Here is a 72,089-nt window from a genome sequence, read left to right on the forward strand (position 1 = left end):
TTTAAAGGGCAATAGTCATTACAGGAAATTTCTGGACTGATATAAATAATAATCAGTCAGCATAGAAAACAAATGAGAGAGCAGCACTGGTGGGACAAGAAGAAATAGTGTAATGTAAAGCAGATGGATTAAAAATCATATGTATTCTGTGAAGAGTTATTCTACAGAAGTCAGAGTTATATAACTAAGCATTAAAAGAATCCAGGTCTGGAGAATACAGGATGTATTTAAAGAAGCAGAATGCCCTTTAACAAAATAATTAAAATAAATAAATAAAATCCAACCAACCTAAGACATAATTGATTCCAAGGAAGAAAAATTTGTAAATTCAGGCTGATTTTGTAATATGCAGCAAATTCACAAGGTTCTCAGAAATTATTAACTGACCTGACTTTTACTACACATGTAAATAAAACAATTTGTATCCCTTTGCAAATAAGGAGTTCCTAGGAGATGAGAAGAGTAGGGTCATACTATGTCATTTTGGAGGTATAATAGCCTTGTTAATATGCAAAGCCACATGAATTGAGACATTTTGGTTTACCAGAAGCACCAAAGGGACTGCTCCAGAGGCAGCTATAGGTTCAAGCAAAGCAAGTAGGAGCCTGGTATAACAGACTGCTGAGATAGCAAAATGGCAGTTCCCTCTACAGCATACATTAAAACCCTAAAGCCCAAGTTAGAGGTGTCAAGGGAAGAGTTAGGTTGTGCTGATAGCCTCCTCTTCTGAAAAAGAAGAAAAGTAAAAGACAGGCATTACTCCTTTGAAATGTAAGTGGCCATCCTTATCCCTGGACAGCAGCAGCAATTTACTCCAGTTCCTCACTCTTCCCCTGTGGCAGCAGCAGTCCAGCTCTGTCTCTTCATTCCCAGCAGTGCAGTTTTTACCTGTGTTACTGAGAAACACTGTGACGGGATTTCCTGCATGTTTAATTTTAGTAGATACTTCCTGCACCATTTCTGCTTCCACAGCTGAATCTAACCTCCCTCTCTCAGGGCTCCTCCATCCTTTCTCATAAAACAATGGCAAAACAGTACCAAAACTAAAGGGGGTGCATCTTCTCAATCTACATGTCACAGCTGAGTATTCACATCCTGAATCTGCATTGTCCCTGTTGACATGGTAGTGGCTTATATAGCAGTGAGAATCTGACTATGCAGCATTACAGCTGAAGCTGGTTGGGATGCTGCTATCTCGAGCTCCCTTTGCTCTTCTCTACTGTCATTTCCAAAATCAGTGGGGACAAGGGCAATTTAGTCCTGTCCATCTCTGCTGTTATGGATATGTCATTAGGGAAGGGTACAGTCCTGAATAAAGTCTTAGACTCAGATACTCCATCACAGCCTTTACTGGTTCATCATCCACAGGGCTGTAAACTAGATTATTTGATTTAAGCACTGGTGCAGGCATGGAAATCAAAACCAGTTTGCACACATGCTTACAGCTAAGTGTCATAACCCCACATCCCATTCAATATTACAGGCATCTTCCTCATGACACACTACTGACAAAAAAAAAAAAAGACACTGGAAATGGAAGTGCTAGTAGCTCTAATGAAGTGTCACTGAGGATAAAAGTGGGGCCAAGTAGTAATTTTGTTACAATTTCAGTAGAGGCTTCTGAAGTGATTTGCAGTACCAATTTATGTTAGACAATATCAGTTTACACCAGGTGGCAAACTGGCTTTATCCCTATTGCAGGGAAAACCCTGCTTTGAGTATTTTGTTCATTTGGTTTTTTGTTTGGCCAGATACTTCATCAGTTCCAGGTGGTACATGCAATGGGAAAGCAGAAAGTGAGACAATAAAGGAATGATGACCTGCATAACATGTTGGCTACCTCTCATACTCTTAGAGATGTGCAATATAGTTCATTGCCTGATTTGCTTGACATTCACTGCTGCTGCCTGCTTCTAACATTCAGCACTCTGTTCTTTTTTGCAACATAAAAAGTTGAGATTTTCCCTTTCATTTCTCACATGCACCACTTACCTCTCAGAACAAACCTCTCCTCCCTGACCTTTCTTCACAAGAATTTCAGGGATTCCTGTACTACAACAGGTTTACAAGCCCTATTGCTTTTAAAGATTTATTGGGGAGGAGAGGAAGAAATGAGGAGGGTGAGTAAACCACAGGCGAAATTCTGTAGACAAGAATATAGCCATAAAATGTAGGCATGCAGATTTTATCTTTCTGTATATTCTAGAAAATATTAAGTAAGGAAGGGATATTGCTTTTATAAAAGAGAAATGCCAGTTTTCCCTTAATATTTATGTGAGCGTATTACTATTTCCTTTTATATTACCTTTTATATCTGGAAGGCTCATAAGGTGCTTTATGTACTTACTCAAAAGCTATATGAGAAATATTTCACTTATCACTGGGATGCAACTACTTCTAGTGTAAGAGATGTGGCCGTTGTTTCATAGTTCACAGTGAAGCAATGATAAAGCTCAAGATAAGAGGTGAAAGGGAATAGACCCTAAACTATGCTAGTACATATTACTGTAGGGCTATTGATGGCTGTCCTGATTTATGATTGGCTATATTTACCCATGGGATCTGCTTGAATTTATATGGTAAAATAAAGTAAGCAGGCTGAAGTCAGAGGACAAACCATTTGATATGTTTATTAGAAGGAGAAGGGGAATTGAGCCACACTCTTATATTACACTCTTGTGTATTTTAGGAAGTAGTTTGGAATTTGTAATACTGATGCCCTGGAGAATCCAGTCTCCATTACAAGAAGATGACTGCTAAATTTTCATTTAGAAAAAGTGTGGTACCCCTCTAGCACCAGGAAAGATTATGAGATTTAATAGTAGTACTCAGATGGTCATTGCTGCTATTCTCACGGAGCAGCACTCTCTCTCCCAACAGCTGTGACTTCTCTGTATGTGTGTTGCGTAATTTTGGATAATCATAGAGCTGGAGGGTTTTCCAAGGATCACCTTGCTGAAACAAGAGTCAGTTCCTAAACCAGCCCTGAATAGTTTCAACTAATCTTTTCCTAAAGATTCCTAAGCACTGGGGGCCTCTACCTTGCTTTCTTTGTCAGTCAGTTCAAAGGCTACATAGTAGGGGTATCTGCAATCAAATTTAAAAAACAGGCAGCAAGCAAGAGTGTGTTTGGCACCAGCCTCCCAGTGCAGGAAAAATTAACTTGTAAACAACAAAGTTCGTACACCCTGCTTTCCTCTGGCTTTAACAATCCTGGCTTTCTCTATCACTGGATTCCCCAGGGCACAGCTTCACTAAATCCTCCCCATCAAAATTCTGGGCATTCACAGGAGCATGTGGTAACTTTTTATAATTCATAATGTGGATTTATCTCTACTCTCCTGTTTAATTTAACCTTTTAAAATAAACATAAAGGAAAACAATGATATGTCAGGAAGAGGACATTATTAAGAGATACTGTTTGTAATTGACTCAGTGGGATCTTTCAAGCACTTTGGAAAGAAAAAAAAGGAAGACATAGTGGGCACTAAAAGCTCTCAGGGATATAATCTTCATGAGATAATAATCCAGCCAAGAACCCAAGATTAGCACTGATAGGAGGTATTTTAAAAATATATGTGTATGGTTTTGGATATATTAAGTTACTTTGAAATTTCTAACTATTATGTGGGTGGTATTCTTTTTCAGTTCTGAAGATACAGGAATCTCATCTGTGTCAATGTAAACCTGGAGTAACTCTGGGGGGATGGTGTGCCCTGGGCAATTTTTAAACTCAAGGGCCAAATTCCCAGGTGTCATAAATGAGGGTATTTTCCTGTAATTTGAAGGCTATAATGATGTGACATCACAATCAAGTCAACAAAGATAATTCCTGATTCACATGGATTCAGAAGTTCTGCATCAATTTTACACCTTTAACGGCTCAGATAAATTTTACTCTTGTTTACATTAAAGAAACCCTGCAAATAAATGGCACCTGACAATTTAAATGAGGAATTATTTTGGTGAGGGGTCAAAAGTTGCCCTTCAGTAAATCAGAGTAGGGTTTAACCCCTTTAGACAGCTTTAAAAATAAATGAAGCAACCTTTCATCTAAAGCTGCACAGCAAATCATCTTTTTTCATTTTCCAGTCTCCTCTTATAAGAAGAAAAAACAGGAGCATTAATGAACTATTCAAATATTCAAACCTTGCCAAGGGAGAAAGGATCCTTCAGTCATCATGAACTCAACCTAATAAATCCTTTTTAATTAATATATATGCAAACATTTTTTTGTGCAGCCATGAGTCAGAGACCCCACAATGCAAATGTAAAGAGGAAATACAGTGCGCACAAGAGGAACTGTAGCCCAAAATATGCATGCTCTGGCTTTCAGAGAGCACAAAAAGCATGCTTATTAATTGGTTAAGTCCATCATTAATAAGGTCTTGGCTATGTTCAGTCTGTTCCCCAACACTTTACACGATGTCTGAGCAGTAATATGCTGAAAGGACATTTTCTTGTAGCTGATAGTGGGGCAGCAAAATGAGAAAGCTGAAAGTGAGGACTGTAATAAATGCACTTTCCTTCTTATTCCAGGTGATGATTCTCAACTACTCTGTTAAGCGGTTGAGTTTGGGAGATTTCCTCACTGGGACCTTCTTTGCTCCCCTGTAAGGACAAGTTAGTGCCTTTGGGACTGTCAAGCACAGAGGCAGTGGACTGCCATGGAAGTAACTGGTTACTGTCTCTGGATAATCCCAAATTTCTCATAACAGCATTGAGTGTACTGACACCCTTGAAATCTTTTGGCTAATTGCTTTGTCTTTGACTCTGTTTCCCAGTCAGCCCAAGACATCTCATTGGAAGTAGCAGTGCCAAGCGGTGATTGAAAATAAAAAGCATTCACAAATAAGGCTTAAGTTGCTATTTCTTCATCTTAAAGAGTGAGAACTTTATGCTCTTAAGGGGAATTGACTGCTAATTTGGGGCCTTTTGTAATCAAATTTTCCCCTTTATCAATGCTGTTAAAGTGAATCATTTGATGAAAAGCAGTGTCTCATAAAATAAAAGAATTGAAACAATTAAATTCTATGCCAAAGACAGTCACAAAAACAGGATCCATAATAAAACTGTGAGCTGACAATAATGCAAAGCCTGCTATAAGTCATTGTGAGGGACAACTTGGTAGAAAGGACAGATTTTTGGCTGTTGTAAATTGATGTAGCTCTTCTGCTTTTGCAGGAAATACACAACTTAAACCATGACCTCAGCTGACATGTGAAACTTTGTAAAGATTGTAAGAAGTAATAAGGACAGACCATGGTGACTAGGAAGGTTGTTTTCTTTAAAATAAATTCCTCTCTCAATCAGTGAGACATCAGCTCAGTTGATCCAGTCTATCTCTCACTGAAGATGAAAATCATCATTATATCTTTTCCCTAATAATTAATGTGCTTGGCAGCTCTTGCTTCTCTCCTTAAGAAATCCATCTGTATGTTAAAGCTCTTATTACTTCACACATATGTGGTACCTTCTATCAGAGGTGGGCAAAGCAGTTTGAAACATTTAATTTTCTGAGCTTCACTAATGTTCTTGCTGAGCTGCTACAGAATTTTTTACTGTTAGGCCTGGATGAATATGTGAAATGAGATTTGGATGTGCATTTGCCATATTTTAAAATAGCTTCCTTAGGATATAATAAAATTTCTTTGGTGTCTTGTTCCTTGCCATCTGTTACATCATCATAATACTGTAACATGTTTAGCAACCCTGCGTATGACAAGCTTGACTGAAAAGGTCTGTGATCTTAGAGACTGAGACTGAGGAGAGGGGTCTTTATAATTCCTCACAACCAACGTGTTAGGAGCGCCAGATAAGACTGATTATGCTTTTGTAGCTTTCTCTCACTTACTCATCACTCTTTTCACCGGGACTGTGATGAAGTCAGTGCATGACAGACACTGAACACACTTGGATTTTTCTGTATAAGATGGGGCATTATTTGAACACAGGAGGAAGCTGATATTTCCCCAAACTGAGAAGAAACCACACAGAAAATCATTTATACAGACTCTTCTGGAGTTAAAACCATGCACGTGCATTTGTACCCAACTTCAACTAATTCAAGAGAAAATATGAGCCAAATCCCTCCAGGCAGACATCTCATAGAACACATTTCTGAACAAGGGTAGCACATGGACCACCTTCTGTCTGTGAGGAATAGTTAACAGGCTCACTAAAATCAGCACTTCAAATTGTACTCTAAGCAGGAGTTCCTCTTTAAAAAACAGAGGAGTTGTGCATAAACTTGCTTTATAGGACAGGAGACACAAATCTATGCTGACTATCAGAGCCAGCTGTGATGAGGTGGTTGTGAATGCCAAGACTGTGCCAGGACACGCAGCCAGAGCAAGGCATGTGGGTGACATACCTGGGTTTCTATTTACTTCCATAATCATCTATGCACACAGAGGAAGAAAATAAAAAGCAAGCTGAAGCTTGGAGACAGGCAAGAAAAGACTATGGAGGCATCTGAGTGGAGACAAGACATGAGTCTGTTAGATAGATTTAAGGATTTGAGACATGAAGGGACAGTTTGTGCAGGGAGTCCTGAGCCAGTGCCAGAAAGGTTTTCTAGTCCTGTGAAAGTGAGGAGCAAACAAGAGGAGCAGTTGAGAGGTTTACAGTGATATCATGGGGACATACAGAGTGGTACTGAGTCTTCAGAGCCTTCAGCACTGTAGCTGGGCACCAGGAGGAGGATCCAGAAAACAGGAACAGTGGGTCTGAAGGAGTGGTTGACAAGGGGTCCTCCTGGGGGGCAGAGATGGAATATAAGGAAATTTTAGATTATGTCAATGAAAATGTACGATAGCACCAAAGTCTGAGAGAGACAGGTATGTCAGAGTACTAGGAAAGAGCACACACTTTAACTCACATTCACAGTGCTGCTTCTAATCCATCTCTATCCCACTCAACCTGTGTTTAAAAAAATAAAATAAAGGATGTGAAGAGTGCTTTTTCCTGGAATCTAAGTTCTTGGGGATAATCTGTGCTAGCAGGGCATGGGACAGCTCATAAAAGGAAAGTATAACAGATCTGGCATAGTGAATTAGACGGTGCTCCCAGGTAGTTGCTTGAAATAGAGAACATTCATAAAGAGGGTGACTAGGGGCACTGGACAAAAATCAGAGGAGACATTATCTGTCCAGTTCTCATGCTACAGAAACCTGACATACTGATTCTCACAGATGGATTTGTCACCATTTATTTGGAGACTTTGGTAAACTCCAAACACCTTAAGAAATAATCAAGTTAGTCCACGTTTTCAAAACTAGATAAGAAATTTAGGTCTGCTCTCATTTATTCTAAGGCTCTTTTCCATGATGGCACTGAAGTGGGCTATAAAGCAAGCAAAAATGCAATTTATGTCCATTACATGTAAAGAGGGATGAGTTCAAATGGTAATCCAGCCATGTATCACCGCGTTGCAGACTGCTAAATGGAACCATTATGGGGTCGTGACTCTGTAAAAGGTACTGAAACCTCACCATGTCTGAGAAATTAGTACGTGGACATTTTAAGTTGTTGGGGTTTTTTGGTTTGGTTTGGTTTTGTTTTGCTTTTTAAATTATTTATTTTATTATTATTATTACCTCATACCTTCCCATTGACTAAGAAATCTTTTTTTTTTTCTTTCTTTTTTTTTTTTTTCCCCTCACTGAGTTATGTTCTATTATATTCCTGCAGTAACACTTTAGATTAACAGCCCAGTTAATTAATATGGAATCCAAGTGGAAATGCAATAGAAGCACTTGTGACATTCACATTAATAACAGAGGGGTTCATCAAAATTAATGTTATTACAGTAAATACCAAGAAAATTAACTGTGATTAGCTCATTATTTTAAATTGTCTTCCCATCTGCATTTGGCTCTTCTAGACAGCTGTATGGAATAGGTATGGTGATGATTCAGGACTTGGAATCAGAAAGCACAATGAGCTGTGATCAGTATTAGAGAAAGACTTTAATCATGGCTCAGGTTCGCTTTGCTATAAGGCACTTAAATAACACTTGGAAGCCTCCTTTCCTCTTGTCCCTATCCACCATATCTAGGAAGTTTTGGTAGTACCATAATAGAAATTTTGATTTATTAGTAAATAAGAAGAGATTTCACTGTAGGAAAAGTCTCTCTGTGTGCAGTGTCATAGTTGTATTAGGAGATGATTCCTACATCAATCAGCTTTGAGACTAAATTCATGTGATGATAGTAGATAAGAAAGTTAAGGTATAGAGTGATGATCACATGGAGTGACTAGACAACTGCCAGTTGGAAAAACAGACCTTATATTCAAGTCTTCTGAGTCTTTATCTGGTATAATGTTAATGTGTTCCACCACTATCACAAATATCATAAAACTACAGAGAATATGTTTCTGGATAGAAATACTATTCCATACCATCCTTGTTGAATGTCTAACATAGAAAGCAAATAGGTAATGCTGTGGCTGCCTGTTTTACAGAAACCTAAGCAAAGGGCCTTAGCTTTGTCCACTAGTAAAAAAACATCTTTTGGAGTCAAATAGGCCAAATAAAAATGTCCGTATTCAGGAAATGAGAGGAAAAAAATGGAGTTTCAACTCAGAACACATATGAAATACAAGGACATGCAGAAAGATACCCATGTGTTCTGCTCTGCAGCAGCAACATGAGTGTGGAGAATCAGGAGTGCACAGATTTGCATTTTACAAAATTGTCTGTTTGCTGTTCTCTGCCTCTCATTTTCATGTTGAATAAAAAAACACGTAAGATAAACAGTCACCTGATGTAAATATTTTTAACTTACTTTAACTGAAGCTATTTTGGTGTGCTACAAAAAAGAAACTGGGCCTTAGAACTCTGCATAAATGAAAAATGTAACAATAATAACATCTAAGAAATTAAACACTCAGTTAACTACGTATATATTTGTTGAAGACATTGCATAAATGACCACTGCAGTGCTTCCTCATCAGATGGTAGAGGCATTCCTGTTACAAGTTAAATGTCAAACACCAAGATACACCCCAGTTTATTGATACTATCATCAACTTCAGTGGAGCTGTTCTGATTTATGCCATTTTAAGATCTCATTGAGAAGCTGGGGTGTCAAAACCAGAGTTTGCACGAACTGAAAATCCACAACAGCTTGGTTCAGTGATGTCTGTGCTCTTTCCTAGGTGTGAATTTTTCCCTAAAGCCCCTGTAATGTCCTTAATATTTTCCCCATTGATACTTGTTGAGAAGTGCCTCCAATATGCGTATAACTGGTTCCGTAAAAATAATTAGAAAGAAATCATAGTCATTCCTGAATTAACTTTGGCTTTCATTTTAACATTCAAGTTTAACAAAATAGCACTTTTTGTAAGGAGAATTGTTTTCTTCCTTGTTTTAAATTAAATTTATTCAAAGAGAGAAGTGAGTTTTCTGTTTCTGTTGAAGTTGAAGCAGAGATGACAAAATGAACTGACCATCTTTTTAGCAGGAAACCTTACATTCGAAAGTACCGTTCTGAATAGAATCTGGGATTTTGTACACACTAATTTGTCACAAAGGCCATGAAAGTAGTACCCTCCATTCCTGTCTGGAGAGAAAGAATGAGCTATCCCAGTAGTGATATTACTGTAAACTGCAACTAAACATAGGAGATTTCTGAAGTCTCCTACCACTGTCCATTTCAAAGACAAACAATTTTTTCCCATCTAAGGCCTGCTCTGCAACAGGAGGATATATGTCATCTAGCTCACAGAATGATACTTCATTTTTGTCTGTTACCACTAAATTTGTTTTGCATCTTCAATGAAACCAACAAAAACTAACCAAGAAAATCATTAAGGTTAAATCTGCTCTGCTGGAATCGCTGTTCTTCTAGAAAACATGTAGGGGTCTGAAAATGAGAAGTTGAAGGTGTGATAGATGGGGCTATTGACTGATGCAGTGGATAACACACATGTTGGATAAATCAGCATGCAGCGGGGGTTGCAGTAGCAGCCTTTCCACTGTCTCTGGGTGTGACAGTGACAACTCAGTTTGTTCATGCCTTAGTTCATCCAGCTGTGATAATGATTGTCTTTCTATGAGAGGCTGCTGAAGAGCTCTGGTTAGTTCATTAATGCACTTAAAGACTTTTTAGCACCTCCTGAAAGCATTACTGTCATTTACAAGGCACACCATTCTTGATGTCAAATTAATCTGCAGCAATAAAGGACTGGGCTGCATACCTGTGACATACTACATCTGTAAAAGTATGTGCAGAGACAGCACTTGTTTTGTGAGAAAAAAAATTTAAAAAAAGAACAACAAAAAGTCCCCACAAAACAAATCCCTCTTTAGCCCCATCTATTAATTAATTTATTTTTGAAAAAATATTCAGAGACAATGTAACAGGAAAAACAGCTAATTTGTACGTCTCCATTCTAATTAAATGCTGCCTCTGTCTCTGATAATCCAGAGGAAAAATAAGGGGGGATAATGGTGAGCATCTAAGCTATTATTTAGCATATAAAATATGTTGTATGGAAAAAAAAATATTTTGTGAAACAACTTTTCAATGTGCAGATAGCCATCTTCCACACCTGTGTATATGCACATGTGTACACACACCTTTGTAAAAATCAAGAGGTGAAAAATGATAGGCAAAAGACACCTCAGGTGGCCAGGAGGATTACTAATATCAAAACTTTCTTTATTCATTTGTATAATGCTAATAGAGATACTTGCAGCATTGTAAATCATTTTGCTGCATCAAGCCAAACAAAAGATTTACAAAAAAACAGAGACAGGAGATATGGGACATGTTGATTAAAAAAAAGCATTCAAAGAAACTTAAGGACAATCTGCTAAACTGCTAAGTTTATTCTGAATCAGCAGAGCTACTTTGATTTCCATCAGGTGAATCTGGTCCTTAAAATTAGGAAAGTGGGATTTTGACAAAGTTTTCCTTTTAAAAAGTCCAAATTGTCAGTAAGTCTAAAGTTTGCTCCTATGAGTCCACCCTCAGCATCTTCAGCCATGGGCTTAGAATCTTGCTGGATTGAGCCCATAATCAGTAGGCCAGATCTGATAGGATTCCCTGCAAAGATACAAGGCTGATCCATTTGAAAAGCACATCCACATTTTCTGCAGCTGGCCATGAGCTCAAAATGCTCCTTTCAGGGAGGAGGACAGTGCAGTCACTTCTTGCCTTGCTGCTCCAGTGAAGAACATAATCTGTAACTGATGGAGGCCCCACCTGTGAAAAGAAAATAACCCAGAAATACTGAGATGTAATCCATGTACCATGGATAACTATGCCTCTATAAAAATACCCAAGAAGGTCAGAATGAGCACCCGTGTCCTTTTCTTCAAAACATGCTATCATGTTTCATCTGAAGGAGAATTGACCTTTCAGAAGTCTCTATCACCCTTGTGAGCCCAAACATCAGTAGCACAGCCATTTATGGTTTGCCTTAGCAGGATCACATGTAACAGAAGCAAAATAATTACATTTTTTTTCTCATTTGTAAAGCAAAACATCAAGGAGAAAATCTCATTTTTCTTTATTCCATCCTCTTCAGGTCCAAAGATTATGGGAGTGAAGTATCAATTTATCAAAATCCCTGAATTACTGTGTAATTAACTTGATCCAACGAAGAGAGAGATTTTCCTGTGATTTTGTATTACAGTCAAGCTAAGTATGAAGGGAAACAGTGTAAGGACAATATGCAGTATGATAAAAGTTAATATTCTGGAAGATAATAAGATGTAAATTGCTAGATGGAACAATGCCTACAAGCCCACTCTTCTTTTTTTTTTTTTTTTTTTTTTTTTTTTTTATGACAAAGATAGGGATATTTTTGTGTATTGATAGTAATTTTCAGTTCTTGAGCTCTTTATAAAGGACATCAGTAACAAAAAGCCTTTTATTTTCAGAGGAAGAAACTGAAGCAAAAAGAGTTATGATATACAGAGCTCCTTAGAAGACCAGATACTCATCACCATAACACAGAGTTTCTGAGTTTCCTTTTAAATTCTGAAGTATGGTGGTTTTTACATACTGTACAGTTTGTCAGTCATATTGAATACTGACCATGTGGTTGGGGTACTAGTTTGAATTCAGAAATCAGCTTTCAGACAAAACTAAATAGTCAAGAAATTCTGCTGTTCAAAGTGTATCCCAACACATTTTATCCCTTTTGCCCTACACGTTAGCCCAGGTCTACCCCTACCCATGTAGATCTTTCTACTCTGACTGTCTGGAAGATGACATTTCTGTCAGTCTTATGATGCAGTAATTTTGATTTCAAACAGTTTTGAAGACTGACTACTTACTCTACACCAACAGCTGTGTCTTCATGAACACTCTTGGTCCTGTGCAGGGAGAATTACAATAGTCCAGCTGGGCAGCCTGCCACAGCCATAGGCGAATGTGTCACTACTCTTTGGCCTCAGAGCAATTTGATGCCAATCATTGGTTGTCTGTTATTAATGGCTAAAAAAGATCTTCCCCAGCTCTTCTGCTGGGGTCCTGTCATCCAGAAGCAACAAGTCTAACTTCACTGCGAATTTCTTTAATGAGTTCTAGTGTATAGTTACATATACATTAGATATGGGCTCGTTGGTTCCCTAATTTGGACTCTGAGAAAGCTGGGAGAAAACACTGTCTGCACTTGCATGTTTTGTGATTTAGTGTTTGTAAAGTTCTTTATGATCTATGGTGCTGTGCCACTGCTGTTCTTGAAAAGTGCTGCCACAAACAGAAAATGGCATTTTTCTGTTCCAGTCACTTGGGGACATGATAATAGCTGCAACTCTGTCTTTTTGTGTGCAGAGCATCATGCAGCAACCCTCTTATATGTAATGCTGTCAGCATTAATAAGAGCAAGTTGTTGCTTCAAGAGAGTCTTGCCTTCCTGTTTCTTTAGCCTAGCTTCTCTTACCTGTCTGAAAATACGTCCTAACTGCCAGTCAAAAACCTGTATCTCAACAAAGGGTTGGTTCTCTAAGCAAATATAGTAATCACCAGTGTCACGATGACCCAAGAAAGACTTTCAGCTCGATATTGTGCTGAAATGTCTTTTTCTGGTATGCATGCTATGGATGAAAGTGTTAATTTCTGTAGGACTGAGATATTTTTTAATCTTGCAAGGGAAGAGATGAACTTCTTATTTTAAAATAAATGTTATGCAGCCTTGTCCTCTGGACAGTTACCATTCTTCCTACCATGTACAGATGGTTAACTACATGAAAGAAAATATTCATTTTCTTTGCTGGTCCAGAAATTGGGCTGGTAGGAAAACTAACATGGATATACAGAAAATAGAAAAACTAAATGGTTACTCTGTCCTGCAGTCTGATTAAAATGGGAAAAAAAAAAAAAAATCCAGCCCTGTAGAAGTCACTCATTTTAGGTCCAAGTTCTGGTGAGTATTGTTGTGAAATAATTTTATTGTTTTGTTTTTTATTAATTTAGGGTAAATCTTAAAAGTTTGAGTTTACAAAACAAAAATATATCAAAATCTTGCCACTCAAATCATAATGGAAAAATCTAGAGGTAGGAGACATTCCTTTGACATGGGTCAGAATTTTCATTCAGACTTGGTTTATATTTTTCTATAAATAAATAGATAAATGGAGACCAAAAGGGATGATAGATCAAATCATTCTGCTTTAAATGCCACAGATAGAATATTTTGACCCTGTTTTCACATTTTGTTTCAGTTTTTGAAGCTTTTTCAGTTCTGAAGTTAGAGGGAGCATGTTTTGGTGAAGTGGTTTGAAGATAACAAATTAGCATTTTCCAATGTGAGTAAAGTCTCTATTACTTCTCTTTAGAGATGAATAATCACCATAAGTTGACTGTCATCTTAGTCAGCACAGGGGACAGAGACAGATATCTCTAGTTGAAGTCATAAGTCTCTACAATAATAACCTCAGTACTGGGCACTGTGAGCTCCGGCTATAATAGCTTTCCTATATCTTATTTTGGGAATGTCAAGAATTGACTAGTGATTTAGTGACCTCACAACAATGCAGTGGTGTTGTTCCAAGCTGGTGAAAGGAAAGGGTTTTTCTGATCACAAGGGTTGGTTGAGAGATCTTTTTGTCTGAAATAAGGTTTGCTTCATCTCAGAGTAACTCAGTAAAAAATATCTTACCAGGATACATTAAAGTTTTGCTGCTCACTGACAAAGAAAAACATCAGGATTTTTCATCTCCTTTCAGAGGATAAGAAATAGCAATGCCTTTACCAATCAAACAGAAACCACTGAGAACTCAACTTGTGACAGCCAGTTGTTGGTAGTAACTTCTAACCTTGTAATGATAGGTTAGGACAAAAAGTTGGTGGTCATGGTGATGCTGTCCACACAGATAGACGAATATCATACTCTTGTTGCTAATTTAAATCCTTTAAAGCAATTTTTGCTTCAAACAGGGTGCTAGGAATAAATGAATCTAGCTGACAAAAGCATGAGAGAAATTAATCAGTCACAATAACTCTTCAGTGTCCTTTGCCAATGATGTAACAAAAATAAACGTTTGCTGTAAGAACAGCTCTTTGAAAAGTTACATTGTTCTGAATAGTTGGTCAAAGTTTTCTTCCCATCACTTAGTACTGCAGAACACTACTGTCCCACTGTAGATAAATGTTTCTCCAGAAGTGCAAATTATCACTGCAAATGCAAGCATGGACTAAGCTTTTAATTTTGTTCCTGTAATTTTTCCTATTCATGACTCTTTGAACAAACCATTTGTTTAGGATTTAGACAGGAGATTAGAAGTTTGGGGTGGAGGGGAAGAAGCAGCTTTGGGAGTGGTACCTCAAGCTGTTCTCTGCCAGCTGTGTAATAGAGTAGTCAAGAGTTTTAATTCTGGCAATAGAGAGACAAGCAAGGAGTAATTTGCAACTCAGACTGGAGTAAGGATATAGGTCAATTCATGGCTTATTTGTTTATTTGTTTGTTAATGTGGCCTGGGAGAGAATTTACAAATTTTTCTTTGATCAAGAAAAAACAGAGAAAGTGCAAGTTTCTGAGTTCACCCCTGGTCAGGTATACCAGAGACATTTCTGGTGTAGTTTATTGCATGCTTATCTTGTATAGCTCTGTAACTGTTTTGTTATATGTACTATGCAATGAATATAGGTTATCTTTGGAGAAACCATAGTAATTCATAAACATCTGGGTTTTACTGACACATTTTATACATATGTACTGACACATATATACATACATACACATATGCGTATGTTTGTTTAAGAAACAAACTAATAGTTCTTCCTCATGATTTAAGCACAGCTTCATAATTACACATGAATGACTAGGGATGCCAGTAATTTTCTGTGAGAAGCTTCATCATCTTGAGAGCTGTAATATGAGGGTTTTCCCCACAGAAGTTTGGAAAAAGGATAAAAAGGGTATGCTTTATCATCTTGCCTTGAACTTCTCTTTTTTCCTCCCCAATAACAGCCACAAACTGCACTGCTGAAGGATCCATTGCACATTTATCACTTCTTTCTTTTGCATCATGAAGCTTTGTAGCCTTCAGCTGCCAATACGATTCCAGCCTCCAAGGTGCTGTTAGTCAGAGGTGACAGGAACAAGACCCTTGGGCAGAAGAGTTGTTGGGTCAACATTAGTGTGGGTGCATGGATCAGTGCTAGGTTTAGACTCCATGAGCACTGGCTTTCTATCTTGGCTCTGCTGACACCTTGCATGTTAATGCTTTGACTTCCCGGTTGGAACATGTTAATGATGACATTTACTTCTGTCTGTTTTGACAGTGAGATGCAGCAGCAGAGCTGCTACAGGGACTTCTTTTGAATTTAAGGGCACAAGGTCAAGCTGAGCTGTGGCCTTGGGATACAGCTGATCTCTTTTTCCTCTCCTCTTCCCCCATCCAGTGAACCACTTAGGCTCTGGAGAGGAAGGTAAGACATGGGGATGCTGGCTACAGAAACTGCAGGCCATCTCTAGGCAAAACTTCTTATCCTTCAACCTTTTTCTTCTTAAGGTATCTTTTGGATGTGTTTTTTGCAGCATTTTTATGTGGATGTGTGTTTTGATAATACTTGTTTTCCTGTCTGTGTGGACAGTACTTTGACCTTAGCTGTGGCCTGCTAGCATAAGTCAGAAACAGAACCAGAAACCAGCCTCTCGCTCCCCACAGTGCACTGATGCTCTCGCAGTACCTCTCTGTCTGCACCGATTCATGGTCTGTCCATCTCTAGTTCAGAACAGCCAGAGTTGTAGCAAACCTTTGTTTCTGCCTGTGGCTGTATGTCTGCAGGCTGTGATCTTCTCAGATCACACACATGCAAAAGTCAGGCGGCGGAGCACCAAACCGTCACAAAGCCCAGGGGTGCTGCAGGTGTCAGCAGTCACAGGCCAGCATGCTGCAGGATGGCCTTGGTGACACAGAAGAACACAGAGCAGAGTTGTACTGTTGGATATCTCTCTGATGAGAGCTAAAAGCCAGCTCATTGCTGCTACTGAACATTGCAAATCCCACATAATTTATTACACCAAAGAAGAGATGTAGAGATTCATATGTCCCAGCTATACTTACCATTTTGGTTTTTTTTTCTAGATGAGTTTATGAAAGGGAAAGACCTTATGTGATGTGACTATGGTTCAGAGAGGGAGGCTAGGGCTCTCTGTTCTACCCAAAGTCTCAGCTCAGGCAATTAAATGCCCTGTTGTAAAGCATTAGCGCATATAAATCCATCTCTTTCCAGGTTGGTTCCAAAGTTACAACTCCAAACCTCTGGATATAAATGTTTATGCAGCTGATTCAGAGGCTTAGAGCAGTCACTGGAAGGTTTGCCCATGGTGGAAATGGATCAGGGGTGTTACCCCCAGCTGTAGGCGCTGACATTAATTAGCCATTGGAGGGAGACAGAGAGCTGCATTTCTTGCACTTCACCGTGTTTCTGCAGAGGCAGTTACTCAATATTAAACAGCTGCTCATTCCAGATGTTTTATCAACTTCTGAGCAACTCCTGTCACCGTAGGGATGGGACAGCTGCAGGGCTGCTCCCTGTTTCAGGGGACAGAATAGAAACACCGACTAATACACATGCAGTACCCACTGAAATGTGAAATAAGGCCACCACTAGATACACAGGGCTGGCTTTTGCTCTCTACAGTGGTTCAGATAACCATGGAAGTGTCAAAGTACAAACAAAAAGTGCAGCCGGACTTCCCTACTTACCATACCAATTCAGCTAAAGCTCCTCTTTCTTTCTTTAGAAAGGTCATGTCTTTCTTTAATCTACCCTACCAGAAGCTGACACGCCCTTCTTCCTGCAATACATTTCAGCTTTCTGTTGCACAAGGAGAAGGAGGAAAGAGTTTCCTAATAAACTCCCTTTTCTTGTCACCTGTGAATCTCTGCAAAGGGAAATTCACAGCCTAATGTCCAGCACGTCAGCAGCTCCCCCAGCCCGTTAAATCCCTTCTGTGCCTCTATTATCCTGAGACCATTCCCAAAAGGGAAGACAGGAATTCCATAACCCATAGAGAAACTTAACATCTTGGCTCATATCATTAGTAAATAACAAATCTTTGATTTTCTTAGACTAAACACACACAGGGGAGCTCAGTGATTAGAGTATGTTGCTTAGCTGAGGCTGCTCTCACCTGAAGGTTGCCAATGCAGGCAATACACTAAAAGGCAGGTATATCAGGGACAAACAGTATTAGGGTGGTTATAAATCTTTTGAATCAAAGATTAGTCCTATGACATGTAGCCCATAACATGGGTAGTAGAATTCTGTCTGCACACATACAGAGTTATCTTTTATGCACTATCATCTCATAATTTTCTAAAATGATTTTGTCAAGGATTCATTTGAGTGGTGACATGAAGTGTAAGTCAAGGGATCCATGCAGACTCATCATAATTCTTTCTATCAAAACTGTGAAATTGCCTGAAGGAGAAGTGTGGGACAGGGGGGAATGAACAAAAGTTGCCAAAATTTGAGACCAGACGTGCAAACATGAAACTCCAAAACATTCTGCCATTGTATTTCAGCGATTTAATTAATGACAAAAAAAAATGTTAAGAAGGAGGAGGTGTCAGAAGCTGAGCATATTGGAGGGTAATATAGAAGGGACAGAGATAATATACTTTTTATATTCTTGACAAGGTTACTTGGAAAGTTTTTAAAATATCTCCCTCTTTCAGTCTGTGCTCTCCCTTTAAAGTTTCTGTTTGTATCAATATGAAATGGGGCACAGCACTCAAACAGGTTCCAGCTGGGTATTCATGAAGATAGCCTCATTACTAGGAGAGTAGCAAGCATTGCATTTCAAATTGCCCAAAGTGGCACACCCCTGCATTAAAGTAATTACACAGGACTTGAGCTAAACAAGCAAAATGAAGAGGAAAAGCAGTATATCTTCTTTATATGAAGGCTTTACGTGATGCTCAAACAATATTGTACACAAGATTTTAATGAGAAAAATTATGTTTCTGTCATAAAACAAAAGCACAAATATCCAAGCAAGTAAAAAAAGGACTCTTCTTCCCCTAGGATTGGTTTCTGCTGAACAAACATGCCTGAAAATGTTTCAAGACCCTTTTTCCACCTGTGGAATGAAGGCAAGGTGTCCTGGGGCCAGATTCTGAACTGGCAGAAATCGGAACAGGTATGCTGCCTCTGGAAAAGTTTGAATTTCATCAACTGAAACTGTTACAGGCAAAAAAATAGTTTGAACAATGAATGTCAACAAGTGGCAGATAATTGGGTATACATGTGTGAGGTGGTGAATGACCAAAACTGAACTTTTTTATGCATTATAGTCTACTGCTCTGCATGTAGATTACTTAGGCTGGGAAAACAGGGGACTTGGGAGACTAGAAAAAGAGGAGACAGTTCAAAAAGTGGTTCCCAAAAAGAAGTGGCTTCAGAAGGAGGAAAGAGGGACAGAAGGAAGAAGGTGGAGATCCTGCTGGAGCAAAGATGTGGGGAAGATCATGTTGATCAGAAAGATGAATGCTGGAGGGCAGCCAGTGACCTTGACTGGTAATGCCACCTTCCTGTGGGGAAGGGAAGTTGAGACCTGGCGAATGCAGTGCTGGGGCAGAACCAGAACGTGAGTGTATGTGTGAGATACTAAAGTAAGGTAAAAGCTCTAATCTGACTTGTTCTTAAATGCCAGTATCCAGGTTCACTGTGGGCTGTGATTTACTCTGGCTCACCCTTTTCAAAGACCCAGTTCCAATCAGTCGCTGTAATTTCATTGTCCTGTCCTTAGCAAAACTTGCTTTCCCTTCAGAGTTGTCCCAGTCCCTGTGAAAGGGATGAGCTTAATTGATAATGCAGCTCACAGCATGATATTGAACTACACAGTCAATCAGAAACACACCAGTTAAATCTTTTTCTTTCTTATATGTCCTCTTTGGGCGGTTTCACACTGATACAATTCATTGAAAATCAAAGTAAGTACAACCCTACACAGGGAAAATTGCATTTGAAGGTTTCCCAGAGACTCAGTGGTGACCAGCACTGAGAGATTACTTTATCAGCCTTGAAAGAAATATTCATCACCATTTTGGCAGCTTTGTCATTCAAGTGGCAGGAAGAATTCAGTTTTCCATTCAGCAGGTGCTAATGCAGTTGTATCAAATCCTAAACATCGGAGAAAATAACCCACACATACATATATGCACACAGTGCTCCTGCCCTTCCCCCGTCACCTCCTCAAAGCTCAGCAGCAGAAGAGATCTGACCTGAAATGTTACAACCAAGTTGTTATTTTGTGCCCTGTAAACATGTGCCAGATGATTGCTTCTTCCCCTCAGGCAGAAGGATGGAAAATATCAGGTCCTCACTTGCTGACAAACCTTGGGACTCAATGTGTTTCTCCCTTTAAACTCCAAATCTGTTGCTTTGTAGCTGGGAGGCTTTTCGTGGCTTCCCTTTAGTCCTGTTAAAGATGTGACTTTAGACTCTGAGCACTACTGAGAAAAACTCAAGATTTGTTTAGGAGGGACACGAACTGAATTGAGTAGTGCCCACCAGAGGAAATGTTAGTTAAATGAGGAACATTTGCTCTTTTCAGAGGCCTGGCCCTTGATTTGTCAAGAAAATGGACCTTCTTGGAGAAAGGAAAGGTTTCCCTGCAGATAAAGGGATGTCTTTGTGAATGAGATACCAACACACACTTGATAATATGAGCCCAAGCCATCTGGGGTGTTGATTCAGAAATTAGAAAGGGTATAGACACCTGACCCCTTAAAATTTCCTCTACTTTGGCTCTGATACTGTAGGAACATTGTTCTTTATGTATGATTATTTTAAAGTGAGCTAAAAAAGATTTTAGCTTTAGTATGTAGGTTTACCTAGACAGCTGAACCATTCAAGCAATGAGAAGCAGAGAATCCATCAGAGTGGTTGGGATAGCTAGATGAGAGAAGGAAAAATTACAGTCTTCCCAAGATAGGTTGTTCCTCTCTGTGAACCAGGGAAAAATGTCTTTTAGCTGCAGAGGAGAGAAAAAGGAAAGACATTTCTCACATACTGGAAAGTAGTAAGTTAAAAGGGCCTGATTTCTTACAGCAAACTGAAGTAATCTCTGTTTAACTATATCAGCTTCAGAGATGAGTTCTGGTATGAGGGTTAACTGATAGCCTCAAAGTTTCAGTGTTGATTATAGAAATAACAGAGGGTAAAGAAACCCTTCCACTGAGAGACACTAAGCAACCCTCAAGCTTTAACCCTGCTATTTCTCACATGAAGTTTTGATGGACTGTATACAACACCCCCATTCCATTTTCTCATTGTTGACTTATTTCTGAAGGAACCACTCCACACTGTGTGTATTAATGCTGCTTTTCCTGTTGAAAATACCAACCTCATTGATAACTTGAGTGGAAAGAAAGACCCTTCCCCCGTGGGTGAGAAAGATTCAAACAAGGCCAGAAATCAATATAACAGAGTTGAAGAAATGAAAAATGGAGGATTCATATACCTGATACAATGTTTTTTCTACTCAAGTGTATCTTTCCTTCAGATGACCCCAGTCCACTTACTTTCATACTTTCTTGAAAATGTTCCCCAGAAGCAGGAAAAACAAGAGGTCAGTTTTCCTGCCCCCTTTGTATTGTACTCATAATTGGTATTTTTGCCATTTGTGTCTCCTTGCAAAATTGTCCATGAAACTAATTTGTAATGCTTGACTTTATTTCACCCAAAATTGAACTGCAAATCTATTCTATCAAAAATACCTGTACTAGAACAGACCACTTGTGCATGTGACTGCAATACTCTAAATTTTCATTGAGTTGGTTAGCTACAACAATCATTTATTATTATAGTACATAGTTAAAACATAGAAATATAATCTGTAGGCTGATGATTAAAACTGAAAATAGGCTTTCTATTAGTGAAATGTTACTATGAGTGTTTCTTAGTAAAAGTTTTCAATAAAATGTTTTTGATAATATTTTCCATTAAAATGTTGGGGGGAGATGGAAACAAAATGAAGAAAATGTCAGTTATCTCTAAAATATGCAAAGATGTATCACTTTTTAAAAATCACATTCCGGCAAAATGTGTTTTAGGAAAAATGATATCTTCTATATGTACTAGTATGTCTCTGCTCTTCTGTATTGCTCTTTCACCTTTCTATCAGAGAGGTGCTTTCTTCATTTCTGATTACATTTTACCGCAACAGACAGGAATAATATGATCTGACAAGTTGTCCCTGAGCTGACTTCTGTACACACTAAATGATCTTTGCAGTAGATGACATTCAACAACATAGATAACCTTAGTACAATAAAGAGATGTGGCCAGATTCTCCAAAAATATGAATAAGTATAGCTCCACTGAAGAAAAAAGAGCTAAGTCAATTTATACCAGCAAAGAAACTGTGATGCAGAACCAAGTTAGTTAAATTACATTTTCCTTGAATTATTTGCTGTAGCCTAAGAAAATGAATTTATTTGTGTTCATTGTGAATACCTGTTCAGTAATGACTCTGTGCCTTACATAAAATAGGATATCTAAAGAGACTCTCATCATACTCTGGTTGGAGAGAACAGAGAGTGTTTAGTCACTGTGAGCCAGGCAGCAGTACTTGAACACAATTTGTGTTGCCTCCTGAGGTGACTAATATCACTAACAAGGCTTAAGTGTAGTGATGGGAGAAGCTTTTGTTCTAGCAGCCAAACTGTGACAGAGGGCAGCAGGCATGAACTTAATTCTGTCACTTCTTCCACATGCTGTTTAGAAAGGCTTAGCAGAATACTCAGGGTGTGATGTGTTAAAGCATTGACCTAAAATTCAATGTGAGATCCCTAGTTCTGTTTCTTTTCTAAAGTCCTACACTCTGAAAGGTAGACAGTACAACAGAAAAGCACAGTTTGTTTGATATGCAGGTGGTAAAGTAAGGAGTGGCTTCCAGAGTTAAACACATCCAAGAGACATTTAGTGTCAGGGATTGTGGCTATCAAAAAATGACTATGTACCTATAGATGTAGTCCACTTGATTAGTTTATATTTGATAAAACTCTGCATTACTTATCCAACACTGTGACAGTCTGGAGAGTCCTGGCACAGAGTCAATGGCTCATGCTTAGACAAATGGCCTTGTTATATGCTTATTGGCTTTCAAAAGGTTAGAAAGTGTGGCAATGTGTAAGACAGACAAATGTTCAACCATTTTGATCACCAACAAGACTGGTTCATTTCATGTCATACAAATCCAAAAAAGATCAATCCAGAGCTGAAGAAATTCACAGGGCACATAAGTTACTGTGGTGTCTATACCCAAAATCACATAAAAGAGTGCTATAAGCACCATAGTGTTACTGATGTCTTCAGTGGAAAAGGAACAGACTCTAGAAGAAATCTTGCATGCAACTTGATGTTAAACCCATGCATGGTATAGCAACTCAGCTGCTCTACCTCTGTATTGAAGAGTCCTTTCTTCCTTTTATCACCTTTTGTTTTAGCCCTGGATCCCAGGCAAACTCTGAAGCTACAAAGAGACTCTGGGATATAAACAGTGTTATGGAGTTTACATGAAAATCAGTCTTCTTTAACAGAGAAAAGGAAGAATGTTCAGAAAAAAATCTCTAAAGTGTCTGATAAAAACAACTGCTATAAAACTTTAAAGCAGGATCTAAGCTCTGGGCAGATGAATGTTTAGACAGATAAGAAGTCTGTGAAAAGACAATTTCAGCCAGGGAATTCCCTTTAACTTGATATTGATAGTATTGTTATCAGGAAAATAAGAAATAATGAAAAGTCAAAAGCACAGAGCTAAGAAGCACATGCCCCAAAGCTAGAAGGCTGCTTCCTTTCAAACTTCCCTAAATAGTCTCTGAGATCAGAACACGATTTGAATTCTAAAAAATTGCTAGCTAGATAGAGAAATTCAAACCACCTCTTGCAACAAATGAGCAGGATGCAGTCAGATGTGGAACATCAGCTGGGGTCAGAAGGCAGTTAGACAAAATCATTAGGTTTAACACACAGAAGTCAAATCTCATGGTTAATTGAGTCCACTGGCTTTGCATCTGCAAAGCATTTTCAGCTGATTAGATCGGGCCAGGAAATACCTTGCAGTATTATCTTGGTCTTCAAGCTACAGAAATCCTGAGAGTAAAGGGATGAAATTTTAACTGTGCTTACTGAAACAGGAACTGTGAAGAAAGGTAAATAATATTACTGATAATAAAGAGTTTGAAAGCCAGGTGATTATGAAAGAGAAAAAGTAGCTGCCACACATCTTTTCTGAAGCTAGCTGAAGCTTCACAGACTGGCTTCATTCCAGGTGGGAAGAACATATGAAAATTTTGAAATTTTCAAGGAAGAAGATATCTGGTAACCAAGAATCACAGAATCATAGAATCATGTAGGTTGGAAAAGACCTTTAAGATCATCCAGTCCAACCACAAATCTAACAGTGCCAAGTCCACCACTAACCATGTCCCTAAGTGCCACGTCTACACATCTTTTAAATACCCCCAGAGACGGTGACTCACCAACTCTCCTAGGCAGCCGGTTCCAATGTTTGATAATGTCCTGGTCTGGGCTGAAATAGGGTTAATATTCCTTTTCTGGAACTAGATGAGTGCTGTGTTTTGGATTTAGCTTTGTGTTTGGTATGAGAAGAATGCTGATAGCACACTGATGTTTTCAGCTGCTACTAAGACTTCAAGGACTCTCTCACTCCCCATGTTCTGCCCGTGAGCAAGGGCACAGGAAGCAGGGAGGGAGCACGGCCACAGCACCAGACCCTAACTGGCCAGTGAAATATTCCATATCATGGAACATCATGCTCACTATATAAAGGAGGGGTGGTTGGGAAGGAGCTCTCTTGCTTCCGGGATTGCGATTGTGGGATCTTGGTATTTCAGGATCACTAGCCGGCTGGGTATTGGTCAGCAGGTGGTGAGCAATTACATTTTGCATTGCCCACTTATATTTTTTCTATTATTGTCACTGTTCTCATTTTATTACCATTATTAAACTGTTCCTATCTCAGCCTGCAAGTCTCCCTTTACCCCTCCAATTCCCTTCCCCATTCCCAGGTGGGGAGGGGGAAGGGTGGGTGACCAGCTGCAGTTGGTTGGCTGCTGACCAGGCTCAAACCACGACAGATAACCCTTCCAGTGAAGAAATTTTTCCTAATATCCAATATAAAGCTCTCCTGGTGCAACTTGAGGCCATTTCCTCTTGTTCTATCACTTGCTACTTGGGAAAAGAAAACAACACCCACCTTGCTACAACCTCCTTTCAAGTAGTTGTAGACAGCAATAAGGTCCCCTCACAAAAGAACAAGGAGGTTGAATTGTTTGGGGTCTTCTGAAATGTTTCACTCCAATTTTTGATTTCTGTTTCTACTTGAAATATTAAGTATCTCCCTGTAGGAAAAAAACTTTAAGTGGGCAAATCAATAAAGATTCATACATTTTAAAAAGAGACATCGTCACATTTTTAGAATCTTACTTTTTCTTCTTTAAAAAGGAAATTAAACTGAGTCAAAGTAACTCAATTTCAGTAGAATCAGAAATATTCATGTGGACTGACTGTAGTTCTATCACATTTCCTATGACTAGCTTTACAAGTAATACACATTTGATCCAGAAGTTGTCATATACATTGACAGCTTTCAGAAGTGTTATCTTTAAAGGAGATAAAGAACATTTAGCTATTTTTGGAAGGCACTGGATACATCAGTATTTCTGTAACTAAGTTTACATCCTTTGCATCACATGTCACTGATACATATGCTAAGCAGTAGTCTAGTTATATGCATAATGAGACATATGAAAAAATACTGCAAAATATTAATAAAGCCTTTGAATTTTGCATTGTGAGTAGAGTGTTCCAGCATCCTTGATATAAGCCCAGCATACCACAGTGGCTGATTCCCAGGCAGAACTACTTTGAAACACAAGTTAAAATCTAGTCAACACAGAATGAGAATGCAATACTCAGTCTCAATGAAAGACGAAATATAAAGGATAAGACTGCCTAATTGTACCAAAGATTCTGCAATTCAGTGGCATGGCCTAATTTTGTCAGTGACACATGTATTTGAGAGGAAGACTCATTCACTGAAAGTCACTACTATATAGTGAAAATTATTTTCTACTTTTTAAAGTGCTCCTTGCTATCCTTCAGGCCCAGGTGAAGCTCTACTTTACCCCTAGCTGTTACAAGTCCTTAAAGACAGCTTTATAAAACAACTTGGATACCATTTATTTCAGTGAGAATCAGAAAAAACAGATATCTGATTTCAGGGAGTCCATTTCTTTTCTGGAAAACTACATGCTTCTACATAGGTGTTAGGAAGCCAAATGAGTTTCATTGCATGCTCATGTAGGCAATAGAAGTCAAATATAGACCATCAGCTAAAACAACAATAAAAAATTATATTTTGAGGGGATCGGCAGAAAGAAATTCCTAGGAAAATGCATAGTGTATTGTGTTACATTCTGAGAGAACAGCCTGAAGTGAGGGCAGGAATATGATGAATTTACACTCCCTTTAGGCCCACTCTATTTCAACATACATTGAGCAGCAAAAAGGCCCTGAAGTATAAATTAGAGCAACAGCTGTTTTTAGCTTGCAACACCTCATGTTAAGCTGCCTTCTAATTCAAGATACCTGATCAACTATTTCAGAAATGTTTAAATTCATATTTTGCCTGGGAATATGCATCCAAATCCCATACAGTCTCTCGTAGGTGCAAACTCCGTCCCACTGAGCCATCACTAGTTATGCACTTCTTCCTTTCCTCCCCAGCTTTCACTGTTTTTTGGAGAAGGTATTTCCTTTTAACAAGAGTGACTTCTGCTTTGGAGCTCTCTCCTTTACTTCATAGCTTTTCACAAGTGGTGTGGTGCTTGCTGTAGTCTATTTTTAGCTCCAACAGGGGATGTTCCCCTTTTTCCCTCCTTGGTGCTGTTCACCTTAGAAAGGCTATCTAGGTGAAGACACCTTTCACTGCTCAGCAAGGAACAGGATCGCTTTTGTTAATTGTTCTCCTGATGACTATATCACCTGGGACAGATTTAAACGTCTCTCTCCTAACAATAGTATTCAAAGGGAGATTTGAACTGAATGCAGGTCTGCTTGTGCTTCATAGACAGTGAAGAATTGACTAGTTTTGTATTAATAGCCCATATTATGGAAGATCTGGATCACAAACATCAGATAACACTGAAATTAAGTAGCACAGTTACCACACCTTATCTCTGTTTGGTTTGCTTCCAATCAGTCACACAAAAATTGTTAGAGAAAGTCAAAGGCTTGCTTAAGCAGAAATCAAGAAGCAGAGTTAAAATCTGCATATTTCTAACGTCAAAGAAGTTCTACACCTTGGTTATCTGAATACAACCTTCCAGATATGGGATGGTATGACACCTAGAAATATTGTTGTGTGGAAATGCCATACAGCCACCCCCTCAGGCTTGCCTTTCATACTTTATTGCAGCTTTTTTACATATTCGCTTCTTAAGCATCTCTTAACTATGCTGACCACCACATTAAGATATAACTCTTACTGGTTGCGCAGAAGACTTCTGCTATGCTTACCTCAGCAATTATGCTGCTTGGTCTTGTGGTTACTACATCATGACTTCACAGTTCTCTGTATATAATGATAAAAAACAACCTGCACTTTCTAACTGAGAAAAAATATTGTGCATTTGTTTTCCTTTTCTAAACCAACAGATACTATAGTCAGTCAAGCTAATACGATAGCTTCTATATATCATCTCACCCACAATGTAATTTGTTTATGTCAAGCAAACAACACAGATCTAAATTTTTCCTGCTAGTGTTTTGCTAAGCAAAAACAGCTTGGGAAGATCAAGAAAACCTCAGCTCTTGCCCCACAGTGTAGTCCACACTTTGATGTGTGATTTGAAAGATATGTGTAAGAGAAAATGTCTGTGCTTCTTCCCTGGGATGATACAGATTGTTTGGGGCAATCCATCATATTGCCAAGGTCAATAGTAGCCCTGTCAACAGCAGCCCCTTCAAGAATTGTTTCATATCAGAGTGGACCATGTTTTTCTTTTTTCTTTTTCTCCTGGTGCAGTATCTCATGAACTCTCAGTCCATGACTTAAGACAGAGAAAATAAAGGAAATTTTCCCCCTTTGAAACGTGCTGAAAGGCTGACACTCTGACTGGTCTGAGACCACGTGGCCTGGCCAGACTGAGAACATGTGGCCTAAACATGACTTAGCTCACATTTGCAACAGCAAGGAGATTTCCTTTTGGGGTTGTAGTGTTTTTTAGGATGGGATATTGTCGAGACAGTAGGTCCTGAGGTGCTATAACAATACCACAAGCAGAAGGGAGAGAAGGAGATCTGGAATGACAGCAGATGATGCATTTCAGGATCAGCATTAATTCAGTGGGAGTCACGTATATATCAATCCAGAAGTGAGATTACAGTACTGAGCTCCCATGAAGTTCAGGACTGGAACAGAAAGGATGCATTGCAATTTTAATTATGCTATTAAGGTTTCTTTTCATGGGAATTACCATTCATTCTCATGTATTCACAGTAATGGTAAAATCAAGGAATATTTAGGGAGTAGAAGAGTTTAATATTGGGTGGCAGAGCTCTCACAGGCTCTAATTTCATTCTGAATATTAGAAATTGTTCCCAGGAGACACTTACTTAACACCTGGGAAGGATAATATTAATCACTTCTCCCCAGTTCTAGTTTTCAGGGTACTCCTGAGTAAAGCAAGTGACCAGGAACAGTATTTTATAGTGGCAAAAAATTAAATGTATCTGATTTAGTTTCTGGTTGCTCTCTAAATCACCACCATTTACAGAAGCTATTACTATCTATGCTGATTCTCTCAGCTTTATTTTTCCTAAAGCCTGAGGCTTTATCAACATATTGTTTAAAACAACATGTACAGAATCTAGACAGCTCAACCTCTTGCATGTGCACATTCATGCACATGCACAAAGCATGCCTGAGCAGCCCCAGATGTCACTGACAAAAGAAAAGACTAGCAAAGATAATGTAATCAGTCTCTGACATCCTAAAGTAATTGGATAAAATCAAGGGGAAAATTAAGCATGCCACTTAATGAGTAGGCTCCACCATGTCTTGTGGACTTTGAAATCTCACAGTGCTTTTAGACATGAAATTTATGTCTGCATTAGTCCTTTCTTTCTCCATCCATCTTGACAACTCTGGGTGGATGAAAATCTCATTAGTTTAAGAGGAGGGGACAGAGCAGGGAAAGCTCATGGTTGACTTATTGGGCTCTGCTCTTTGAAAATCCCTCTTCATGAAACATTTTCTTTGTGTTCTCTGAAAGTAGAACAGAGATGAGGAACAGCCTTTGCTACTTCCTCCATCCTTCTTGCTCCTCTGAGGCCATTCAGCTGAGTGCTTCTCCCTGGCTGGCTTCTAGGAGATTCCCCCCACTGTCACTCAGGATATGTCAACTGCTCCTTTCAGCACAGCTCTGCTGTGTTGTCCCTCCTGCACCTTTTTGAGGTAAATCAGTGATAATCCATGAACAGTGAACCAATGGGCAGTGGGAATATCCGAACTAAAGTTGTTCATTTAAACTGCCCGTTCTGCACCCACTTTCCTACTTCTCAGCTCTTTTCAGTCCTGACATTGTCCTTCTCTAGCTGATTAACTCTGTCTGATCCCCGTGCTCAAGTATTTCAACTGCTTGTTCACAGCTGTGAATCCTGGAGCATCCTGGGGAAAACAGGGAAGGTGACAGGGAGCTGAGTGCACTAATGCTTTAACACATTATCTTCCTTTCATTGAGCAGCAGACCTTGACCTCATCTCTATTTGCAGCATTTTTGAGATAGGACCTGCTCCCAAGTCCATAAAAACCAACAAATGGTTCTCAGGCTCAGATTCTTAAGAAGGTGAACATAACTGTTTCTTATTTATTTTCATTTTTAACTGGGTGCCTGTGGACCTGTAAGGATCTGAGTTTCTATAGCATAATGAATCCTCACAGAAAACAAACCTCACCTCTTCATCACAAATAAGTGAGCACTAACCTTCCCATCAACTGTCTGTATCAGTTTACAGAGTCAGAAATTAAATATTCTGGTCTTTTTTTCTGCCTAAAAAGGGACAGTTCTCATCCACATATTTTTCATTTTTTCATAGGAATTCTGCTTTTGTTCAGTATGCAAATGAATATATATACATATATAAACACATGTGCATGTCTACATGTATATGTAAATACCCAAGCCCTTAGTATTGGTGTGCACATCTTTTTCTGAATTGCAGCCATGCTAAACAAAATCCCTCCAGGGCTTTTCTCACCACTCCTTTTTACATGTTTGACAGTTTCCCAGGGAATTTGTCTTAGCGCATTATTGAATATGCATTCTAAATAATTAAATTTGACAATTATGTGGGAGAAATCTCAGACAAAAAGAACTGAAATCTCTGAATGCAAAGAAATAGTGAGAAGGTTCTTTTTCTTTCTCTCCAAGCTATTCTATCCTTTCCTTTGTCTGTATCTCCTGTCCCATTAGATGCCATTGCTCATCATGTTGATATGCAGAATCTCATCTCAGCAGGTACATTTAATTTATTGAAACATTATTTGAGAACAACTTTATTAAAGATTCAAGATGCCAATACAAGATGACACAGTGCATAGCAGCTTGTAACTTAGAAAGCTTTACAGAATTAAACAACATTCAACGGCAGGCAGGATATGGTGTGAATTACAGAAAGGAGTGGTGTTAAACTAATCCATGGTGAATAAATTAAAAGTGTTCAGTCATATGATCAGTAATGAAGATAGGCAGGAGTGGGGATACATAGATTAAAGATGAGAAACTGTGTTTGGGAAGAGGTGAGGAGGGACAGAGAAAGAGGCAAGAACTTTTACTTTAGGTTACAAGATGTGCAAAGAAGACTCTGGGATTCAGGAGAAAGTGGTAACTGGAAAGGCAAGAGAGTTCTGCTGACATACAGTTCTCTGGCTGACTGAAGGTTAATGTAAAAGGTGAAATGTACTCTATTTAGATTTGGGTATTGGTATCTACTAACAAGGACTTCCAACTCTGCCTCTGGGGGCCAGATTTCACAGCACTCTCACGTGATTCTCCAGTGAAGAACCTGGCCCCCACAAATTGCAAGACCTTTGTTCAGCTAAAGCTTTTAAGTTCGTTCACTGCATAATGTAACAAAATGTGAACACCAACAAATGAGTATCAGCAGAGAAAACATATGAAGAATAGCTGGGGGTAAACATAATGAATAGTATTTTTTGTAAAGAATATCATTTAGCTAGAGCCAGAGCTGAGCACTGGGTAAACAGATTTGCAAATAACACATTTGAAATATGCTGAGAACAAATTTATCCAAAGCATTAGTAAGCCAAGATGAAACTTTATGCCCATATCAGTTTGGGTTGTTTTTTTTTTTTTTTTTAAATGCCCTTTTTTAAAAAAAAATAGAGATGTCCACAAGAACTATTTAATTGCCAATTAGAAATTTCTCAAGTTTTTGTTTACTGTAGAAAAACAGACTTGAAAGGATGCTCAGCAAAACAAACCTGACTAATACTACTTTCTGACCTTTTGAAAATAATCCTTGTGAAGTATTTTTAAAAAGTGTGCTAACTTTGAAAAATACTGAATAAAAATAAAAATATTTCCATGTTCTTCCAGAAACAGAGAAACATCCTCAGTTGCTCTTGCTATTGGCATTTGTACTCTCCTTTTTTACTAGTGAAGACCCTTCTGTGTCCCTTGAAGTTTCTAGGAGAGGTGCTTGCACTTCCCTAGAATCAAAGAAAAAGTGTGAGCATAGTTTGTGTAGTAAACACAATTCTGGCATGCTTAAAGATCACCTCCCTCCACCTCATCAAGCCACCCTATAAATCCAGATTCCCCAGTGCCATGTGATCTTCTAGTGTATGCACTTCTGGTGTTTCTATCAAATATTCCACTAGAAATTACAGCTTTTACCTTTTGATTTTATTTCTTTTCCAGCCATTTCTCTTACAAGCCATCATCTTTTGCACATAGGGAAAGAACACCCAGTAGGAGAGATAAAGCACTGGTTAAAGGAGGGGCAAGAAAGTGAGTCTGGCCTAATGTATGAAACATGACTTTGTAAGCCCAAACACCTGAATCCTTTTCCTGGTTCTGTTTATGAACTTCATCTTCTTGTTTTCATTTGCTCTTGTGCTGGGCCTGAAGATCATTAGGCCAGACACTTTCCCCCAAGTCTTGCTTGTAGCATACGTAGTATAACAGAGTCTGACATGCTTCGGGTGCATCCAATAGGAAAAAATATTAATAATATTGTTGATACTTATCCAGCTGATGTGTATAGGATGTGATGGACACTGTATTCACCACAAAATATTTCTGCATAAAGTATCTACAGTTATTTTCTTAGGAATAGATGTCTTACTGTAGGAGTACTTTTTCCATGTCAGGTTTGTATCCTATTTGCTAGTTCATTGATAAGTCGCCATTCAACTTCATGATGCAAATGCCCACCTGTAAGGAATTGAACTGAGAACATCAAAAAGCCACATGGCAGAGACTGATAACCAGTGACCTGTTGCCACAGCTATGCCAAGCACAGGTCTCCATGGGAGGTGAGGGATTCTGGTCAGCCCTTTACTGCACCTTCAGCTCACAGTAAAGCAGAAATGATCCACCACAGACACTGAGCTAGAAATATAAATGGACAAAATGGTTAACTGATCTGTTTTCAGGGAAGTTCTTTTCAAGGACACCTGGACAAACTCGGGTAATCTACAGGGTTTAGCCCAAGTTCATGATGAAACATACGATTCAACAGAAGTTTCAAATAAACTTATGAGTATGCAAAAACTTTGCACTATTTCTGTACTCATTCTACTTCATTGTTAGATGCAAAGGTAACAAAATGACATGAAAGAATGTGATCTCCATGTATAAATGCTCATTAACAGAGATAAGAAAGCAAGACAAGGCTCAGGAGAGAACTTTGTAATGATTTCCAATCTTTTTTGGAGACCTAAAGCACACTCTTCCAGAGGTAAGCTGTACTCAGACAAATCCATCTTTGTGTCTGGAAAGTCCCCAGTCATGAAACCTCAGAACTTAATGGTATTTAGGAACCTAATTTTCATTGCAAAGTTCAACTCCTGTTGGAATCAGTGCCATGTGCCAAAATCTCTTAAAGAGCTGGAGCTTTGTTAGAAAAAAAGGTGAATGCAGCTCTGGTCTTGTGTTGGGTTTATGTATCAAGGTTCTGGTAGTGGGGGGCTACAGGGGTGGCTTCTGTGAGAAGCTTCTAGAAGCTTCCCCTATGTCCAACAGAGACAATACCTTCTGACTCCAACACAGACCGCCGCAGACCAAGGCCGAGCTCACCCATAATGGTAGTACCACGCACCTCTATGATAAAATATTTAAGAAGGGGGGGGGGGGAAACAGCGCAACTTCAACAGGAGAGAGGAGTGAGAATAAGTGAGAGCAACAGCTCTGAAGACACCCAGGTCAGTGCAGAAGGAGGGGAAGGAGGTGCTCCAGGTTCCAGAGCAGAGATTCCTTTTCAGCCCATGGTGAAGACCATGGTGAGTCAGGCTGTGCCCCTGCAGCCCATGGAGAACCATGGTGGAGCAGATTTCCACCTGCAGCATGTGGAGGAACCCACACTAGATGAGGTGGATGTGCCTAAAAGAGGTTGTGATCCCATGAATAGCCAATGCTGGAGCAGGTTTGCTGGCAAGACTTGTCACCCTGTGTGGTAGCCACACTGTAACAGTCTGTTCCTGAAAGACAGCACCCCACAGGAGAGACCCATGCTGGAACAATTAGTGAAGAACTGCAGCCCGTGGGAAGGACTCACGTTGGAGAAGTTCATAGCTGACTGTCTTCTGGAGGAAGAAGTAGGAGTCGGGGGAAGGTGTTTCAGGATTTGGTTTTATTTCTCATTAACCTGTTCTGATTTGACTGGTAATAAAATAAACTAATTTCCCCAAGTCGAGTCTGTTTTGCCCATGATGGTAACTGGTGAGTGATCTCTGTCTTTATCTTGACACAATAACCTTTCAGTATATTTTCTCCTTCCTCATCCAGTCAAGGAGGGAAGTGATAGAGCGGCTTTCGTGGACACCTGGAACCCAGCCAGAGTCAACCCACCGCATATGTCTTTCACACAGTCCCATAGATATGACTGATACATTCCTAGCTGTAACTTCTTTGCTTCTGTCCTCCTCAACATTCAGTAGATGATTTGGGGTGTATTTACAGAAGGAAATCGTAGGAGAGGTGACCTGGGCACAAATAAATGATATTTCTACATTGTACTCCTGCAGCTCTGGGACTGTGAAAGTCCCAAAACAGCAGTTCCTAGTCACTGACTGACAGTCTTCTTTCTGCCTGCAGCTAGCTGAGTGGGGTCACTGTTCTGGAATATGAAATTGCCTGGAGAAACATATACTTTGATAGCTGGTTTGGGTGCAAGGGAGAGCTGGAGAAATTACCTTTAGCAAGAGAGCAGCCAGCAGTCATCATGTAGCTGTATTCCTGCCCCAGACCACAACAAACACGTAGATTAAACAAATGAACACCAGAAATGCTCAGTGTCACTTCAGTTCCTTTCTAGACTCAGACCAATCCCTGTCTTTCCAGCTCAAAGGGGTTCTTTTCTGTGAGAAAGGGAAAAGTTAATTACACAATTCCTCCTGTTCTCTTATGGATTAGACTAGTGCAGTCTAGACTTGCAATTTAGAAAGCTGTTTATAGGCAGCTGCTTGGCAAAGAACAGACATCTTTCTTGTAGTCCAATACATTTAAATATTTAAAGGCCAGCTGCACAGAGCAATGTCCCAGAACATTGTCACTGGGACATGGTGACTCATGCACAGCCAGAGGAACATGAATTGAACTTTCTGCCACAAGATGGGGCTCTGCCTGCCCTGTTTCCCCATATACCATAATTTTATGTTTTGCTTCCTCTCCTGCATGAAAAATCATTGTTTCCTTGGTTAAAATGCATCTTTTTTTTTTTTTCTTCTTGTTTTGCTGTACTGAAGCACATTTATTTTCCATGGCAAGAAAACGACTTTTCTGTCTTGCCCCCAAACAGACACGCAAAAATGACAAAGCCTCTAGGATCCCCTTGGCTGAGATAGATGAGCTGTACTTACAGAATTAAAGTAAAACCTTTATTGCAGAGTGAAACGATGCTATAACCAAGCCATCTGTTTCATAGCCTCCTGAAATGGAGAGCATTCGTGCAGATTTCCTGCTTCTTGCTATTTAAGTGTTTTGCTCCTAACAAGCAGAGGACCAATGACAAGATTCTGATATTTGATGCTCACTGGAGAAACAAGCTGAAGTTCACAGGACTGTGCTGGATTTTTGTTCAGGAATGAATAGCAACCTCATTTTATAGCAAAGAACTTATTAGTACTGTGGTTGTGCCCACGAGCTTTCATTGGATGTTCACAATGACTGGTAGTCAACACATATATAAAGGAAATTTATTTATGCAGGGTCAGTTGGCTGAAAATTGGGCACCCTTTCTTTTGTATGGGACAGCTTTGAATAGGATTGGTGGCTTCTGTCCATCAGATACCAAATGTCTTAACTGAATTCCATCACTTTTACTTACTGGTGTGTGAAGATGGTGATACCACAGCTACCCGTCAGCCTTTATCAATATACTGTTGCAAATAGTAAAAGTCACTGCAATCACTTCAGGTGGTGATCACTCAGGCTCAGCACATAGGGAGGGGACTTTCCCTCTCCCTTCAGAGTGAGATGTTCTGAGGTGGTGGGAACTCTGCGTGAGCCCATGTGAGGATGATCACATGAAACTCTGGCACTGCAGGGTGATCATCTATCGGGACAGGGAACCACCATGCACGAACCTTCCTGTCCAAGTGTCCAGAAACGTGTGCTGAACATCTGAACTTCTTCAGCTATCAGACTTGGTTCCTGCTAAGAGAGTCACCTTTTTTTATCTTTTTTTTTTTTTTTTTTTACTTTTGTGTCACCCCTCTCTTGCCGCTGCTTGTAATCTCAGGACTCTGCTTCCTGCACTACATCTTCCACACTTCCCTGTCCATCCACCCACAAATGTCCTTGTAACTGCTTCCAAGCAGTAACAGAAAAGAGTGGCAAACATCATCAACACTTCCCTTGGAGGTTACCTAGCCCAGCCAGCCCTCTGAAAGTCTGGCAGCCGTGCCTTATGCCTTTCTATACATTACCAAACACTGCAGCATGGATGAGCTGGTTCTTTTCTGGATTTTATTGCTTCACTCCTGTGTGTCCTTTACATATCTCTTCATTCATCCTAAATGTTAAGTACAAATGACCATATTTATGAAAGCAGTTTAACTGAGTTACAAGCCTTTGGAATCACAGACCCCTGACAAACCTTTACCTTTCTCATAGTCATGCACAGTTACTGCTAAATTTTAGCTATAGGAAGGTGACACTGTTTCTTTGAGCAGTTGTGAGCCATGTAGAATGGTTTTGCAGACCACCAGTAGCCTGTGAATCATTGGTCAATGCATGTTACCCTTAACATAAAAAATAGAGGCCTCTGAATGAGCCTAAATCTCATTTCTTTGCTTTCTCGTAATTTTTGTTTCTGCTTCTTCTCCTCTCACATACTTGTACTTTTTCTCAGTAAGTACAGGACGCTGCTCAACTTTTAAAACCACCAAAACACCAAAAGAAAAGGTTTTCACACCTTCTTAAATTTCAATAATACAGCCTTCAGCATATTTAAAACTTGGAACCAAAACAAATTTTTTTGGATCAAGTCCAGTCCTCTGTGACCTGCGGTTGCCTCCTTGTACAAGCTCATTATAAACTTGTCAAGGCTATTTTAAATGAGTTAGATCTTTCTCTCCACTAGTCCAGTTGGAAGATTGTCCAGAACCTTTCTGTGCTTTGCTGATAGAGGAATCTTCTCATTTTAAAGTTAAAACTTCTTCATAGCTATGAGGAGAAGGATTTATGTGCTATTCTTTGCAGAACAGGACAAAGGAGAATGTCAGAGGTTTTCCTTCATTTGGATACAAGTTGTTTTTACAAAAGGGCTATGAAGTAGTGTACAGAGATCAGTTAAGCAATGGGCACAGGGGGTGAATGTGCATTTTTAGTGGTGGGACTGAATGATGGTTAGAAATTATGAAAAATCCTCTCTGTACAGACTGGACAAAATCCATCAGCAATTCCGATCAACATTTTATAAAATTAGTGGTCAATTCTCAAATCTTTATGTGAATTAGCATAATACAAGAGTAAATAGAAAACACCTTCACTCTTACCCTAAAACACAGATTTTACAAATCATCTTTCTTTCTGTGGTCATGGAGGTTTTTAGGGCAGACTGTCTAACACGCTTGTGATGCTGAGGGAAGCAGGGTACCATGGAAGCTGTTAACTTTTTCTTACTGAAGTTTTCTTTCTGGGAAACTGGTGACAACCATCTCATGGCTGTGCCTTGTATGCTTTCTTCACAAATACTGAATACCAATGTAGTATGTAGGGAAGCAGTACCCTGCTTAGAGGAACAGCGAAAATTTAATACAGGTAGCTCAGGAAAGTGGACTGGATCAGTACTGCAAGGCTGGGCTGAGATGTAATACTGGGTGCACAGAAATGCTCAGAAGAAAAGGAAAAGAAAAAGTCCTTGTCTGCACTTCACATGAAGACCTGCTTCCCATTCCTCTTGTAGATTATAAATTCCGACCGTGGCTCTGTTACTTATTGACAATGACAAGGGACAGGCAACAAGTGGTCAGTGCAGCCCATGTCTGGGGTGCCAGGAAAGGTGCTGAGCTTGCCCCCTGCCAGCTGCGTCCACTTGCAAACGTTCAGACAGTTTCACACAGCCAGTGGTCTTTCTCACTTGGGTCAGGAAATACCAGTGGTTCAGTGCACACTGAAATGTCCTCACAGGATCCCAAATACTTTCAGAAAATAAAACATTTTCGTGTCTCTTTTCCTCCAGCCTGCGGCTTTCTCAGAATATGTTTGTTCCCTTAGTACTTCCTTTTCTGCACAGCCATTTCCAGACTAGTTGTCATTAATTATTGGTTTTAGGAACTGTGTCTTAATGAAGATAAATGATCCTGCAGTCTCTGAAATAGAAAGCCATTTGCACACTAGCAAATGGTGGGTCAGGCTGGTGGGTCTGCACCCAGTTCAGAGCATCCAGCCAGATGTTTCTATCATAAGTACTGTCACCAGAATTGTCACTAATGATCAGCCTTGTTAGTATTTGCTCTAAGCCCAGGCCAAGGACCAATGGGCCACAGAAGGCATATTTCCCTTAGAGCTCATTTTTGCCAACATTGTTTAAAAATGCATTTAGCATGGGGCAGTGTAAGAAACAGCTGACCGTACTGTTCAGTAGATTAAAAGATGGCATTTCTTCAGAGCAGTCAGTATGGCACTTCTCACTAGCAGCAGTCAGTGCCGGAGGACCTATCAGTGGCTGCACTTTCAGAAAGAAGTTGCTTATGAACCTCAGTACGGCAGAAATGAAGTTGAAGAAAAGGGCTTCTTTTTTCCAGGTGACAGTGGTGGCCTAACCACCATGAGGGCATGGTCTTTCTGAGTAAGTAGGTTCTGCCTTTGGAACCAAGTTCTCCTGATGTATAAAGATTGAAACAAAAACAAAACCAAACCCCTTAGGAAATTCACAGATGAACAATAGGAGGATTTTTTTTTTTTTTAAGTTAACAGTTTTCAGTTAGCCGGAAAAGCTATGGCAAAATGCAGCACAAACATTTTACTTCCCACTCTTATCCTCTTATCTAAGTCTCATAAACAGTGCAACCAGTTTTGCTGAAATTTTAGAGAATAAATAAAACCAATATACTCAGCCAGAGGAGGAGTCCAACACTGCAATTTCATCACAAAGAATTAGCGAAACAATTGCAAGCAAGCTCATAAAGGTGAAGTTTCAAGGAATCTTATCTCCAGACAGTCCTGCCAACTTAGTTTGTATGTCCTCTTGTTCTCACATATTCTCACTATTCTGCTTTGTTCTAACGATCTCTTTTTTCTCTATTATTCTCTTTATGAATAATAGTGAAATGAGATATTTCATTCTTTCTCCTATCTATTCTAAATAGAAACATACCTTATAATCAATGAAGTGCTAATCTAGTTTTCCACCCAATGATGTCTGAGCGAATTTGAAACTCAAAATATAACCATTTGTTCCATTCTGGCTCAATAATCTGATAAGAAAAGAACATTGTACCTTCCCTTGGATAGCTGGTCTTTTGTAAGAAAGGTACAAATGCAAACCTGCAAACTTGAGTGTAGTATATGGACTGCTGTATGATTCTGTATGACTTCCTGTACTTTCTCATCCGCCAAAACATTAGTAAAATGGAGGATTAGAGATGTGCATTATTGTTCTAGGTAATTAGGAAAAATACACAAGTGATCATCATTAGTGGTTCATAATGCAGCAATGAAAACATGATTGTAGCTTAGCCCTAACTCTTAGCTGATAGAACAGGGCCACTACAGCAGGACTGTGGAGAAATGCTGTATGACAAGGGGTTTGTAATGATTTACAGGGTTTTTCTTAATTGCACAATCAGTTGCTTGTTCCAGTTAATTGAGTTCCCCTTCCAGTAATTACTCTTTGCAGTTCTTTATGTCACTGTATTGCAAGCTTAGCTTTTCATACAGCTACCTTAACTCAGTTACCTTCCAGGACTTTTCTGCCTCATTCAACAGAACTATCATTGCCTCTGGAGTAGCTCACCAGGAATGATGGATTTGCTTCCTATATATTGTGCATGCCTCTTTGAAGAGTGTGGAGGGGTGCAAAGGGGGATACATCTGTTCTCCTCCTGGTGCACTACATGTGGAATCTTGACCTTTACTCCAGAAGTCACTGTTATAACCATGGTGAGAATACAGTTCAAACCATCATCCACCACATCCTTGACTTCTAAATGTCTATTTCTGTCACAGAGGAAAAACCAGCCCACATTTAATGGAACTGGAAACTACTAAGAAAAGCCTACATTTATACATGTGACTCTAAAACTAGGCAAGTAATATTTCATGAGAATATAAGAATGAATATGCAAGATTGAAAAGGCTGTGATACCAGGATGAATGGAAGAGTTGGCAGCTGTGGAGGTTGTCTCACCAGCTACCAAAATTTGAAGACAGTCTTGTGTTTCTTCCATCACTCATGAAATGTTAACTGCTTCTGGTTGTCTGTTGCTGTTTATTTTTAAACTGCTTTACTGTTGTTTTATGATAACCAATGTTATATATACATAAGTAACTGTTTTAACTTACATGTTTATGAAAGTCTTCTCTGTACTATAGGAAGGTGTGAACCCTTCCTCTGTATTTGCACATATACCAAGAGGCACCTATTTAAACTTTCCATGATCCTTTCAGTCTGAATAAAAATAAAAAAAAATGCCATTAGAACTTGTTTATTAAGTACTTTTCCTCCACACCCATTTGTATTAGCTACAAATTATTTCTGCAAACATTTTTTTTTTTATGTTTTCATTTTTAGGATTGCCAGATGAATATTAGTAATGATGATGTGTATGCTTCATACACATTGATATTTCTGGTACTTCTGCTTTTAAGTAGATGGAGGTTAGCTAAATTTCACCAAGCTATATATTGCAATCAGGCAGGATATAATTAAGGTAGTATGAAACAATGTGCTGAGCCAATGCTCATTTCCAGCTCCTCTGTTACCATCACAGACCAAATATCAATAACATATGTTTTATGTCAATGCTATCTTGTCCTTTATAGTCTTCAACAATAATGCAGCATGCAGTGGAATCTCATTACTCTACTGGGGTTTTACACCATTAGACACAGCTAATTCTCAGCATCTCTTATCCTCTACTGTTTTGTTTTCTGTTGAAATCTGGTAAGGATTAGAAATTCTTCTCTTCACAAATTCACCCATTCAAGATATGGATCATCTGGATTAAACTGACATGCAGAACAGATGTCATTTTGATTTGGCATCCAACTGGAAAATTGAGCAGCAACAATTACTTATAGTTGAGTTAAAACAAATAGTGTGTCTATGAGAGAGAAAACTACCTTTTCTATGCCAACCTGAGAGCTTTCTTTCAAATAGCACAACGATGTCATGTTTCATTTCAACTATGTCATGGTTTTCAGCTTTAATTTAGACTTTTAATTTTGATGTAGTTCAGCTTTAACTTCTCAAAAATATATATGTCATTCTGAAGCAAAACACTGAAAAGAAAAAATAAAACATGCTGGAAGTTAAAAAAAAGAAATCTTTTCAACAAATGTCAGCACTAGGATTCAAAATCCTTGTAACTTTTTCATTTTTTTACCTACAGAACTTATTTGTCAAGTGTAACCTTACTTTGTAAATGGTTGTAAACTTCTTAAACTACCTTGCCAAAACAAAATTCACTATAAAATGAGGAAAAAACATAGAACCTTGTATTTTAAGAGATTTTAAAAATAAGCTCTTCTTCACAGGACATTCAGTTTGGTAGTCTAAGTGAACTTGGAAAAGATGATGGATGTCCTATACCAAACAAATGAGTCCTAACCCTGACACTTCTAGAAAGGCAAATAGTAAATACCAAATAAGAAAAAGATCATTGCCCAGAGTGCTGTGTAGTTCCTAGAGTGCTTAACTGTGAGATTTTGGTTTTTTTGGGGGAGAAAGTTTTGTTGTTGTTGATAAAGACACTTGAATTTGAAAGAAGAAAAATAAAAATTGTCTCTGCACCAGATTCTCTTCCAGTAAGTTTAATTTCCTAATTATTTGTGGGGTCATTCCTGAGAGCTGCCAAGGTGTGACTCATTTTTATTAAGCACTGTGCCATACAGCACTGTTCATCAATATCTTTCAGCCATTCATTCCTCTCAGCCAGTGTCCCTTTTAAGCAACACTCAGAGCACTGGATTCAATTGCTTTAACTCTAGTGAAAAACAAGCTCACATCAAATACACAGGAAAGTATGTAACCATTATCACAGAGCTAGTCAGAGGACTAGGATGGAGTCCCTCGCTATAGAAATAAGTGGTCCTGTTGAGCCTTGGAGGAGAGTTTAACCTACAGATCCATACTGACTCAACATCTGAAGGCTTCCATTAGGGACACCTCTTTTGAGCCTATTACCTTTCAGAAATGCCAAAAGGCTTTTTTGACTCATGTCATTAAAATCTCATGTCAGTTTTTTTCAAGAATAAAGATTTATGCTACATGTCTGACCAAATCCTGTTCTGCAGTTCTGGTTGTGACCCAGAATATTTTATATCCTAGTCTACTCTGCTGTAATATCTGCAGTCAAAAATAAATAGAGATAATCCCTGCTCCAGAAATTGGTCCAATTCCTGTTATGGTTGATGTTTTCTTTTTCTAAGCTGAGGGTTTGAGGACTGGGTAGAGGGCTGTTAATCCTTTTGGTTAATTCTGGATAAAAAGAAGTTTTCTATATATAAAATGATTTATTGTTATTCTTTCTATAAAGGCAATGGAAAGAGAGAGAGGAACTGAGCAATGGGTGGTTCAAGAATACTAAGACCGATTTGGCACTGTTCATTAAGGCTATTGCATTATAAATGATCATGAAATGCACTATTTAGAATTCTAATGATCCCAGTAAAGGCAGCACATTTATTTTTAGAGAATTGTTAGGAACAATTGCTCGGTTCTCCTTATAAACAGCAGCAGCCGCAAGTAGAAATTAGATGCTGTGTAAACACAGTTGGGAGGTGTACGTGTCTGTGTTAGAGCAAATGAGCTGTATTGCATGGCAGATAAGTATCAGCCAACAAACTGCTTTTTTATCTGCTTAAACAAATTCTACAGAAAATGCTCTGCTAGCTGGTGTGATCTGAGGACAACCCTTGCAGACACACTGCAGAAGCCCTGAACACTAGATCCAGGTTGTGGCTATCTTGTGGTTGTACCTTCACAGGTCATTAAAACACAGTAACGACTAGAACCACTCTGCCTAGCAGTAGCACTTGTTGAAACAGTCTTCAGATGAAAAAGCCTAAGTCTAAAGGCTTCATTTCAGTAGAGAATATCACCCGGGAGGTCTTCAAGAACACCTACTGCTGTTGATGTGATGGGGAAATTCAAGTGCTTACATTAGAAGAACTGCTCACTGAGTACCAAAAAGAAGTGGGTAAATTACATGCCTAAATTATGCAGACTAGAATTCATTTTGAATTGTTATCACTTAATCACTTATAAAGTTAGCTTGGGCTCATTTCCAGGGTCTTCCTTAAATTCTCCCCGCTGTTCAAACTGGGGAACAATACCTACTTTGCTTCAGCACAGACGTGTTCTGGATCAGCACATGTTTTCATAACAGCTTCTTTCCAGCTTCAAGGAGGCTTTATTTCAGGTGATATTGCTTGTTTACAGTATTTCTAGAGACTTATTACCCTTAAGGAAAAGGACAGCTTTCCTATGTATATTTTTGAATTCATGCTGCCTTTGATGAATTCACAAAAACCCCAAAGTTGATAGATACGTGCCTTATTCAATGAAAAAGAGTCTTCTAAGATTATTTACAAATTTGGACTACATGGTGCATAAAGCTGTTTACCACTGAGGCCATTACTTTTCCTCAAGGTTTTCTGAAGTATATTCTACCTTGAAAAAGAAACCACTGAAACTGGGATTTAAATGCATATCTGAATAGGTAAAATTATTCTCAGCTTTGCATATCTATGAGGCTGTGCTGTGTCAAGACCATTTAAAAAAACATTGATCATCAGGACAAATTTTGTAATAGCAAAACTTTTTTGTTTATTTATTCATCTCCCAGGTGAACAGGGCAGGGAAAATTGAATCAGGAAAAGAAAATCTCAAATGTGAAAAAAACAAACTCAAAATGCTATTTTAAAAATTCCACATTAAACCTGAAAAATGCAAACCACAAATCTTCCCCCAAATTGGTCGCATTGAGATGTGTTCTGTGAGGGTCCCCTGAAAAGGTTCATACTGAAAATCATAAAATAATTAATTTTAATGTTAACTTCAAAAAAAAAAAAAAAAAAGACTTGACTAAAATTAGCTTAATGTTCAAATATAAAAGCACTTACAATTGGAACACTTTTTTCTTCCTTTCGTGAGTGTCAAAGCAAGTTTTTGGACAACATCGGCCCATTTTTAGCTTAAAGATTAATGCAAACTAACTTTCTTTGCCAAAAGTACAGATTCAATAAAGCTGCATTTTGAAAGAAAAATATATTTTGAGAAAAATTTCATAACCATGTCATGTCACCTCTTAATAGTGAAGCAGTTTGAACAAAGACATTTTAGTGACCAAAGCCATGGAAAGTATACTCAAGATGGAAAAGTGATTCGTAACTCTCAGAAATACCTAGTCTGATATATGGGTTGAAGTATCATTTTGCTTTATAAGAATTTTGTTAAGGATAAACATAATGAGGACATGTTCAGGTGGCTTTCTGATGTGAAAACAGATAAACAGATCAGCCAAATGCAAGAGTAGTGTTCTATGGTCTACGAACTTTTTGTGATCTACAGCTACATCTGAGACACTCCTGTTAGGCACCTGAAGAAATGTTAATTCATACATGTACATGCAACCTATGGAATTGACATGTCCACACTGTATCCTCTCTAGTTCTAGAGAGCTTTGTTAGGACTTGGGAGTTCAAAAGCAGGTGAATTCACTGCAATAAGCTGCTTAGGGAAGCTTCTAACTAGAGAGTCTCAGAGCTTGATTGTTTTTACCACTCATGCTTTTTGAACCTCCTTCCATTACTGACGTGTGGACTGCTCTTTTCTTTTGTAAATACAAACATTCTGTTCCACAGTGCTGCCAATTAAGGCATTCCCTGTGTGGGTTTTTTTTTCAGTAGCTGAAGATAAATTTTAATTACCTTTGGAATCTTCACTGTCATTTCCATGCCAGAAGAGTCTGAAGTGAACGTCTCCTCCCTTCAACCCTCAGCCCCTTAGCAGGCAGAGACCCACAGGCATCACCACTTGAGGAGAATAAAACTACCCCCCTCATCATGGTTTGCTTTCAGAGTGTTTGCTTGGCAGAATCCTTCTCTTCTACACTCCAATTTTTCAAGGAGATACTGTAACTGAAAAAAAGTATCTTGCAACCTCATGGATATCTGGAATATAAGTGCTTTCTAAGTCTCTCAAAGTGATTACAAGACTGTGTTTCAATTTTAGAGCCATGCAGCTAGGGAGGGCTGCACTTTAACAAATTCTCTCTGCTCATACTGCAGTACAACACACAGTTCTTATGATTAATAAAATGCAGCATAAAACCATAGCTTGCTGCCTGCCCAAATCTATTAACCCTCTATGAAGGTCTACTACAGAATCAAGGGATCTTCATGGAACTTTCTATTCTCCTGGCAGCTATATCTTTTCCCTCATTAAGATTACCCACATCTGCTTTTAATCAGGCCTTCTAGAGCTTCATGAGGAAGTCTACCTGTTGATTAGAGAGTGAGGCTTGCTCAGATTTCTGTTTAGTTTTCCTTAAAGGCTCACTTGGAGCATGAAAGTCTTTTTGCTCAGTCTGCTGTTGCAAAGGGGAGTAGAGTTTACAAGTTTAGGAGTGTTCTTAGTTACAAAATTTCCAACCAGTCTGGCATGGGTCAACAAAGATGTACTATTTTAGAGTCATGTGTATTGGAGGTAGCAGATGTCTCAGAGGGAAGCACTTTGCCATCTCCCAGGGCAGTAATTCTTACATCTCAGGAGATATAAGGTCTACAGCAGAGCACACTGTGTCTGCCTGAGGAAGGGACTAGCCAGCTTCTGGAAGGATGGTTTATGGGAGGTTTTGCCACAAGGCATAAACCTCATGTGTGAGACAGAGTTGGAGTCTCTGGGTTGGATTGCTCACAGTTTGATTCTTGGTCTCTGTCCCTTCCCTGTGTGTGGTCAAGTAGAGCTTTTCCATATTATCTCTAAAGGAGAATTGCTGTTTTACACTTGGAGAAATTTGATGTTTCTGGTGCAACAAAGGAACCTGAGCTGCTCTATAACTATCAAGAAAACTGTTGGTCTGGCATCATTCATCCAACAGAGTTCAGCTGCAGCTATATTGAGAAAAGAATCTACTAATAGTGAAGAAAGTGAAAAAGCTGGGCAATGTGTTTGTGCAGAAGAAAGTAGAAAAATATCGTCCTTGTTTAAGCTTCTTGTCAGCTGAGTAATAGAAGATATATTTATAAACCACATATTTTTCCCTCCTTTGGAGAATTAATTCCTACCTATCAGGAAATTGCCAGAAGATTCAAGCAGTAGCTGGCAAATCCAGCCATGTATGCAACAACTTATCGGCAGCCTGTGCAATAATGCACAAATCTTAATGGAAAAGCTGAGCAGCTGCCAAAGAAAACAGCCTGAGGGAAGGAGGAACGTGTTGATGTACAGAACACCTGAATCATGAGTTAATAGAGCAAAACTGCTTTGTAGCTTTTTGTTTTCTGGTTTCAGGCATGCAGTTTTGAAGGGGGCTAAGGTAGTCCTTAGCCCTTCAGGCATTGGCATGTAAAGTGTATCTATTCCTCTGTCATGGCTATGTAGCAACATGGTCTTGTTAAATTCAGATCAGTACTTCCTTTTTCCACCATTGCATTTTCTTTCTTCCTTCTTCAATCTTAGTCACCCAATTGTGTCTTCTATGATTTCCTTCTCCTCCGCTGGTGGGGTTTATTGGGTGTGGGATTTTTGTTTTGTTTCTTCTTTATTTTTTTTTTCTCCAGACCATATTTCCACTTCATTACAGTAATTTTATTCCAATTGCCTTAACAACTGTTGAACTATCTTTACAAGACCTAGATATACACAGATGAAGGGCATATACGTCTGTCAATGTAACACCTTGATAATAGGGTCATGAGCAGAACAGTATTTATGAAGAGTTCCTGCTTTTGTTAATAAATATCATTTTTTTTGTCAAGAAAATAAAGCATCTTCAGACAAACTCAGATCTCTTTCAGATCTCCTGGAAACTGTTGTCTGATTGGTTCCTTAGTCTTTGGGCCAAGTTTCGCTGTCAAGCATCATCCTTTAGAGGAGTCTCCCTTGAAAAAAAGACTGAATACAGCATAGACAATGTTGTACCTTTATTTTATAGTACATACAGGCATTGGGAAAATGATGCTGGAATCAAAAATCACTGGAATACAATATTTACATTTGTAAGATGTTAAAAAATGGATTTTTAGTAATTATTATAACTTCAGGAAAACTTCTTTTGCCTCTCATTTCACCTCTATACTTTTCCTTAGCTTCATATTTGCCATTTAATTTCTCAGTCTTTCCTTTAAGTGTGTCTATTTCTTATCCCTCTTACAAACCCAGACAAAGAAAGTTTTCATTTGTGACTAGAGGTTAGCAGAAACCTAGTACTTATGGACACAACAAAATATGTCCAGGAGGGCCTCAACACAAGTCCAGCTTTAATACATAAAAATAATAAAATAATGGTAATAAATAATAAATATTAATAAAATAATTTAAATATTATTAATAAAATAATTAGACAAGATCATTATCTTTTGTCATTGTAACATGGCTAAAACTCAGTCTTTACTAGCACTTAAACAAGTTCTGGTAAGGAATGAAGTGCTTAATTCATGCTTCATGCTCTGGAGACAGGGTACTTATTTTACTCTTTACTACTTGTGCAAGGGATGACTGAGGAAATTAATTTGGAGTAATCCAGAATAATATCTTGTTTCAGAGAAATTGAATGACTCCAGGAGCCTGAGGATCTCTGAAGCTTTCAGGCATTGCTACAGCCCCCAAAGAAGATTCACCAACCATCACATGAACACATGAGAAATAGCCCAAAAGAACCAAAAGAAAAATGCTTCACTGTCATTTTGGTGTGTCTGAAGGATCCAGAACATTTCTTATGTTAGTAGGTAAAACAAGTCAGGCCAAAGGAAATAATGGAAGCCTTCCAATCATGGTAAGAAGTGAGAAAGACATGAAAAGACTTAGAGATGGGCTGACAAATCTGCTGTTGTCTTAGTATCAGTGATATGTTGAACGTACAGATTTTCAGAGCCCTGGAAATCTCTGTCAGAAGATGTTCACTGCAGTGTACTCCTGGGCAGAGCTATACAGAGGAAATGCTAAAAGGAATGTAGTTTCTCTTTTCTGTTGTGCCTCTTGGACCAAAACGTGAGCCTCCTGTTGTATAACAAAGCTATGAGTGAAGTTTTGTTTCAGTCCTGCTTGAAGCCAGATCTCTGGAGTAAATTTTTTTATCCTCAGATCCTCTATTCTGTCTGAGAAATTGTTAGGCTTATCTTTCTATATACTTGAATATGACATATTTAAATGTAAAAATACAACCACATACTTTTGCAAATAATGGTTTTATTCATAAGGTTTCTTATTGTCATCATCTGGACCAAGCAGCTCTTCATTTTTGACCTTTTTCCACAAATCACTTTGATTCAGCCAGACTTCTATATTGGTGCTACAAGTAAATAAACAAAAAAATCAGGTTTTTCCTTCACAAACAGTACAGCTCACGGTTCCAGGGGACAGATGGTGCTGCTGCTGTAAATGTCTGAATACACAAAGGAATATTCCTTACCTTTGCCATTATTACTGAAACAATTGCCTCATGTTAGAACAGTTAACAAGCCTACTGGAAGGTGTTAGCTTTGATTACAGTGTGATATGACTGATCTATTGTGACAGCAGCTAAAATTAAATGTCCAATTAACCTTGAAAGTCAGTTTATGGCTCAACAGTATTTACTTTTTACCTATGCAGAGCATTTCCACCTCTCTCGCCCATTGTAATGTGTTACAGTAGCTTCAGCTTTGTAAAAGCTACTCCAGACTAACCCGAATGATGTCAGCAAAATCATTTGTCATCTCCACTGGGGCTGAGGTCTCCTTATCCGTTCTTGCTTGAGCAGGAAGTATTGGTGTGTCCATGAACTCGAGGATTGTCCTTGTTTTCATTAGAGTTCTTGTTAATTACAATAACCCATCAGGCTTTAACTTGACTTGGTGATGTCTGCAGTCTTTGTCACAATCAAAAGACACTAGCTGGTTTGGTGGGTGATCCGAAAGGTTTCCTGCCTCCACATAGTGTGGAAGTGGTCTCATAACCAAGCCCCTTGGGACTAGTCTTCTCTTTGAACACATGCTAGATCCAGACTTCAGACAGTATGTAAAATCAAAGATAGACATTTTGATCCTGAAAAGCAAACCTAGTGATGAGCTTGTATCACAACCACCTGCAGTGCTTCCATCCCAAGGTCATAACAAATGCTGTCTTCTTAGGTGAGATGATGACACTGAAGGTATGTCCTCTGAGGTGACAAAACCCTTGTCAAAGAGCACTCCTTTGTTCAAGGCAGAGGCTTTTAGAGAGAAAATGATACTTTTGAAGAAATATTTTTTTTCCACCACATATTTTATTTAATGAATTACAACAATTAATTGAGAAATAGGTCATATAACAGTCCTGGATACATCTTTTTCTCTACCTGGAGTCATCATTAGATAAATGCGTTATACACCCACTCTTTCCACTTTTACATAAAGTCAGAAGAAGACTTTGCCAAGAGACAACCAAATTCAATATCTTTCATTCAGTCACCATATGCTGGACATCAGCCTTTCAGAAATGATTGAAAGCAATTGAGTAATCAAGGGTGTCCAGCTTCAAATTACCAGGAGGTTTTAACATAAGATATATCCTAAATGAAGTTCAAGTGCCCCAGTTGTTTTTGTACATCAAAGGAGCATCTTGTCATGGCACCATGTTTGTAGTTTTCGTCTTTTATAGGGGGACATGGACAACTGTCATGGGAAAAAGCATAACATTATGGTCTATAACGGTGATTTACCTATCAACACTTCAAAATATTGACATTGCCATTTTTAAACTTTGGGGCAGAAATCTGTAGAATCAAGTATATCTTGCCAGAAGAGCATCCTCATTTCTAGCTACTTTTATACCTTTTTCTTGGTTTTGGTCTATTTTGTCAAGAACAAGATCAGAAAAGCAAAGCCTATCATCTACTTGTTAAATCACCTCTATCATTCAGTCTATTTTAATTCATATACAGGCACTGCACACCCAGACTTACACTTTGAAGTATTTGTTCTCATATTCCAGATGACAGAAAGATACTCCAGAGGTTGCAAAAAGGAAAGAGCCCAGGGAGCTCATTTCTTCTGTGGCTAAAGTACAAGATTCAATCATCAGTTTTAGATTTTTTTTCATTAACATTCTAAATTGTGTAGCACTGCATATTATAGATTATTTTTCATCTAACCCTCCCAAGAAAAATATGATTCTTTGGTATGATCCTGCATGAATATGTCTAGACTGCTATCAACACCACCCTGCTTAAGCAATTTCAGTTATATTTGTGAATGATCTTGATGTCTCACTACTGCCTCTCTCAAAGTACTATGGTGCCTGGGTTTCCTCACACTGTCCTTGGTAGTTCTGACATCCAAAGTGATTTCTTAAGCTCTCTGCTTTTAACAGCCTGCCCCAAAGCTTGCTTATGTTTTCACTAAAGACACTTGTAACAGACAATAAGATCAGGTAACCACAAGTGGAAAAGCTAAATGTACCCTGCCAAAAAAGATCCTAGATGGTGTCTTCTGAAATATTATTCTCTTGAGTGTTTTGACATTCTCAAGGGTTTGCGTCTTTACACTCATGTCCAGAAACAGGACTCTTCCTTTCACCGTTTGCATAAACACTTATTGATATATAAGAGATTAATACATTAATATTAGTGACAGGAGAAGATGTGACAGTTAGGAACAGGACTTCCTCAAAACTGATAGCAAATCCTTCTGTTTTAAAATCATGACAGCATCACTCAAACCTTGCTGAAATCAGTGTAAAATTTTCCATCTTCTACTACAGGAATCGTCTCTGTTCCCTATCATCACACTATGGACTTTCAATATTGCAAAAGCTAGATCTTATCAGAGTCTAAGACAGCACCAGTGCTGTCTTTATTTTCTGTAACAGTGCTGTCTTTATTTTCTGTAACTATTAGTGCTGCTAACATTCTTTCAATCATCCAGATGCTACCCCATAATTGTTTATTGACTCCCATAATTTAGTCCTCCCAAGACACACCTGCTCTATCATTACCTGAACTTCTTACATGTTTAGCTTGAAAATTATATAAACCCCTGCACAGATAAGGAGTGGAAAAGATAAGGAAGGTTATTTTGGAGGAAGAATTTTTCTAATGACTGTTCCCTGTTGTAAGAAATACATGTTCTGTGCTCAAAAAAGGTAACACTGCCTCATTATGATGCACAGCCAGTGCATCTGATTAAAATGAATAAAACAAAATAAAAAATAAAGCTCTTTTTCCCCCAGGTTTGTGAATCATTCAGAAACTCCTCCTTCTCACTCCCCCATTTACCTGTGGATGAATAATGATCTCACTCCATATTTATTTGTTTCCCATAATTATCACTGGTGTGGTTTTGGCCCCCATAGATTTGCTTTTTTTTCCATGGCTTACTAACTGATTTTTTTTCTTCCAAAGAAGCCAATATAGGACAAGTAATAAGTAGTGAATGTGAAGTTGGTGCAAATTCATGAAGCTTGGGAATCACAAGCATGCATTTCCATTACTATCCATCAATTATTTGAATATAAACAGTAAGCTAAGACTGTGCTTCCATGAGGTAGCAGAAAATTACACTTGAGATGTTGGTTCACAAACATGATAGTGAATTTAGACAGTTTTATCAAGTCCTGCTTGAGATGAAGAGGTTTTAGTTCAGTATATTTTAATGTCTCATTTCCAAAGGGGTGCATGCCATGTAAGGATTAAGGCTCCATCTTACTGTACTCATCATTCTATGCTGAGGTCTCAAGAGAAATAGGGTGTGGCTATGCATCTCCTTCTGAAAATATGTGGCCATAGATTCAGTTTACCAATCCCAGGATTGTACCTCATGCCTTCTGTCCACATGGCTGCCTCATAAATCACCAGGCCAAGCAACCTGCTGAAATATCAGGTGTGGCCAGGAAAGCCCTGAGGAGACTATAGTCTGAACGGCTAGAGCTGAAGAGACTACCATGACACTTTGTCTCAAGCAGAAGCAGAAGTCACTGGTTCTGTGGACGATATTGTTTAAATAGTAGACATCTCAGAACCTGATTATACCAATCAAGAGATTTAAGGACAGCAAAGATATTTTCCTTATATAAGGTTAGCAATAACAACCTAATTTCTCAGTTATTTCACCTTTCTCTGAAATGTGGGTTGTAGTCTGCTTCCTAGGCTGATAAAATCACTGCAAATTAATAATTTTCCTATTAAGGTGGGAATCATACACCCTTGCAATGCCCTTTGTTTCTCTTTCTCACTCCCTATGATAGGTGATACATGTAATGTATCTATGTTGCACACTAAATCCTGATTCAAGACCCAATTGCATACTACATATTATAAATTTTATCCATGATGCCCCTTTATGTAAGTTCTATAAACCCTCCATAACACTCCAGGGCCAGACAAACTCCAGAAGTCCAGCAAGAGTTAGAAAATTGATTACTAGTTTTGGTACAGGGGGTATGGGTGGCTGTTTTCTCCCAGCTGAGACCCACTATACAAACAGGCAAACTAAGATCTGAATGTGCAGCTTAGTATCATCTTGTATGTGTGTTTGAATTTCTTGCATGTATGTGAATGAATGTAGTGTGCGTGGAGGAGAGACTACTTCCTGTTAAGTGACTTCAAAAGTCAATGATGTCTTTCCCCTGCTGTAGAGTTATTTCTGCCATCTCCTAATGTCAGTTCAGAACCATAGTTGGCACAGGCTACACATGTCAATCACTACAAGAAATATATTGTACATGTATGGTAAATCTAAATCTTGTTTTATTTTTAAATGTATATAATTCCCCTGTCTTTGGCAAATACAGCCCCCTGTGCATAACAACCTTCAATTTCCTGCAGTTTCTGCTGGTGCCCTCACTTCCAAACCAGCTGCAAATGTGAAAAATAGAGCTGGCTTCAAACTTTATTTCATTTCACTTATTCGGGTGCAACCCTTTCCTTGATCCTCTGAAATTATGCAGGACTCCAAATGAGAAAATGTGGAGAAGAGGGGAGATTAGGCCTAATTGTGGTGTTCAACTAACAATTAATTCTTGCTTATAATTTTTTGGTTACATAGGAGACATTGCAACTTTAAGACAAAAAATAAATTTGACAGCTCTTGCTCACTCTGCTGCTCATAGCATGTTGCTTAGCAACCCCGGGATGTGGGAGAGGAGAGGTTGCGGGAGTCAGGTGCAGGAAGAGGAGTGGGTCCGGCACTTCTCTGGATGCTGAGCAAGCCAAGCTGCCACTGATGACAGGAATCCAACTGCATTATGTATCTTGCTGCTCATGGGGGATCCACACTACTGTATATGGTCAGCATGAGACCTACCTGTGATGGAGTATACAGCTCCTTTAAAGATAGAGTAGGAAAACTTGTCCTCCTAACTAATATAATTATGTACCTCTAATGGGAAAGTTCCTTGAATGGTAGAGGCAACAAGGTGTAATTCCCAGCTTTAAGAGGGAAAAAGAGAGGTCAGTGAAGGCGGCTGCTTCCCTGAGAGTGAGGTAAGACGTTTGAAGGAAAGGAATACTATATTTTGTTGAATGTTAATAGGGTAAAGTGAGCCTGCTTGGAAGTCGTGTGAGAAGCCAAATAAACTCTACAACCTACTACAGAGCCAAATTTACCCCCAAAGGTAGGAATGGAATCCTGGGGACACCTTGTGCAGTTCAGGTCAATTGGACCTTAAATAGGAGTAGAGTTTGATGAGGGAATCTCTCCCTCCTTTGAATTCCTTGATCCTTCTCCAGAAACCCTGTGTATATGGGCTATAAAATCCTTCCTTCTTCAGGTCCTCCTAACCTGATGTAGCAACACTACATAGGTCAGGTCATTTATCTCAGAGAAAGCTGCTTTCCTGAATACTCCAAATCTTTCTTTTCAATACTGTCAAATTGCTGATGGTCTTGGCACTAAAAAAGGAATAAAAGGGTACATCTAGCATAACTGCAATGCGGTTGCAGCTTCATGCTCATATCTTCTGCTCTGAGATATCATCAAGCCCATGATGAAGTTTTCAGAGTGTTTAGTGTCTTTCTGAACAGGGCTCCATATGTATCTAGAGAGCAAGCTCAAGGAACTATGTGCTGTGATAACACAGCAGTTTCAAGATCAGTGCTTTTACAGGGGGAAATGAGAAGCTGCCAGTGTGCATGTGGCTGTTAGTCTACAGCAGCATGGAGTAAACCAGCAGATGTAATCTAGCCTGGATTACTCTGCAGTGTGAGGATCTGAGCATGCACACATGATCAGATATTGTGCTTCAGATAAGGGGGAAATTCAGCTTCTAGTTGGGACCAGTGGCTTTCTAAAACACACTGACATGACCATGTTCTAAATTGGAGATGCACAACACATCTATCACATTTATAATTTCTTCCTCCCCCCTAATAAAACCAGTTTTTCAGGCTGATTCCTGTTTCTCCTCACCAAATCTTGACTTTCTACTGGATGTCATAAACCATTTAAATGATTCTCAGGTACTTCAGTGCATGGGTGAGTTCCACCATGATACTGCTCAAAGAACAATATATCACCTGTTTTAGCTGAGATAAACTAGATCGTAATTTAGATATCCTTCTCCTCAGCATATATCTCTAGTGCTGCTGACAGCACTGCTTCAGACACAGGAGATAATGTCTACCCACCTTTAGCAACATGCTTTTGTCCCTGACCTTTTGAAATCTTATATCACACCCTCTGCATGCCAAAGCTTCAGGCAAATGGGGTGAGTCTTATATTTTCAAGACCTTCCATCCACAGGAGTGGTGGGTACAGGAGGAACTGATGGGCATCTCAGCCACGACAGATTAAGGTATTAAACCACATATAATGACAAAGTATCACTCAGCCCATGCATGAAGTGGATGCTCACCTGATTAGGGTGTATAGCTGCCATCCTCTGCAGGAGACTATCAGAATAGCCTAACTTCTTGGTATAAATGTTACCAGATTCCTGTTTAATCACTACATGGTTTTGGTCCTTCATGCTCTGGATGGGCCACCCAAAAGCTAATGCATATGAATAATGATTGCCACAGTATTAATGAACTTATGATTAACCCTGGTGGACAGCCTGAAGAGAACCATATTAGATTAATCTGTTACTGCGTTTGGTATAACAACCCTTAACTTGAAAAATCAGGCAGCCATCTATCTAGGCTGTCTGGGAACAGCAAAATTGTTGCTATGGCCCTGCCAGAGCCCTGGAAAGCCACGCTGTCTGCTGCTAGTGTCAAGAGAAGTACTGAGGTCTGTGGGGTGCCAGCTTCTGCTGAGAGACACAGAGGTGACCCATTCCAGCAACTGTAGTTACATATACCCTGATTGCCTCTACCTTGCTGGCAGGAGCAACAAATATTAATTAATCAATTAAGCATGATTTACCATTATTCTCTCATCAGTTATCTACACAAATTCCTGGATTTTATTTCCCTTTCTTGTAGCACACTGGGCCCAGTCTCTTAAGTGTGATGGCAGCATAATTTAATGTTGTCTCCACTACTGAGAAGTTTTTAATTGGCTCCATCCCTCATGCAGAACCGCATCTTCCACAGTCTAATTGATCTAGGTTAGAAGTTTATCCTCTGTGGTACAAAATATGAACTCAGAGGGACATTGTGTGACTTGCCCTAGCTGGTATGATCAGTTGGATCATAAACAGTCCAGATGACCTTTCTTCTGGACTTTATAGAGTTTTTCTCCATCGCTGAATCTGTGAAGACTGAAAAGAATTCAACAAGGTATTTTGTGATGTCTCTAGCTCAGGTCCACAGAATCAAATTACTCCAAATCAGTTTTTCATTTTCTTTTTTTTTTTTTTTTAAATAAATTTTGTCACCAATCATTTACCATCATAGAGATGATATGTGATGTAGCCTAACTAGTCTATCCTAATAACAGCCAGCTTTGGCTCTTTCTAGGAAACTTTGGTGATCATGGATCGTGGGACTTGCAGTGCCACGGCAAGTCTAATGGATTTCTCATACTTAAAGATTTACAAAATTACTGTAGATGTTACTCTTGTTTTTCACATGCCTTTTAAAGCCTATTCCCAACATCCTGCTGCAGAAACTTATTTTTCTAAAACTGCCTAAAACCACTCTCAATGTCCCTATTAGCCCAGAGTGTTCACTGTGATCAACTTTTAAAAGTGTTTCTTTCCACCTTCTCCAAATCAACCTTCTTCCTACATGTTTTCACCATGCAGTATTCCCAGCTGGTTCACATACATGGAAAACCCATTTGTAGTAATTAGATAAAATTACTTACACCTGCTCAGCAACACACTGAATTTTTATCTGCAGGAAATGACATTTCCCCCCAAAGACTGCATTTTAAATGAAAAAGGAATCCGAGATGTTTTCCTCTCTTTGCCCTCTTCCCATTCCCTGCCAATTCCATCTATAGTTTGTGGACTTTTAACAGTCATCCAGTGGTTATTTTTTAGTATTAAATCCAGGAGAGTGCTCAACTGACAGGTCACCAGCTTTTGTGTGAGCACAAGTTCATTAAACTGAGTTTAATGGTGAGTGTGAGTGGTACCCATGATGGCAGTGGGCATGGCACAATTTCAGTGTTGCAACTGCACATTATGCATAACAGTATCATTTAGCCCTAACAGCAAATAGAACAATTTGTGCCCAAACTGTGCAAACAGGATTATTCTCCTGCAGGGATAGGGTATACTTCCTCAGCACTAGATTTTTTTTCTTGAGTGTCAGAGACCTAGATGTTGAAGCGTGTTTAAGCAATATAATACCTGAAGTTGCAAACAGAAAAAAAAAAATAAAAATCAAATAATAATAAACTGAGTTTTACAGATAAACCAGCTAGAATCAAACCATACACAGCCCATTAAGTGTTTACATACATTTAATAACCACTAAATCTTTCACTGCAAATCATCAGTTTCCATTAAATCCAGTGGCAGCTTCAAGAAGAATGATGATCACATGGAACATTTTAAAATAGTCACTGAATATCTCTTAAACTTTAATGGGTTTTTCCTCACAACAACCACTACTAAGCCAATGTCGTGGTTTAGGCCTGGTTGGCAGCCAACCACAATGCAGCAGCTCTCTTTCCCTTCCCCTCCGGCAATGAGAAGGGACAGAGAGCCAGGATTGGGGTTCAAGATAGGACTGGGATGGGGGAAAGTTCCCCTTTTATGATCACGAGCAAAAGGCAGACTCATTAGGGGAAGAAAAAAAGAACATACATTTATTACAGACACTAACAACACATAACAGAGTAAGACAGTGAGAAGCATTGCCACATCTTGAGAACACCTTCCCCCCACCCCTCCCTTCTTCCCGGGCTCAGCTCTGCTCCCGATATCTCTACCTCCTCCCCCAGTGGCGCAGGGGCAGGGAATGGGGGGTGCAGTCAGTGCTGCCACTTCCTTCATGTTCGGTGAGGGGAGTGTCCAAAACTTGTTACCCCCTGCTCCATCATGGTCCCCCTCTCACAGGACACAGTCCTCCACAAACTTTCTCCGACATGAGTTCCTCCCATGGGCCGCAGCGTTCCCCACACTGCTCCGTCATGGGTCACTAACTTCCTCTGACTGGATTCTCTCCCATGGCTGCAGCCCTTCCCGAGCTGCTCCGGCGTGGGACTCCCCCGCATGCTGCAATCCTCCCAGCACTGAATTACAGCAGCGGGGCTACCTTTTCCCATGAGACCCTGGCCTTCTTCGGGCACAGAACCTTGATCACTTCGAGCAGGAGCAACAGGCCACAAATCAATGTCTGCTCCATTGTAGATCTTCATGGGTGGCAGGGGGGGGCCGCCCTGCCGTCTCACCACAGGATACAGGGGGGTCTCTGCTCCGGCACACCTCCCCCCTCCTTTCTTCCTCTGTTCCTCCACTGACCTTGGTGTTCATGCAGCTGCCACAACTCCTCCTCACAAGTCCCCCTGCCCGTCACCACGTCCCTTCTTAAATACGTTATCGCAGAGGCGCAGCCGATTGGCTCAATTTCCCAAACAGAAGTGGAGCTGACGTGGAGCTGGGGGAGCTTCGAGAAGCTTCTCACAGGGGGCCGCCCCGATAGCCCCCTCCCCTGCCACCAAAAAACTCCACCACTCACTCAACCCAGGACAGCCAAGAAGTACTTTTATCCCCATTTACTAGATAAGGAACTTTACAGAACAATTCCTCCATTTGTGTAAGGTCATATAAGTACCTGGATGCCGAGACAGAAGCTAAACTCAATTTCTCATATCCTAGTCTCCTAATATAACCACTGGATTTGCCAGTGGTTGGCTTGAACCTCTTTTCAGCCACTCCTTTTAAAACTGGCAAGACAATATCTCTGCAGTATGTCTCCAGTGGACTGTATACAATAAAACCTCCAGCACGTTATGGAATAAATGTCCATACCCTTCCTTTTCTTTCCCCTGTATTCTGTTACAGCTCTACATAAACCAGGATAACAGGCATGGAAAAACTGCACATGTTTGGGCCTAGGCAGAAAATGGATGTATTTCTGTCCCAGACTTTGCATTTCCCACTCTCTCTGTACCGTGACTGACTGCTTCTGGTGTCTGACTGCTTCTGGAGTCAGATATGGCATGACTTTGTGCCCGGGTTGTCAAAGACAACATAAAAAAGACTAATCCTTTAGGGATTTTTCTCCTAGCCTCTCTCCAGTCTGATAGATTTCCTATGCGCCACATCCATACATATTTTCATTACAGCTTTGTTATCCATTTAAAATGTTTAAACTTATAAACTTCCTTTCTAGGGTAACAAAGAGTTTCTTTGTGCAGGGAAGACATCAAATCCTTTACTGAGGTACAGGTATATTACAGCCACAATGTATCCCATATCTATTTTAAAACCAACCAAACAAAAGCCCCAAACCAGTTTTCTTATTAAAAATAACAGATATCAGTTTTTTTCTCATTTCAATTTACTATTGACAAACACATACTGCATTTTTTCTTCATTTCCACTAATGTATATGTCTTTCTCTATTTCTTCTTTTAAGGTTTGATCCATCCATTTTGTATGCTATTATATACCAATCAGCACACAATCTACTGACTAATCTGCTCCAGGAAATGACAACCTGGAGACCTCAGCAGCAGAACAAGTGCCAGGAGATGACTTTTGGAGCAGACATAAGGCTATTCCAGGCTACATTGGAAGGTCACCTTTTTAAAGCTGGTAAATATTTTCTTTCAAAGCCAGGCCAACAAGACCTACAGAAAGACCAAATTTTTTCAGAGTATTTAAAGGATCTGATCTTCTGATATTACTCATAATAACTCTGGGACCTTCCACAGGGCCTGTTCCTTGTGCCTGGTAGATTGTGGGAAGTTGTTATTGTCTTTGGTCGGAAATAATAATCCTTTTTTAGGCCATCTGAGAAATCTACTCATAAATACCTTTTTCTACCATTTTTTGGGTGTTACTTAAATAGATCGGGTGTTTCTCCACAGAGGTGATAGGTACTACAGAGACAAAGTACATGCCGTAAACATTCAGTACAAAAAAACAATGACAGCTCTGTAATATGATCAGCAATAATGTTCTTAATTATTGTTATTGAGCCTTGCAGTCATATTAGGTTTACTTTTGTTTTCTGTATTCCCTTCAACAGTTCCAACATTTTCCTTTGATATTTCTTTTCAGTGTAGTATCTAACAACAAATAATTACAAAACTCTTCTTCTAGTTGTCAAAAAAATAAAATAAAATAAATCCTGATATGCTGTACCCAGAAACAGAGAAATATAAGGAGACTACAAATTAATTTTCAAATATTAGGTTCCCTTGGCACAACCCTGACTTGGAAATAGAAGTCAAATTACTGAGGGATGTTTCTGAGTGTTGAATTTGTTTTTATTTGTTCTTGAATTTGTTTATGTTACTTTGGGGCTCTTTCACTTAATGCCTCTGGGAGCTGAACTGGCATACTGTATATTTAAAAGAAATGCAATAAAAAGAATCTAGCACCTTTCCCCTGTGTCTGCATGTTTTATTTCCTACTCATAAGAGAGAATAAATTGTTAATATATATATTTATATGCCTATATACATACATGTATTTTTTTGTGGTTTTTTTTTTTTTTTTTTACTGACAGAGGCAGGGTTTGCTAAACTAGAAGCAAAAACTTTGTCTCTAACAAGAGGAATCATTTTCTTAGAAATAAGATTCACTGAAATAAGTTCTGGATGATACTATATTCAAAAGACAGCAAGTATTGCCTATGTAATTTCTGTTTCCAGTACCATCACACACTCCAGTCTGTAACATTGTGTGTTTTATGGAAATCAAAGTTGTGAGCTGCTCTGGCAAGAAGGGTCACCAATACCAAGAGTATGAACTCTCAGGTTCTGTGTTAAAAATCAAATCTTACCCTATCTGTACTTGTTACTGATCTACATCTTTAGTATATTGAATGCAAATAAAAGGTCCTCTCCTTCTTTCTCATAAGGGCTGAATAAACATCCCACTCACTGTAATGTCTCACTGGCAAGCCAGAACTTACCCTACTTCTATAATCGCAACAAAAGAACACAATTAAAACTAGCTCTACAGTATACAGCAGCAGATCCATAGCACAGACTTTTAAAACAAGCTGCGCAGTGTGCAAGAGAATTTGGAAAGGGAGTATTCTAGTGGATTGGTTGTGTGGTTGCATTCTCCAGTATCTAGCAGTGAGCTCCAGGTGAAGCTTTCTCTGTGGTTGGGACTCCCACAGCTCTCTCCTAGATATATTTTCTGGTTTCTAGTAAAATTCAAAATCAAAAGGCAGCTCTTCCTCAGCTGGGGACACTTTCTGAGCTACCAGATTTCAAAATACTTGTAATGATTTCATCTTCGAGACTTCTACCATTTGACCTTCTGTCTCATCTCATTGTAGTTGATGAATTCATTAAAAAAATTGTTAGAGAGGATGGTCAAGTAGATGGACAATTCATTGTTAAAGAGTGAATACAGAAACCCTGTTTCATTAGGGAATCAATGTAAAAATCCATTTTGGTTCACCAAAACAAAATTCATAGATTTATTCTTTTTACTACAAAATCTTAATTCACAACCCTGCTGTTGTTATCTGTTGAAAACCACAGCTAAGAGCAGTTTATCATAGGTAAGATTGCATAGAACTTATCTGGAAAAGCAAGCAGACATTTAGTCCAGCAGTATGATGCATTGAACAACTTTGAGTCAATATGTCATGTGATAAATTACATATGAGTATTTTCACAGTATGTGTATAAACAGAGAAAGTGATGGTAGTCCTTTATTTGGGACCTGAAAGGACAGAACGGATAATGCGAGTAGATAAAGAATAGGAAAATATTACAGAATAAATCACAGAATAATTTAGGTCGGAAGGGATCTCTGGAGGTCTGTAACCCAGCTCTCTGTTCAAAGCAGAGGTAACTGCAAGGTTAGATACAAATGCCCATGTCCTTGTCCAGTCCAGTTTTGCAGCTGTCCAAAGATGGAGAATACAGTGTCTCTGGGCAGTCTGATAAACTGGGCAAAACTGAAATCTCCTTTGTATCCCTTTCCTGATGAAGCCCAAGTCTGCTTACCTAGTATGCAGGATTTTATGTTGTTTTTTGCTTACCTCACTTCCGTCATGATCTGAAATTCCACTCACTGTCACTGCACCTAAAGCTTCCCTAGACATCACATCCCTGACCCATTCTGCCTTATTCACAAGTAAAAAGAATAATATATATAAAAAAATTTCGCATGACTCATTCTTTCTGAAAGCCCATTTTGCAATCCATGCAGGACACTTACCTTCCTTCTGGCAAGGTATTCCAATCTCCTAAAAACACCTCTCATAGCTGAGTTGTCTTTTTAACTGACATGGGAACTATCTGGTAATTGTGCTCCAGTTATGGATGTTTTATTTATCATGGAAAGAAGCAAGAATGGTGCAAGTTTGTCTGAAATACTTGGGAAAGAACAGTTCAAAATACAGCTTAAAGAGGAAATATCAGTAAATAATAGACTCGATAGTCCCTAATTGGCCCATGTGCTCTCCTTCAATTGGATAGAGGGCTGTATCAAAGAGTCCAGGTGTCTGGGGCAATTCACACCACTTAGAACTTTCTTTAAATTATGTACCATGCATTCTCAAGACTGTTCTTAGGTCTCCACAAACCAGCAAGAAGTACTTTTTATTATATTAAGTAATTTAACCGGGTACAAAAGATTAAATACAATTGTTGGTTTTTCTATTGGTTCCTGGCATGAAGTCAGTGAATCGCTGTGCAAATGTGTCTCAGGAAATAGGGACATGGGGACCTGATGTCTCAAACTGGGGCAGAAGATGTATCTTATGGCTTAGTAAAATACCCAGTAGGCTGGGAAATGTTCTTGCCTGTTTATAGTGGTAATGATTGCACATGATGCAATTAATAGTTTATGTTTTGCTATTTCTAGTAATGTCTGCAGCAACATATTGATTGGTTCTATTTCAAACAATAGAAACAGATAACTGAGGCCAACCCATGTGAGCTCAAAGGAAACCAGCCACTGAGCTTCACTGATCTGAACCCTTAGTACTGACAGTCAATCTTACTCAAACTATGTCAGATAAGATGACCATACCATGATAGTTACTCTACAATCCTTTACTCAGCAAGTATCTATTTTAAAGGTTTTGTACTCCCAGAATTAAGAGATATCTTTTAGATTATATGAACTTCAGCTCACAAGATTGGACCGGAAGACAGAAGAATGCTAAGTATATTTATACTGCAGAGTCAGAGGCTGAAGAAACCAAACCAGTCTGCATAAAAGCATATTAATAGGTTAACCCTGTGCATCTGGGTATTACAGAGTTTATATTTCTTCTTCAAGGAGGATCTTATGGTATTTGTTAAATTATTGATAGATATTTAATTGTATTTTCTGAAGAGGGAAGAGTCTGTTCCTCCATGGCTGAGGAAAACTTAAATGGGGAACTGAGAAGCTGTGAAGGGGCTATAGCAAATAATTTAGTGGCCTAACTTTACTAGTTAATTTATTATGTTATGAAATCTTCCTTAATATACAAAGTTGGCAATATCCATGGATTTTTCAGAACATGTAGTGTCCAGGTGGGTTAGGAGAGCAGCTCACCAAAACTTTAAGAGCATGTAATCATCCTGCCTATTGTGAGTTGCTTGAATGTACCTTTTTTGTATCTGGTTACATCATTCTGGCACTGCATTCCTAGCACAGTGTTTTAGTTCACCCACGTGGTGATATTGTGCTGTTTGTCTCATGAGAATAATGTCCAAACACCAGGTAAGTACCTTTGGTGTTACCTCCCTCCACATGATGTAAGGACACTGAGAAAGCAAGTGTTAGGAAAGAAGCTACAGACCAATTTACTTTTCTGCCTCATTTCTTATAATCTTACAGGTCTACATGCAATCAAGTATGTAATAATGTATAACTTACCATACGTGAAACTAAAAAACTTCCAGAAATTATACATAAATAAAATAAACTAGTGCAGGGAGGGTGTGGTGTGATAAGTGATGAGAACATGCAGTAAGATAAGAAAAATCACTTAGGGTCTCCTCAGGGCTACTTCCATAGTAAATGAAAATGTGACCTTTGCTGGAGATAGAACAAAGACTTATGAAATCAGAGTGACAAATTAAGCACCTTTGAGCAAGAACTGGGAGAGTCAGGATAACAGAGCTGAGTTTACACCAGTCTGCTTCCAGGGGAATTGTAACTCCTCTTTTATCACCTCTTAGTTGCATACTAAAGCTGAAGACACACTCCCTCTGTTTGGGACAATACAGAGGAATTATTATCTGTATGACCTTGTGGAAAAAAAAAAAAAAAAAAGCCATTTGAATTGCAGGGTATGGTATGTCACATTTCTTGTGTTTCAAAAAAACTTCCAAATGAAGGTCTTGTTTAATAGATTGAATGATGAATACACAGGTGGCAAAGTGGCTAGCAGTGTGGTACTCTAGCATATCACCTCTAACAAATTCAAGACAATATCTAGATGACATTTCTGTGTAATGGATGCATAAGGACTTGTTTCAATCCTCTAGCTAGTAAAACCTTCCAGATGTTCTAATATCTCTGCTTTTTAAAAAAAGTTAGTAAAATTGTAAAGAGAGTGTAGGAAATTATTTCACAGATGAATGAGAAAACTTGTGGGCAGACAGTCAATGTCAATAGTCTATTCATTTTGTGGAATATACAATGGAGAGGTACGTTGTTTACAATAAGTGAGCAATTTTGTGAGAATAAAATGCCTGATAGTAAAATGTTATTTGTTCTGGTGCAGAACAACAAACAGCTAAAAACACATTCAGTGAAAAATCAAGGCCTAAATGTCTTTTACTAATGGTGGTATAATACTGGCATAATTATAAAAGAACCAGAAGGCTTTCCTTTTCTAGATGACTTCAGTAGCGTGGTTACTGCTTTCAAAAACCGGCTTTAACAGCCTCACAAGTTCTGGTAGCATGGGTGAAATGCGTTAAGACTGCTGTGGTCATACTAGACGAGCTAATGGTCCCTCCTGACTTCAGAGTCTATCAACCTATTAATTAGAATCTAATTAGCAGCTGGTAGCAATAATAGGCTATTATCTTGCAGCAAATCAGCCGGTAGAAGAACAAGTAATACACACACATTGGCACATTATGTGACTGAGTAATACTCATTTTCAACAGCTTTACTTCTGCTATTTATAATTAAGTGACATAGTCATCTGAGATGTAAATGAACAAACAGATTTAGCCAGATAGTAGAGCTAGCCTAACTTTAGAGCATCTTCCCCCACCCCTATTTTGTCCTCAAGATTTAACACAGACATGAAGGAAAAAAGCCACATACAGTCTTTCCATTAGAAAGTTTTGGGTTCTTTTTTAAAAGAGAAATACAAAGTCTATTTTAGTACCTTAAAATTAATAATAATCATAACAGGATATAGACAATGCAAAATCTACTTTTGAGCAAACATTTAAATATTGCTATGTTATTTTTTTGTAACCTAAACAACTAGGTTAAAGTGTTGAGATTCCAAGTTTTCCTCGTAAACATTAGCAAAAACTCTTTTTTCAGTTTTCTCAAAATTCTTTGGGGGAAAACACCATATTGTTCACCCACATCTGATAACACTTTCTGTCTGCTTGCCTTAATTAAAGTTATCTTCTGGATACACCCTGTCAATTGTCATTTTGGAAATCTAGGAACAGAGCCAGGAAAAGAAATCTTATATTGGGTAACTCCTAAAATCTACCTCTTATACTCTTTCCTTTGTCAAAAGGAAGATAGAAGCTCCCCAAAAGAGTCACCCTAAAAACCCATGCTAGGTTATGCTCTGGACAATGAAACAGAGTAATATTATCCTTGTGAGAGTAGCCTTTGTGAATCTTACATTAACAGCCACTGTTCTCATCTGTAGAAAGAAGCACTAGTACTTTCCTTACTGGCAGGAGTAACACCTCACTCATTAACAGACTTTAAGGCAGATGTCCACCAGAAGCATCAAACTAAATCCACAGTGCTAATGTACATTCATTAGGCTCCAGATTTTTTTCTAGATTTTGCATTTCTGGTTTAAATGTTCCTACCACAAAAGCTGGGATTTGTACACACAATAGATCTGTATTTTGTGTGTAGACCAAGCCAGACAAATTGATGCAGCTTCCTCATCTATTCTATACCCTAAACTTTTCTTGTATGAAAAGGGAAAGAAACAATGAAAAGAGATAAGAAACATAAGTAATTTGTGATGGGTCCTGGCCCTATTGCTTTCTTATAGATATTATAGATTATATACCTTTACAATCCTTCTGTTAGTATGGAAGGGAAGAAGGAAAAAGAAAAAAAAAAAAAAAAACAACAACAAATTAAACCAAAACAAAAAATCCATTACAGAGGTCATAGGGAGTCTTACAAACACAATATGAAAACAATAGGATTAAAACACAATAGGAAAAGTCCCAAGCAAAAAGAAGGTTGCTGCAGGTCATACAAGGTCTCTGACCTAAAGCAATAGTAAAGTAGTGACAAGCTAGTAAGAAAAACTCTTCAGTGGGAAGTGATCCTGATCTCTAATATTAGTTACACAGAAGATGTAGTAGAAGCCTACTGTTTTGTCCCATGTAGTTTTAAATACTTCAGATAATACAAAAGAATCAGTAGAGAGTTATTCTTCATTGAGTGAATATTCTGTGTTATTAATGTGCTTTTCCTCACAATATTTTATCTCTCCTCTCACTTCAAACTTGCAAGTTTAAGGAGGCTCTGTCACCTCTGTGGTTAGACAAAATGGGTTTAGACATTTTGGTAAGTTCTTGGCTGTTTGCACAGTTTCCTCAACTCCTTCCAGGTTCCTCAGACAGCAAAGAGAGTAGGTAGTTGCTTTAGTTGTGTGATCTTTCTGTGAGGTGTTTTACTGGATTTGTCTGATAGACATATCCATAATGAAGACTTTGATTTCTTCTTTATTGTCTGTAAAGAAAAAAAAAAAACAACACAATACAAAGTCTTTCATTAATCCATGTTCTGCTCAGATGTGGGAGTAATATTCTAATTAAAGGCTTTGGATAGTCCTGTTTGTCTCTGTATTAAGGCTTCTACTAAGCCTGATGTTTTGCATTTTATTGTTAGAGAGTAAAGGTGAGGTGTGGGAGAAAAAAAAAAAAGTGGGGATAGAATTAGATGGTTTATTTCTCTTATGTAAGGACTGAATAAAGGAAAAGAGAATATTTCAGAAACAAGAAAGAGGGAAGAAATGAAGAGATTAAAAAGTAAACATGAAAGGAAAGAAGCAAAAGTATTATTGCACATCCATTTTTAGTATGTGTAGCTACCATCATCAGTGTGATTTAAGAAAGACAAAAGCCAGTTTTCTAACTTTGGCTAAGAAAGATTGTCTTGCACTATTTTTAATACCAAAAGAGTTCAGTTTCAATTGTGCTGAAAAATAGTGTGAGGGGAATATAAAGAATGAAATTCTGAAAAAAGCAACACACATTACAGTCTCACAAGATTAATTGCTGCACAGCATGAAAATATTAGGCTAGAATATCCAGTAGATAGACTGGAGAGATACCAAATTTGTGAACACAATTACTCCAGGGTGAAAATGTCAGAGCCTATTGTACTAAAATAAAAATTCCATTGGTTATGACGAATAATCACCAATTGAATCAGAAATATTCTGTCTATTATCCTACTGTATAAACATTACATTCATTCCATCATTGGAATGTATAATCACTGCCCTTGTTTACATAGCTTGTGTTGGGCAGAATCTGATTTTTTTTTTTCCAAAATATAAAGCACTACACACTTATTAAATCCTAGCTATAAACTCTTTCTTGAGGAATAAAAACAAGCTGCTTTGAAAGGCTGAAATGGCTGTTGGCTCACCCAAAGTGATTTGTAGGGAACAAGGGAACATGTACAGAATGTGGTATTGCACAGAGAGCAGCACCTGCTTCCACAGCTGAGCCAAGGTTGGGTGGATGGGAGCTGTAGATCACACTGTAGGGAGGACTGGGCAGGACCAGGCATACTCTCCTGCTTCCTCAGAAAATTTCAGGGTAGATTCAGTGGTGAGCTTTACCTGAGCAATGGCCTTGCTACCTGTTCATGAGTCACTATTTCCCTGAAAGTCCAAACAACCATTTCTACTTGTGCAAGACTTCATTCATCCTAGCAAATGCATCATTTTGATTATTTATTGTTACAGCAGTGGCTGGGAACTGAGGAGGCTGCTATTTCAAACCAAGCAGCATAAACTTACACAATGAGAGAGAAGGTCTGTGCTATTTCTGCCTCTACCCCACTAGCCAAGACAGCATACGCTTTGGGTGGTATGACAGGTAATAAGCCATTTTCTGGCTTTCAATCATATTATGATTTCGTTTGGCTCTGAATCACTCCTATTCATGTAATAAAAAAGGTAGGAAAGGAAACAGAGAAGTTCCATTCCCAAGGTCAAACTATAAATCCATGGCAGACTACAGAATAGCAAGTAGTCTCCAGCCTGTTGGTTTCTGCTCATAATGCAAGACTGTGCAGGGAATTTATATTTTTCTTTCATTATGAGCTCCGTAGAATATTCACTTACCTACCAATGCAGTGTTGTATCTCGTAATGAAAGACCTTCTGTAGTTACTGTCAATTTTGTCAAGCATCAACAGCTGTCCAAGCACACATGGATTATCATGATTGAATAATCCCTGTCAGTAGTGTAATGGATGCTGTATCTCTGGGACTGAGATACAAGCATGCTCCTTCCCCCCCACTTTATGTACTTTCTGTAGATTTTGCAATTAAAAACTTGAAATATAGAGTATGGAAAATTAGTTCATTTATCAAATTATCTTATGTTCTAAATCTCATCATTATGTAAAAGAAACAGAAACTGTTAATATAATTTAATATTCAGTCAGTTTGTCCTTAAGGGAAAAAAAAAACTTCCCCACAGTTACAACTACAGACTTTCTAAAGATATTTCCACTAATAGAGTTCATCTGTATTTTGCCCGTTACCTCTCCCAGTTAATATCCTTATCAAATCGCAACCCTCTGCCCCACGTTGGACGCCAAAAAGGCTGTCATGGTTTGAGCCTGGTTAGCAGCTAAACACCATGCAGCCATTCTCTCTCCCTTCTCTTCCGGCAATAAGAAGGGACAGAGAGACAGGATTGGGGTTAGAGATAGGACTGGGATGGGGAAAAAAATCACCCTTTATGATCATGAGCAAAAGGCAGACTCATTAGGGGAAGAAAAAAAGAACATACATTTATTATAGACACTAACAACACTTACCAGTAGGACAGTGAGAAGCATTGCCACATCTTGAGAACACCTTCCCCCCACCCCTCCCTTCTTCCCGGGCTCAGCTCTGCTCCCGATATCTCTACCTCCTCCCTCAGTGGTACAGAGCAGGGAATGGGGGGTGCAGTCAGTGCTGCTGCTTTCTCCATCTTCGGTGGGGGGAGCTTCTGGAACTTGTTCCCGCTGCTCCATTGTGGAACCCCTCTCACAGGACACAGTCCTCTAAAAACTTTCTCCGACATGAATTCCTCCCATGGGCCACAGCGTTCCCCACACTGCTCCGTCGTGGGTCACCAACTTTCTCCAACTGGATTCCCTCCCACGGCTTCAGCCCTTCCCGAGCTGCTCCGGCGTGGGACTCCCCCGCATGCTGCAATCCTCCCAGCGCTGAACTACAACAGTGGGGCTACCTTTTCCCACAAGATCTAGGTCTTCTTCGGGCACAGCACCTTGATCATCCAGGTGAAAAACACAGGCCATAAATCAATGTCTGCTCCACCACAGATCTTCATGGGTGGCAGGGGGGTCTCCCTGATGTCTCACCACAGGATACAGGGGAGTCTCCGCTCGGATACACCTTCCCCCTCCTTTCTTCCTCTGTTCCTCCACTGACCTTGGTGTTCATACAGCTGCCACAACTCCGCCTCACAAGTCCCCCTGCTTGTCACCAGATCCCTTCTTAAATACGTTAACGCAGAGGCGCAGCTGTTTGGCTCAGTTTTTGAGCAGAGGTGGAGCTGACTTGGAGCTGGGGGGAGCTTTGAGATGCTTCTCACAGGGGGCCACCCCTATATCTCCCTCCCCTGCTACCAAAAAAACCCCACCACTCATTCAAACACAAGACAATTTCCTTTGATCATGGAGACCTATGTACCTTTCACATGAACATTTGCATTAAAATACATCATATATTGCTATGTGAAAGCTATGTAGAATATAGATCACCACATCATGGGGCTTTGGCAAAGCCATGTTTCCTTGTGGTTACTGCTGGAGAACGAGAGGTGAGACAATCCCATTGTCAGTCCTGGTCTACCACTTATCTGCACTGCTTGCTCTAAGACTTGGTGCTCTTATCTCCAAGGGGGGATGATAATGCTAGTTGATCAGGAGTCTTAATGAATCTAAAAGTCCTTTGAAACTTTTAGGATGAGAGAGACCACAGAAATTTCAAGTACTATTACAAAATCCCCTAATGACTTCTCCACTGAGGAGACAATCTGAAAAGCCTTTTTTCCCCTCCCAATCTGCTGTAGAGTGACTGAGCAAGAGCCTTCAAAGGGTGGAGTCAGCAAGTGAAAGAACTAGAGAAGGCCTTTGCAGTCAGTATGAAGAAAGGAAAGTGCCCTGCTAGTTCAGCAACCTTTTCAGCCTCTTCAAAGAGGGGCAGGAATCATCTCAGGCACATGGATAGGTTTCCCATCTGCCTGATTTGTGCACTATCAGAAGAGTAGCACAAAATGATGAGCCAGAGCCTTTGAAAGGGACAAATAAGAACAATAAGTCTGTGGGGAAGGCAGAGGTGTTGTGAAAAAGTTTGTAACACCGTCAGCCACAGACTCTTTTTCTCCCCTAATGGGGTAGCAGAGAAAACAGAGGCAACCCCCTCTTCCAAAATTTATGACACCCTGCCTTGATCCTTTTGGTTAGACTGAAGTTATCTGGCTCATTGTTTTCTTCCAATTGTATGATCACATTGAATTGGTTGTGTACTTTTTCCTGAACAGAGCACACCAACAACATTCTGAGGAAACTTTTGTCAAGCAATGAATATGCATTTCCCTTTCCCTTCCAGAAACAGTGGAGGAAATGAGTCTTCTGCTCTGCATATAAGCAGCAACTCATTTCTCACTGAGTGACGAAGGCAGTCAGGTCACCACTTTATGGAATCTCTCAATTTTAAAGCTTCAAAGTGTGTTTTAGGCTTAAGAGTTGGTTTATGCCATATTATTCCCTGATCATTTAACATGCTGCAGTATGCTTTTTTTTTAGTTATTTAACAACTTTATTAATAGATTCCTTGGGTCAGATATCACTTAAATATGTGTAAAACTCGACTAATTCACATTAAAGCAATGACGATAAAGCATTCATTTTATAGCAAATTAGCTGCAAATAGAATCAGAGCTTTTCTGTTTGTTTGTTCTCTGAAGTATAGTTAAAACTTTGTGATCAAAGTAAACGTTCATAATGTACCAATAATGTTTTCCTTTCCCCCTGCTCCCAGAAGACTAATACTTTGAACCCCATAGGAATCTAACAATCTCCAACAGAGTGCAGTATTATGGAGTCTAAAAGTAGACAGATCTTTAGCTGAAACTGCAGGGGACATTTAACACTGACAAAGGACTTGTACTCAAATGTACCTAGGGCCCTGGGAGTAGCACAGCATCTTTACTGATCACTAAGGCAAAGGGACTTTCATTTTGCTCCCCTCACCTCCAGCAGCAGAGCTGTTTCTAATGATAAGATATAGACCCAAGGTAGGGCTTTCAGAAGTCTCTTTGGCTCAAATTCACAAAGGAGTTTAGATTTCACAGTCCTAGTCTATATTTCGTCACTTACTGTGAATTACTCTGGGCTGTCTGTCATATAAATAATGGCCTGATTAAACTCTTCACATGTGGAGGTTGTCACATATTCAGCAAAAGGCTGTGAATTTCTTTTGATAATATGGAAACCAGATTTGTTCTAGGTGTGCAAACCCTCCTAATAGAAAATATTCCTCACCTCTCTCTTTTCCAAACCCATATGATGGAAGACTGTCTATGACAAGGTAACTGACTCTGTAGACAAGGGGGGACCAGTGGGTATAGTTCAGTTCAACTTACCTCCTTGTAGCCAAACTGGGGAGATAGAGACTGGGTGGATAGACTCCAAAGTGGGTGAAAAACTGACTGAACTTTTCAAACAAGACAACAGTTTGAAGTCTAAATAATGCCCAGCTAAGGGTAGTGTTGTTCCCTAGATGTCATGGGCCAATACCACTTGATATCTTCCTTGAAAACCTGTTTCATAGGAGAACACACCCTCAGTAAAGTCACAGGTGATATCTCATAAGACAGGGGAGAGGGAGCTGTTGTTAGCCTGGAGGTTAGGGGTGTTGTTCAGAGACCTTTGCAAGCTGGAAAAGTAGGCCAATGGGAATTTCAGGAAGTTAAAAAATTTCAAAGTCCTGCACCCAGGAGAGAATAACTCTGCGCAACAATGTAAGCAGGGCACTCACTGCACAGGAACAGTTCTGTAGAAAAGGGCATACAGTTGCTGGTGGACAACAAACTGAACGTGTGTCAGCAAGGCATCCTTATAGAAATGAAGGATGAGTATTGGTCTGCGTTAAAGAGAGCATAGAAATACAAGGAATTAGTTATTCCTACTACTTGGCACTTGGTTAAGTTGGCCTCTGGAGCAGTATCTGGTTTTGGGCCAGCCATGCGAGACAGTGACGTACTGATGCAAATCCAAGAGAGATAGATGGATGCTTCAAAACTGCACAAGGGAAGTCTAAGAAGAGAGCTAACTGTTGCTTTCAACAAGAGTTGGACAGTCATTCCTTTCAGCAGAAGAAGCAGCCAGGCTTCAGAGTGCAGAGAAAGAACAAGAGACAGCAGCCACAATTTGCAGCAATGGGAATTTCACTTACTGAGAGTGGAAAAGAAAATCTACCATGGCATCCAGACTGCTCAAGAGTCTCTGGATCATCCTCCCATGTGAATTTTTG

General features: G+C 39.1%; 1 long non-coding RNA gene across 1 annotated transcript; it reads right to left on the minus strand.

The window, feature by feature from the left end:
* Nucleotides 1-32,913: 32,913 nt before the first annotated feature.
* Nucleotides 32,914-44,760, minus strand: LOC116960639. Its single transcript, XR_004406489.2, has 3 exons — nucleotides 44,751-44,760; nucleotides 35,493-35,500; nucleotides 32,914-33,004 (listed from the first exon to the last, which is right to left on the minus strand). It is a non-coding gene; the product is annotated as an uncharacterized LOC116960639 (long non-coding RNA).
* Nucleotides 44,761-72,089: the final 27,329 nt, after the last annotated feature.

Source organism: Tyto alba, unplaced genomic scaffold (assembly GCF_018691265.1).
Source record: "Tyto alba isolate M040663 unplaced genomic scaffold, T.alba_DEE_v4.0 Super-Scaffold_1, whole genome shotgun sequence".
Lineage (NCBI taxonomy): Eukaryota > Metazoa > Chordata > Aves > Strigiformes > Tytonidae > Tyto > Tyto alba.